Raw genomic sequence first — 72,089 nt, forward strand, 5'->3', positions numbered from 1 at the left:
TCCGCCGCGCAACACATTTAAAAAAAATCGTAGCGTGAAAAACGTGGGTTCGATCCGCGTGCCGCTCGAAGGCGATTACAGGGGAGATGCATCCCTTTCAAAAGAGCCATGAACAGACTTTCTACTCCCAAGGAGACCAGAAATATTAACATATAAAGCGTTACGCTCCAGTCGGATGAACGAGAAACGCTTGTACAATTGCAACGAATTGGAGGAGAAAGTTTAAACAAACGCGCTGACTTTGAACGCTCACATCTAGGCCGGGCCAACTCCAAATGGCGTGCAACTCGGTGCGCATCACCTCCATGACTGTCGCTAACGAACGCCACCTGCCACGCTTTCGGCCCGTCCCTGGCGGCATTAAAAAATCGTAGCGTGATAAGGATGGTTCCGATCCGCGTGCCGCGCGAAGGCGATTACAGGGGAGATGCAGCCCTTTCCAAAGAACCATGAAAAGACTTTCTACTCCCAAGGAGACAAGAGATATTAAGCAGCAATGACGTCCGACGCGCGCATTTTCTCCGCCGCGCAGCACATTTAAAAAAATCATAGCGTGAAAACCGTGGGTTCGATCCACGTGCCGCTCGAAGGCGATTACAGGGGAGATGCAGCCCTTTCCAAAGAGGCATGAACAGACTTCCTACTCCCAAGGAGCCCAAAGATATTAAGCCGCAAATACGTCCTACGCGCGTCTTTTCTACGCCGCGCACCACATTTAAAAAATCGTATCGGAAGAACGGTGGGTCCAATCCGCGTGCCGCTTAAAGGCGATTACAAGGGAGATGCAAACCTTTCCAAAGAGCCATGAAAAGACTTTCTACTCCCAAGGAGACAATAGATATTAAGCCGAAATGACGTCCGACGCGCGCATTTTCTCCGACGCGCACCACATTTAAAAAAATCATAGCGTGAAAACCGTGGGTTCGATCCGCGTGCCGGTCGAAGGCGATTACAGCGGAGATGCAGCCCTTTCCAAAGAGGCATGAACAGACTTCCTACTCCCAAGGAGCCCAAAGATATTAAGCCGCAAATACGTCCTACGCGCGTCTTTTCTACGCCGCGCACCACATTTAAAAAATCGTATCGGAAGAACGGTGGGTCCGATCCGCGTGCCGCTTAAAGGCGATTACAGCGGAGATGCAGCCCTTTCCAAAGAGCCATGAAAAGACTTTCTACTCCCAAGGAGACAAGAGATATTAAGCCGAAATGACGTCCGACGCGCGCATTTCCTCCGCCGCGCAACACATTTAAAAAAAATCGTAGCGTGAAAAACGTGGGTTCGATCCGCGTGCCGCTCGAAGGCGATTACAGGGGAGATGCATCCCTTTCAAAAGAGCCATGAACAGACTTTCTACTCCCAAGGAGACCAGAAATATTAACATATAAAGCGTTACGCTCCAGTCGGATGAACGAGAAACGCTTTTACAATTGCAACGAATTGGAGGAGAAAGTTTAAACAAACGCGCTGACTTTGAACGCTCACATCTAGGCCGGGCCAACTCCAAATGGCGTGCAACTCGGTGTGCATCACCTCCATGACTGTCCCTAACGAACGCCACCTGCCACGCTTTCGGCCTATCCCTGGCGGCATTAAAAAATCGTAGCGTGATAACGATGGTTCCGATGCGCGTGCCGCTCGAAGGCGATTACAGGGGAGATACAGCCCTTTCCAAAGAGCCATGAACAGACTTTCTACTCCCAAGGAGACAAGAGATATTACGCGCATTTTCTCCGACGCGCACCACGTTTAAAAAATCGTAGCGTGAGAACGGTGGGTCCGATCCGCGTGCCGCTTAAAGTCGATTACAGGGGAGATGCATCCCTTTCCAAAGAGCCATGAACAGACTTTCTACTCCCAAGGAGACCAGAGATATTAACAGATAAAGCGTTACGCTCCAGTCGGATGAGCGAGAAACGCTTGTACAATTGCAACGAATTGGAGGAGAAAGTTTAAACAAACGCGCTGACTTTGAAGGCTCACATCTAGGCCGGGCCAGGTCCAAATGGCCTGCAACTCGGTCCGCATCACGTCCATGACTTTTCCTAACGAACGCCACCTGCCAAGCTTTCGGCCCGTCCCTGTCGGCATTAAAAAATCGTAGCGTGATAAGGATGGTTCCGATCCGCGTGCCGCGCGAAGGCGATTACAGGGGAGATGCAGCCCTTTCCAAAGAACCATGAAAAGACTTTCTACTCCCAAGGAGACAAGAGATATTAAGCCGAAATGACGTCCGACGCGCGCATTTTCTCCGACGCGCACCACATTTAAAAAAATCATAGCGTGAAAACCGTGGGTTCGATCCGCGTGCCGCTCGAAGGCGATTACAGCGGAGATGCAGCCCTTTCCAAAGAGCCATGAAAAGACTTTCTACTCCCAAGGAGACAAGAGATATTAAGCCGAAATGACGTCCGACGCGCGCATTTCCTCCGCCGCGCACCATATTTAAAAAAATCATAGCGTGAAAACCGTGGGTTCGATCCGCGTGCCGCTCGAAGGCGATTACAGGGGAGATGCAGCCCTTTCCAAAGAGGCATGAACAGACTTCCTACTCCCAAGGAGCCCAAAGATATTAAGCCGCAAATACGTCCTACGCGCGTCTTTTCTACGCCGCGCACCACATTTAAAAAATCGTATCGGAAGAACGGTGGGTCCAATCCGCGTGCCGCTTAAAGGCGATTACAAGGGAGATGCAAACCTTTCCAAAGAGCCATGAAAAGACTTTCTACTCCCAAGGAGACAATAGATATTAAGCCGAAATGACGTCCGACGCGCGCATTTTCTCCGCCGCGCACCACATTTAAAAAAATCATAGCGTGAAAACCGTAGGTTCGATCCGCGTGCCGCTCGAAGGCGATTACAGCGGAGATGCAGCCCTTTCCAAAGAGCCATGAAAAGACTTTCTACTCCCAAGGAGACAAGAGATATTAAGCCGAAATGACGTCCGACGCGCGCATTTCCTCCGCCGCGCACCACATTTAAAAAAATCATAGCTTGAAAACCGTGGGTTCGATCCGCATGCCGCTCGAAGGCGATTACAGGGGAGATGCAGCCCTTTCCAAAGAGCCATGAACAGACTTTCTACACCCAATGAGACAAGAGATATTAAGCCGCAAATACGTCCGGCGCGCGTCTTTTCTCCGCCGTGCAACACATTTAAAAAAAATCGTAGCGTGAAAACCGTGGGTTCGATCCGCGTGCCGCTCGAAGGCGATTACAGGGGAGATGCAGCCCTTTCCAAAGAGCCATGAAAAGACTTTCTACTCCCAAGGAGACAAGAGATATTAAGCCGCAATGACGTCCGACGCGCGCATTTTCTTCGACGCGCAACACATTTAAAAAAATCATAGCGTGAAAACCGTGGGTTCGATCCGCGTGCCGCTCGAAGGCGATTACAGGGGAGATGCAGCCCTTTCCAAAGAGCCATGAACAGACTTTCTACTCCCAAGGAGACCAGAGATATTAACAGATAAAGCGTTACGCTCCAGTCGGATGAACGAGAAACGCTTGTACAATTGCAACGAATTGGAGGAGAAAGTTTAAACAAACGCGCTGACTTTGAACGCTCACATCTAGGCCGGGCCAACTCCAAATGGCGTGCAACTCGGTGCGCATCACCTCCATGACTGTCCCTAACGAACGCCACCTGCCACGCTTTCGGCCCGTCCCTGGCGGCATTAAAAAATCGTAGCGTGATAACGATGGGTCCGATCCGCGTGCCGCTTAAAGTCGATTACAGGGGAGATGGATCCCTTGCCAAAGAGCCATGAACAGACTTTCTACTCCCAAGGAGACAAGAGATATTAAGCCGCAATGACGTCCGACGCGCGCATTTTCTACGCCGCGCAGCACATTTAAAAAAACATAGCGTGAAAACCGTGGGTTCGATCCGCGTGCCGCTCGAAGGCGATTACAGCGGAGATGCAGCCCTTTCCAAAGAGCCATGAAAATACTTTCTACTCCCAAGGAGACAAGAGATATTAAGCCGAAATGACGTCCGACGCGCGCATTTCCTCCGCCGCGCACCACATTTAAAAAAAACCATAGCGTGAAAACCGTGGGTTCGATCCGCGTGCCGCTCGAAGGCGATTACAGGGGAGATGCAGCCCTTTCCAAAGAGCCATGAACAGACTTTCTACACCCAATGAGACAAGAGATATTAAGCCGCAAATACGTCCGGCGCGCGTCTTTTCTCCGCCGCAACACATTTAAAAAAAATCGTAGCGTGAAAACCGTGGGTTCGATCCGCGTGCCGCTTAAAGGCGATTACAGGGGAGATGCAGCCCTTTCCAAAGAGCCATGAAAAGACTTTCTACTCCCAAGGAGACAAGAGATATTAAGCCGCAATGACGTCCGACGCGCGCATTTTCTCCGACGCGCAACACATTTAAAAAAATCATAGCGTGAAAACCGTGGGTTCGATCCGCGTGCCGCTCGAAGGCGATTACAGGGGAGATGCAGCCCTTTCCAAAGAGCCATGAACAGACTTTCTACTCCCAAGGAGACCAGAGATATTAACAGATAAAGCGTTACGCTCCAGTCGGATGAGCGAGAAACGCTTGTACAATTGCAACGAATTGGAGGAGAAAGTTTAAACAAACGCGCTGACTTTGAAGGCTCACATCTAGGCCGGGCCAGGTCCAAATGGCCTGCAACTCGGTCCGCATCACGTCCATGACTTTTCCTAACGAACGCCACCTGCCAAGCTTTCGGCCCGTCCCTGTCGGCATTAAAAAATCGTAGCGTGATAAGGATGGTTCCGATCCGCGTGCCGCGCGAAGGCGATTACAGGGGAGATGCAGCCCTTTCCAAAGAACCATGAAAAGACTTTCTACTCCCAAGGAGACAAGAGATATTAAGCCGCAATGACGTCCGACGCGCGCATTTTCTCCGCCGCGCAGCACATTTAAAAAAATCATAGCGTGAAAACCGTGGGTTCGATCCACGTGCCGCTCGAAGGCGATTACAGGGGAGATGCAGCCCTTTCCAAAGAGGCATGAACAGACTTCCTACTCCCAAGGAGCCAAAAGATATTAAGCCGCAAATACGTCCTACGCGCGTCTTTTCTACGCCGCGCACAACATTTAAAAAATCGTATCGGAAGAACGGTGGGTCCAATCCGCGTGCCGCTTAAAGGCGATTACAAGGGAGATGCAAACCTTTCCAAAGAGCCATGAAAAGACTTTCTACTCCCAAGGAGACAATAGATATTAAGCCGAAATGACGTCCGACGCGCGCATTTTCTCCGACGCGCACCACATTTAAAAAAATCATAGCGTGAAAACCGTGGGTTCGATCCGCGTGCCGCTCGAAGGCGATTACAGCGGAGATGCAGCCCTTTCCAAAGAGCCATGAAAAGACTTTCTACTCCCAAGGAGACAAGAGATATTAAGCCGAAATGACGTCCGACGCGCGCATTTCCTCCGCCGCGCACCACATTTAAAAAAATCATAGCGTGAAAACCGTGGGTTCGATCCGCGTGCCGCTCGAAGGCGATTACAGGGGAGATGCAGCCCTTTCCAAAGAGGCATGAACAGACTTCCTACTCCCAAGGAGCCCAAAGATATTAAGCCGCAAATACGTCCTACGCGCGTCTTTTCTACGCCGCGCACCACATTTAAAAAATCGTATCGGAAGAACGGTGGGTCCAATCCGCGTGCCGCTTAAAGGCGATTACAGCGGAGATGCAGCCCTTTCCAAAGAGCCATGAAAAGACTTTCTACTCCCAAGGAGACAAGAGATATTAAGCCGAAATGACGTCCGACGCGCGCATTTCCTCCGCCGCGCAACACATTTAAAAAAAATCGTAGCGTGAAAAACGTGGGTTCGATCCGCGTGCCGCTCGAAGGCGATTACAGGGGAGATGCATCCCTTTCAAAAGAGCCATGAACAGACTTTCTACTCCCAAGGAGACCAGAAATATTAACATATAAAGCGTTACGCTCCAGTCGGATGAACGAGAAACGCTTGTACAATTGCAACGAATTGGAGGAGAAAGTTTAAACAAACGCGCTGACTTTGAACGCTCACATCTAGGCCGGGCCAACTCCAAATGGCGTGCAACTCGGTGCGCATCACCTCCATGACTGTCCCTAACGAACGCCACCTGCCACGCTTTCGGCCCGTCCCTGGCGGCATTAAAAAATCGTAGCGTGATAACGATGGTTCCGATGCGCGTGCCGCTCGAAGGCGATTACAGGGGAGATACAGCCCTTTCCAAAGAGCCATGAACAGACTTTCTACTCCCAAGGAGACAAGAGATATTACGCGCATTTTCTCCGACGCGCACCACGTTTAAAAAATCGTAGCGTGAGAACGGTGGGTCCGATCCGCGTGCCGCTTAAAGTCGATTACAGGGGAGATGCATCCCTTTCCAAAGAGCCATGAACAGACTTTCTACTCCCAAGGAGACCAGAGATATTAACAGATAAAGCGTTACGCTCCAGTCGGATGAGCGAGAAACGCTTGTACAATTGCAACGAATTGGAGGAGAAAGTTTAAACAAACGCGCTGACTTTGAAGGCTCACATCTAGGCCGGGCCAGGTACAAATGGCCTGCAACTCGGTCCGCATCACGTCCATGACTTTTCCTAACGAACGCCACCTGCCAAGCTTTCGGCCCGTCCCTGGCGGCTTTAAAAAATCGTAGCGTGATAACCGTGGGTCCAATCCGCTTGAAGCTCGAAGGCGATTAGAGGGGAGATGCAGCCCTTTCCAAAGAGCCATGAACAGACTTCCTACTCCCAAGGAGACAAGAGATATTAAGCCACAAATACGTCCGGACCGCGTCTTTTCTCCGCAGCTCACCACATTTAAAAAAATCGTAGCGTGAAAACCGTGGGTTCGATATAGTATACATACAGAGTATATAGTTTGACCAAAAGATCGTGCTGATCTTTGATCTCCTGGTTCTTCATCTCCAGCGCCACTTTCAGACTCATAATGTCCTCCTCTATGGGCTGGTATAACACACACACGAATCATCACTACAGCCAGTACAATGGAAAGGTGGGAATGTGTACTGAATGTGTACTGACGTTATAAGTGAAAGGTGGAGCTACTGGTGGATGTGTACTGACACTATAAGGGATCTCTACCTGCAGTGACAGTCTGAGCTTCTCAAGTTCTTCCTCCAGAGATTTCTTCTCCTGTTCACAGGCCATTTTCATATCTGCCAGAGCAAGTATCATTACTGCTGGATATAACATAGATTGTATATACTACATAATTACTACTGAATATATAAAATATAATATATATAGTACTATACATATATTAGTATCACTTTTATTGGAGCCTAAAGGCTAGCATTCATTATTAGTTATGTTAGTATTATTGCATTTCCTTAGTACTTACTCTTGATGGACCTGTTATGCTCCTCCTCCTCCTGCTGTTTCTGCAGGAGCTCTGTCTCCTCATGCTGCTTGTGTTTCAGCATCTCCTGAAGAACCTGCAGCTCCTTCTGCTCCTGCAACCTCAACTCCTTCAGCTGCTCCAACAAACTGTTCTCCAACTCCTCCTTCTCACACCGCAAACACTCCAATCGGGCCACAGGCCCCACTAGTGACACAGAACCACACACACACACACACACACACACACACACACACACACACACACACACACACACAGAGAGAGATAAACATGTATAAATGTATAAGAATTTGTGGATAAAATTATTATGAGATTATTTATAATGAAACGACTACACTACACAACCACTTCTTCCTTTTATTTACATATTATACAGATATTTAGAGATATTTACATTTTATTTACCCGCGTGCGTCTCTCTTCTCCAAGGTAGCGGAGAGATATGAAGGGATAAAAGGGGAAAATAATAAAATGCACGTCGGTTTTAAATTCGCAGGCTACCTGCGCTGAAGGCGTGGAAAACGAGCACGTGACGGAAAGGCTTCCGTACCCGATGGGTCCAAATCACATGCCCAGCAAAGTAGCCTTAAACCTGGACACACAATGGAGACCATTTGTCCCTTTAAAATCATACTACAACCAGACTTCCAGGCCCAAGAGGTCACACAGTCATGCCCAGCAAAGTAGCTCTGGGCCTGGGCACACTTCACGCAGTTTGACCGTTTAAATAAAACTAGAAACAGACTTCCTGGCCCAAGAGGTCACACAGTCATGCCCAGCAAGGTTGCTTTAAACGTGGGCACACTTCAGACCGTTTCACTCTTTAAATCATTCAAAGCACCACATTTCAAGGCCCAAGAGATCACAGAATCATGCCCATCAAAGTAGCTCTGGGCCTGGGCACACTTCCCGCAGTTTGACCCTTTAAATAATACTACAACCAGACACATACAGGTGCGCACATATACACAGATACACATTCTGTTTAATTTCTTCACATCTGCAGACTAGAGTAAGCTGAGGGTATAGTGTTAAACCAGGTACTACATAAACAGTATATAGTATATATACAGAGGATATAGTGTTAAACCAGGTACTACATACAGAGTATATAGTATACATACAGAGTATATAGTTTGACCAAAAGATCGTGCTGATCTTTGATCTCCTGGTTCTTCATCTCAAGCGCCACTTTCAGACTCATAATGTCCTCCTCTATGGGCTGGTATAACCCACAGACACGAATCATCACTACAGCCAGTACAATGGAAAGGTGGGAATGTGTACTGAATGTGTACTGACGTTATAAGTGAAAGGTGGAGGTACTGGTGGATGTGTACTGACACTATAAGGGATCTCTACCTGCAGTGACAGTCTGAGCTTCTCAAGTTCTTCCTCCAGAGATTTCTTCTCCTGTTCACAGGCCATTTTCATATCTGCCAGAGCAAGTATCATTACTGCTGGATATAACATAGATTGTATATACTACATAATTACTACTGAATATATAAAATATAATATATATAGTACTATACATATATTAGTATCACTTTTATTGGAGCCTAAAGGCTAACATTCATTATTAGTTATGTTAGTATTATTGCATTTCCATAGTACTTACTCTTGATGGACCTGTTATGCTCCTCCTCCTCCTGCTGTTTCTGCAGGAGCTCTGTCTCCTCCTGCTGCTTGTGTTTCAGCATCTCCTGAAGAACCTGCAGCTCCTTCTGCTTCTGCAACCTCAACTCCTTCAGCTGCTCCAACAAACTGTTCTCCAACTCCTCCTTCTCACACCGCAAACACTCCAATCGGGCCACAGGCCCCACTAGTGACACAGAACCACACACACACACACACACACACACACAAAGAGAGAGATAAACATGTATAAATGTATAAGAATTTGTGGATAAAATTATTATGAGATTATTTATAATCAAACGACTACACTACACAACCACATCTTCCTTTTATTTACATATTATACAGATATTTAGAGATATTTACATTTTATTTACCCGCGTGCGTCTCTCTTCTCCAAGGTAGCGGAGAGATATGAAAGGATAAAAGGGGAAAAGAATAAAATGCACGTCGGTTTTAAATTCGCAGGCTACCTGCGCTGAAGGCGTGGAAAACGAGCACGTGACGGAAAGGCTTCCGTACCCGATGGGTCCAAATCACATGCCCAGCAAAGTAGCCTTAAACCTGGACACACAATGGAGAGCATTTGACCCTTTAAAATCATACTACAACCAGACTTCCAGGCCCAAGAGGTCACACAGCCATGCCCAGCAAAGTAGCTCTGGGCCTGGGCACACTTCACGCAGTTTGACCGTTTAAATAAAACTAGAAACAGACTTCCTGGCCCAAGAGGTAACAGTCATACCCAGCAAAGTACGTTTAAACCTGGAAACAAATCAGATCCTTTCTGTCATTCAAAGGAATGGGCCTGCAACTCACAACCACATCCCCAGTGAAGCGCACCGTCACCCAGCCACACTACCCCACCTTGCCCGTCCTGGAACAACCACACCTCCAGGGCACCACATGCCAATCTCTCATGCCCAGCAAACTGCAACCTCACGCAGCCAGGCCACACACTGTCTCCCCTTGTACAGTCCAAGGACGAACTCCTCCACAAACCTGGTGTTCACGCGCACACACGCAATTACAACGAATTGGTGGAGAACTTTGAAACAAACGTGCTGACTTTGAATACTCACATCTAGGCTGGGCCAGGTCCAAATGGCCTGCAGCTCGGTGCGCATTAACTGCTTGACTGTCCGTCACGAACGCCACCTGCCAAGCGTTCGTTCCGTCCCTGGCGGATTTTAAAAAATCGTAGCGTGAGAACGATGGGTCCGATCCGCGTGCCGCTTAAAGGCGATTACAGGGGAGATGCAACCCTTTCCAAAGAACCATGAAAAGACTTTCTACTCCCAAGGAAACGAGATATTAAGCCGCAATGACATCCGCCGCGCGCATTTTCTCCGCCGCGCAGCACATTTAAAAAAATCATAGCGTGAAAACCGTGGGTTCGATCCGCGTGCCGCTCGAAGGCGATTACAGGGGAGATGCAGCCCTTTCCAAAGAGGCATGAACAGACTTCCTACTCCCAAGGAGCCCAAAGATATTAAGCCGCAAATACGTCCTACGCGCGTCTTTTCTACGCCGCGCACCACATTTAAAAAATCGTATCGGAAGAACGGTGGGTCCAATCCGCGTGCCGCTTAAAGGCGATTACAAGGGAGATGCAAACCTTTCCAAAGAGCCATGAAAAGACTTTCTACTCCCAAGGAGACAATAGATATTAAGCCGAAATTACGTCCGACGCGCGCATTTTCTCCGCCGCGCACCACATTTAAAAAAATCATAGCGTGAAAACCGTGGGTTCGATCCGCGTGCCGCTCGAAGGCGATTACAGCGGAGATGCAGCCCTTTCCAAAGAGCCATGAAAAGACTTTCTACTCTCAAGGAGACAAGAGATATTAAGCCGAAATGACGTCCGACGCGTGCATTTCCTCCGCCGCGCACCACATTTAAAAAAATCATAGCGTGAAAACCGTGGGTTCGATCCGCGTGCCGCTCGAAGGCGATTACAGGGGAGATGCAGCCCTTTCCAAAGAGCCATGAACAGACTTTCTACACCCAATGAGACAAGAGATATTAAGCCGCAAATACGTCCGTCGCGCGTCTTTTCTCCGCCGCGCAACACATTTAAAAAAAATCGTAGCGTGAAAAACGTGGGTTCGATCCGCGTGCCGCTCGAAGGCGATTACAGGGGAGATGCATCCCTTTCCAAAGAGCCATGAACAGACTTTCTACTCCCAAGGAGACCAGAGATATTAACAGATAAAGCGTTACGCTCCAGTCGGATGAGCGAGAAACGCTTGTACAATTGCAACGAATTGGAGGAGAAAGTTTAAACAAACGCGCTGACTTTGAAGGCTCACATCTAGGCCGGGCCAGGTCCAAATGGCCTGCAACTCGGTCCGCATCACGTCCATGACTTTTCCTAACGAACGCCACCTGCCAAGCTTTCGGCCCGTCCCTGTCGGCATTAAAAAATCGTAGCGTGATAAGGATGGTTCCGATCCGCGTGCCGCGCGAAGGCGATTACAGGGGAGATGCAGCCCTTTCCAAAGAGCCATGAACAGACTTTCTACTCCCAAGGAGCCCAAAGATATTAAGCCGCAAATAAGTCCTACGCGCGTCTTTTCTACGCCGCGCACCACATTTAAAAAATCGTAGCGTAAGAACGGTGGGTCCGATCCGCGTGCCGCTTAAAGGCGATTACAGGGGAGATGCAACCCTTTCCAAAGAGCCATGAAAAGACTTTCTACTCCCAAGGAGACAAGAGATATTAAGCCGCAATGACGTCCGACGCGCGCATTTTCTCCGCCGCGCACCACATTTAAAAAAATCATAGCGTGAAAACCGTGGGTTCGATCCGCGTGCCGCTCGAAGGCGATTACAGGGGAGATGCAGCCCTTTCCAAAGAGCCATGAACAGACTTCCTACTCCCAAGGAGACAAGAGATATTAACATATAAAGCGTTACGCTCCAGTCGGATGAGCGAGAAACGCTTGAGCAGTTGCAACGAATTGGAGGAGAAAGTTTAAACAAACGCGCTGACTTTGAACGCTCACATCTAGGTCTGGCCAAGTCCAAATGGCGTGCAACTCGGTGCGCATCACCTCCATGACTGTCCCTAACGAACGCCACCTGCCACGCTTTCGGCCCGTCCCTGGCGGCTTTAAAAAATCGTAGCGTGATAACCGTGGGTCCAATCCGCTTGAAGCTCGAAGGCGATTAGAGGGGAGATGCAGCCCTTTCCAAAGAGCCATGAACAGACTTCCTACTCCCAAGGAGACAAGAGATATTAAGCCACAAATACGTCCGGACCGCGTCTTTTCTCCGCAGCTCACCACATTTAAAAAAATCGTAGCGTGAAAACCGTGGGTTCGATATAGTATACATATAGAGTATATAGTTTGACCAAAAGATCGTGCTGATCTTTGATCTCCTGGTTCTTCATCTCCAGCGCCACTTTCAGACTCATAATGTCCTCCTCTATGGGCTGGTATAACACAGACACGAATCATCACTACAGCCAGTACAATGGAAAGGTGGGAATGTGTACTGAATGTGTACTGACGTTATAAGTGAGAGGTGGTGGTACTGGTGGATGTGTACTGACACTATAAGGGATCTCTACCTGCAGTGACAGTTTGAGCTTCTCAAGTTCTTCCTCCAGAGATTTCTTCTCCTGTTCACAGGCCATTTTCATATCTGCCAGAGCAAGTATCATTACTGCTGGATATAACACAGATTGTATATACTACATAATTACTGCTGAATATATAAAATATAATATATATAGTACTATACATATATTAGTGTCACTTTTATTGGAGCCTAAAGGCTAACATTCATTATTAGTTATGTTAGTATTATTGCATTTCCATAGTACTTACTCTTGATGGACCTGTTATGCTCCTCCTCCTCCTGCTGTTTCTGCAGGAGCTCTGTCTCCTCCTGCTGCTTGTGTTTCAGCATCTCCTGAAGAACCTGCAGCTCCTTCTGCTTCTGCAACCTCAACTCCTTCAGCTGCTCAAACAAACTGTTCTCCAACTCCTCCTTCTCACACCGCAAACACTCCAATCGGGCCACAGGCCCCACTAGTGACACAGAACCACACACACACACACACAGACACACACACACACACACACACAGAGAGAGATAAACATGTATAAATGTATAAGAATTTGTGGATAAAATTATTATGAGATTATTTATAATCAAACGACTACACTACACAACCACATCTTCCTTTTATTTACATATTATACAGATATTTAGAGATATTTACATTTTATTTACCCGCGTGCGTCTCTCTTCTCCAAGGTAGCGGAGAGATATGAAAGGATAAAAGGGGAAAAGAATAAAATGCACGTCGGTTTTAAATTCGCAGGCTACCTGCGCTGAAGGCGTGGAAAACGAGCACGTGACGGAAAGGCTTCCGTACCCGATGGGTCCAAATCACATGCCCAGCAAAGTAGCCTTAAACCTGGACACACAATGGAGACCATTTGACCCTTTAAAATCATACTACAACCAGACTTCCAGGCCCAAGAGGTCACACAGTCATGCCCAGCAAAGTAGCTCTGGGCCTGGGCACACTTCACGCAGTTTGACCGTTTAAATAAAACTAGAAACAGACTTCCTGGCCCAAGAGGTCACACAGTCATGCCCAGCAAGGTTGCTTTAAACGTGGGCACACTTCAGACCGTTTCACTCTTTAAATCATTCAAAGCACCACATTTCAAGGCCCAAGAGGTCACAGAATCATGCCCATCAAAGTAGCTCTGGGCCTGGGCACACTTTACGGAGTTTGACCCTTTAAATAATACTACAACCAGACACATACAGGTGCGCACATATACACAGATACACATTCTGTTTAATTTCTTCACATCTGCAGACTAGAGTAAGCTGAGGGTATAGTGTTAAACCAGGAGCTACATAAACAGTATATAGTATATATAAAGAGGATATAGTGTTAAACCAGGTACTACATACAGAGTATATAGTATACATACAGAGTATATAGTTTGACCAAAAGATCGTGCTGATCTTTGATCTCCTGGTTCTTCATCTCCAGCACCACTTTCAGACTCATAATGTCCTCCTCTATGGGCTGGTATAACCCACACATACGAATCATCACTACAGCCAGTACAATGGAAAGGTGGGAATGTGTACTGAATGTGTACTGACGTTATAAGTGAAAGGTGGAGGTACTGGTGGATGTGTACTGACACTATAAGGGATCTCTACCTGCAGTGACAGTCTGAGCTTCTCAAGTTCTTCCTCCAGAGATTTCTTCTCCTGTTCACAGGCCATTTTCATATCTGCCAGAGCAAGTATCATTACTGCTGGATATAACATAGATTGTATATACTACATAATTACTACTGAATATATAAAATATAATATATATAGTACTATACATATATTAGTATCACTTTTATTGGAGCCTAAAGGCTAGCATTCATTATTAGTTATGTTAGTATTATTGCATTTCCATAGTACTTACTCTTGATGGACCTGTTATGCTCCTCCTCCTCCTGCTGTTTCTGCAGGAGCTCTGTCTCCTCATGCTGCTTGTGTTTCAGCATCTCCTGAAGAACCTGCAGCTCCTTCTGCTTCTGCAACCTCAACTCCTTCAGCTGCTCCAACAAACTGTTCTCCAACTCCTCCTTCTCACACCGCAAACACTCCAATCGGGCCACAGGCCCCACTAGTGACACAGAACCACACACACACACACACACACACACAAAGAGAGAGATAAACATGTATAAATGTATAAGAATTTGTGGATAAAATTATTATGAGATTATTTATAATCAAACGACTACACTACACAACCACATCTTCCTTTTATTTACATATTATACAGATATTTAGAGATATTTACATTTTATTTACCCGCGTGCGTCTCTCTTCTCCAAGGTAGCGGAGAGATATGAAAGGATAAAAGGGGAAAAGAATAAAATGCACGTCGGTTTTAAATTCGCAGGCTACCTGCGCTGAAGGCGTGGAAAACGAGCACGTGACGGAAAGGCTTCCGTACCCGATGGGTCCAAATCACATGCCCAGCAAAGTAGCCTTAAACCTGGACACACAATGGAGACCATTTGACCCTTTAAAATCATACTACAACCAGACTTCCAGGCCCAAGAGGTCACACAGTCATGCCCAGCAAAGTAGCTCTGGGCCTGGGCACACTTCACGCAGTTTGACCGTTTAAATAAAACTAGAAACAGACTTCCTGGCCCAAGAGGTCACACAGTCATGCCCAGCAAGGTTGCTTTAAACGTGAGCACACTTCAGACCGTTTCACTCTTTAAATCATTCAAAGCACCACATTTCAAGCCCCAAGAGGTCACAGAATCATGCCCATCAAAGTAGCTCTGGGCCTGGGCACACTTTACGGAGTTTGACCCTTTAAATAATACTACAACCAGACACATACAGGTGCGCACATATACACAGATACACATTCTGTTTAATTTCTTCACATCTGCAGACTAGAGTAAGCTGAGGGTATAGTGTTAAACCAGGAGCTACATAAACAGTATATTGTATATATAAAGAGGATATAGTGTTAAACCAGGTACTACATACAGAGTATATAGTATACATACAGAGTATATAGTTTGACCAAAAGATCGTGCTGATCTTTGATCTCCTGGTTCTTCATCTCCAGCACGACTTTCAGACTCATAATGTCCTCCTCTATGGGCTGGTATAACCCACACATACGAATCATCACTACAGCCAGTACAATGGAAAGGTGGGAATGTGTACTGAATGTGTACTGACGTTATAAGTGAAAGGTGGAGCTACTGGTGGATGTGTACTGACACTATAAGGGATCTCTACCTGCAGTGACAGTCTGAGCTTCTCAAGTTCTTCCTCCAGAGATTTCTTCTCCTGTTCACAGGCCATTTTCATATCTGCCAGAGCAAGTATCATTACTGCTGGATATAACATAGATTGTATATACTACATAATTACTACTGAATATATAAAATATAATATATATAGTACTATACATATATTAGTATCACTTTTATTGGAGCCTAAAGGCTAGCATTCATTATTAGTTATGTTAGTATTATTGCATTTCCATAGTACTTACTCTTGATGGACCTGTTATGCTCCTCCTCCTCCTGCTGTTTCTGCAGGAGCTCTGTCTCCTCCTGCTGCTTGTGTTTCAGCATCTCCTGAAGAACCTGCAGCTCCTTCTGCTTCTGCAACCTCAACTCCTTCAGCTGCTCCAACAAACTGTTCTCCAACTCCTCCTTCTCACACCGCAAACACTCCAATCGGGCCACAGGCCCCACTAGTGACACAGAACCACACACACACACACACACACACACACACAAAGAGAGAGATAAACATGTATAAATGTATAAGAATTTGTGGATAAAATTATTATGAGATTATTTATAATCAAACGACTACACTACACAACCACATCTTCCTTTTATTTACATATTATACAGATATTTAGAGATATTTACATTTTATTTACCCGCGTGCGTCTCTCTTCTCCAAGGTAGCGGAGAGATATGAAAGGATAAAAGGGGAAAAGAATAAAATGCACGTCGGTTTTAAATTCGCAGGCTACCTGCGCTGAAGGCGTGGAAAACGAGCACGTGACGGAAAGGCTTCCGTACCCGATGGGTCCAAATCACATGCCCAGCAAAGTAGCCTTAAACCTGGACACACAATGGAGAGCATTTGACCCTTTAAAATCATACTACAACCAGACTTCCAGGCCCAAGAGGTCACACAGTCATGCCCAGCAAAGTAGCTCTGGGCCTGGGCACACTTCACGCAGTTTGACCGTTTAAATAAAACTAGAAACAGACTTCCTGGCCCAAGAGGTCACACAGTCATGCCCAGCAAGGTTGCTTTAAACGTGAGCACACTTCAGACCGTTTCACTCTTTAAATCATTCAAAGCACCACATTTCAAGGCCCAAGAGGTCACAGAATCATGCCCATCAAAGTAGCTCTGGGCCTGGGCACACTTTACGGAGTTTGACCCTTTAAATAATACTACAACCAGACACATACAGGTGCGCACATATACACAGATACACATTCTGTTTAATTTCTTCACATCTGCAGACTAGAGTAAGCTGAGGGTATAGTGTTAAACCAGGAGCTACATAAACAGTATATTGTATATATAAAGAGGATATAGTGTTAAACCAGGTACTACATACAGAGTATATAGTATACATACAGAGTATATAGTTTGACCAAAAGATCGTGCTGATCTTTGATCTCCTGGTTCTTCATCTCCAGCACGACTTTCAGACTCATAATGTCCTCCTCTATGGGCTGGTATAACCCACACATACGAATCATCACTACAGCCAGTACAATGGAAAGGTGGGAATGTGTACTGAATGTGTACTGACGTTATAAGTGAAAGGTGGAGCTACTGGTGGATGTGTACTGACACTATAAGGGATCTCTACCTGCAGTGACAGTCTGAGCTTCTCAAGTTCTTCCTCCAGAGATTTCTTCTCCTGTTCACAGGCCATTTTCATATCTGCCAGAGCAAGTATCATTACTGCTGGATATAACATAGATTGTATATACTACATAATTACTACTGAATATATAAAATATAATATATATAGTACTATACATATATTAGTATCACTTTTATTGGAGCCTAAAGGCTAGCATTCATTATTAGTTATGTTAGTATTATTGCATTTCCATAGTACTTACTCTTGATGGACCTGTTATGCTCCTCCTCCTCCTGCTGTTTCTGCAGGAGCTCTGTCTCCTCCTGCTGCTTGTGTTTCAGCATCTCCTGAAGAACCTGCAGCTCCTTCTGCTTCTGCAACCTCAACTCCTTCAGCTGCTCCAACAAACTGTTCTCCAACTCCTCCTTCTCACACCGCAAACACTCCAATCGGGCCACAGGCCCCACTAGTGACACAGAACCACACACACACACACACACACACACAAAGAGAGAGATAAACATGTATAAATGTATAAGAATTTGTGGATAAAATTATTATGAGATTATTTATAATCAAACGACTACACTACACAACCACATCTTCCTTTTATTTACATATTATACAGATATTTAGAGATATTTACATTTTATTTACCCGCGTGCGTCTCTCTTCTCCAAGGTAGCGGAGAGATATGAAAGGATAAAAGGGGAAAAGAATAAAATGCACGTCGGTTTTAAATTCGCAGGCTACCTGCGCTGAAGGCGTGGAAAACGAGCACGTGACGGAAAGGCTTCCGTACCCGATGGGTCCAAATCACATGCCCAGCAAAGTAGCCTTAAACCTGGACACGCAATGGAGAGCATTTGACCCTTTAAAATCATACTACAACCAGACTTCCAGGCCCAAGAGGTCACACAGCCATGCCCAGCAAAGTAGCTCTGGGCCTGGGCACACTTCACGCAGTTTGACCGTTTAAATAAAACTAGAAACAGACTTCCTGGCCCAAGAGGTAACAGTCATACCCAGCAAAGTACGTTTAAACCTGGAAACAAATCAGATCCTTTCTTTCATTCAAAGGAATGGGCCTGCAACTCACAACCACATCCCCAGTGAAGCGCACCGTCACCCAGCCACACTACCCCACCTTGCCCGTCCTGGAACAACCACACCTCCAGGGCACCACATGCCAATCTCTCATGCCCAGCAAACTGCAACCTCACGCAGCCAGGCCACACACTGTCTCCCCTTGTACAGTCCAAGGACGAACTCCTCCACAAACCTGGTGTTCACGCGCACACACGCAATTACAACGAATTGGTGGAGAACTTTGAAACAAACGTGCTGACTTTGAATACTCACATCTAGGCTGGGCCAGGTCCAAATGGCCTGCAGCTCGGTGCGCATTAACTGCTTGACTGTCCGTCACGAACGCCACCTGCCAAGCGTTCGTTCAGTCCCTGGCGGATTTTAAAAAATCGTAGCGTGAGAACGATGGGTCCGATCCGCGTGCCGCTTAAAGGCGATTACAGGGGAGATGCAACCCTTTCCAAAGAACCATGAAAAGACTTTCTACTCCCAAGGAAACGAGATATTAAGCCGCAATGACATCCGACGCGCGCATTTTCTCCGCCGCGCAGCACATTTAAAAAAATCATAGCGTGAAAACCGTGGGTTCGATCCGCGTGCCGCTCGAAGGCGATTACAGGGGAGATGCAGCCCTTTCCAAAGAGGCATGAACAGACTTCCTACTCCCAAGGAGCCCAAAGATATTAAGCCGCAAATACGTCCTACGCGCGTCTTTTCTACGCCGCGCACCACATTTAAAAAATCGTATCGGAAGAACGGTGGGTCCAATCCGCGTGCCGCTTAAAGGCGATTACAAGGGAGATGCAAACCTTTCCAAAGAGCCATGAAAAGACTTTCTACTCCCAAGGAGACAATAGATATTAAGCCGAAATGACGTCCGACGCGCGCATTTTCTCCGCCGCGCACCACATTTAAAAAAATCATAGCGTGAAAACCGTGGGTTCGATCCGCGTGCCGCTCGAAGGCGATTACAGCGGAGATGCAGCCCTTTCCAAAGAGCCATGAAAAGACTTTCTACTCTCAAGGAGACAAGAGATATTAAGCCGAAATGACGTCCGACGCGTGCATTTCCTCTGCCGCGCACCACATTTAAAAAAATCATAGCGTGAAAACCGTGGGTTCGATCCGCGTGCCGCTCGAAGGCGATTACAGGGGAGATGCAGCCCTTTCCAAAGAGCCATGAACAGACTTTCTACACCCAATGAGACAAGAGATATTAAGCCGCAAATACGTCCGGCGCGCGTCTTTTCTCCGCCGCGCAACACATTTAAAAAAAATCGTAGCGTGAAAAACGTGGGTTCGATCCGCGTGCCGCTCGAAGGCGATTACAGGGGAGATGCATCCCTTTCCAAAGAGCCATGAACAGACTTTCTACTCCCAAGGAGACCAGAGATATTAACAGATAAAGCGTTACGCTCCAGTCGGATGAGCGAGAAACGCTTGTACAATTGCAACGAATTGGAGGAGAAAGTTTAAACAAACGCGCTGACTTTGAAGGCTCACATCTAGGCCGGGCCAGGTCCAAATGGCCTGCAACTCGGTCCGCATCACGTCCATGACTTTTCCTAACGAACGCCACCTGCCAAGCTTTCGGCCCGTCCCTGTCGGCATTAAAAAATCGTAGCGTGATAAGGATGGTTCCGATCCGCGTGCCGCGCGAAGGCGATTACAGGGGAGATGCAGCCCTTTCCAAAGAGCCATGAACAGACTTTCTACTCCCAAGGAGCCCAAAGATATTAAGCCGCAAATAAGTCCTACGCGCGTCTTTTCTACGCCGCGCACCACATTTAAAAAATCGTAGCGTAAGAACGGTGGGTCCGATCCGCGTGCCGCTTAAAGGCGATTACAGGGGAGATGCAACCCTTTCCAAAGAACCATGAAAAGACTTTCTATTCCCAAGGAGACAAGAGATATTAAGCCGCAATGACGTCCGACGCGCTCATTTTCTCCGCCGCGCAGCACATTTAAAAAAATCATAGCGTGAAAACCGTGGGTTCGATCCGCGTGCCGCTCGAAGGCGATTACAGGGGAGATGCAGCCCTTTCCAAAGAGGCATGAACAGACTTCCTACTCCCAAGGAGCCCAAAGATATTAAGCCGCAAATACGTCCTACGCGCGTCTTTTCTAAGCCGCGCACCACATTTAAAAAAATCGTAGCGTAAGAACGGTGGGTCCGATCCGCGTGCCGCTTAAAGGCGATTACAGGGGAGATGCAACCCTTTCCAAAGAGCCATGAAAAGACTTTCTATTCCCAAGGAGACAAGAGATATTAAGCCGCAATGACGTCCGACGCGCGCATTTTCTCCGCCGCGCACCACATTTAAAAAAATCATAGCGTGAAAACCGTGGGTTCGATCCGCGTGCCGCTCGAAGGCGATTACAGGGGAGATGCAGCCCTTTCCAAAGAGCCATGAACAGACTTCCTACTCCCAAGGAGACAAGAGATATTAACATATAAAGCGTTACGCTCCAGTCGGATGAGCGAGAAACGCTTGAGCAGTTGCAACGAATTGGAGGAGAAAGTTTAAACAAACGCGCTGACTTTGAACGCTCACATCTAGGTCTGGCCAAGTCCAAATGGCGTGCAACTCGGTGCGCATCACCTCCATGACTGTCCCTAACGAACGCCACCTGCCACGCTTTCGGCCCGTCCCTGGCGGCTTTAAAAAATCGTAGCGTGATAACCGTGGGTCCAATCCGCTTGAAGCTCGAAGGCGATTAGAGGGGAGATGCAGCCCTTTCCAAAGAGCCATGAACAGACTTCCTACTCCCAAGGAGACAAGAGATATTAAGCCACAAACACGTCCGGACCGCGTCTTTTCTCCGCAGCTCACCACATTTAAAAAAATCGTAGCGTGAAAACCGTGGGTTCGATATAGTATACATATAGAGTATATAGTTTGACCAAAAGATCGTGCTGATCTTTGATCTCCTGGTTCTTCATCTCCAGCGCCACTTTCAGACTCATAATGTCCTCCTCTATGGGCTGGTATAACACAGACACGAATCATCACTACAGCCAGTACAATGGAAAGGTGGGAATGTGTACTGAATGTGTACTGACGTTATAAGTGAGAGGTGGTGGTACTGGTGGATGTGTACTGACACTATAAGGGATCTCTACCTGCAGTGACAGTTTGAGCTTCTCAAGTTCTTCCTCCAGAGATTTCTTCTCCTGTTCACAGGCCATTTTCATATCTGCCAGAGCAAGTATCATTACTGCTGGATATAACACAGATTGTATATACTACATAATTACTGCTGAATATATAAAATATAATATATATAGTACTATACATATATTAGTGTCACTTTTATTGGAGCCTAAAGGCTAACATTCATTATTAGTTATGTTAGTATTATTGCATTTCCATAGTACTTACTCTTGATGGACCTGTTATGCTCCTCCTCCTCCTGCTGTTTCTGCAGGAGCTCTGTCTCCTCCTGCTGCTTGTGTTTCAGCATCTCCTGAAGAACCTGCAGCTCCTTCTGCTTCTGCAACCTCAACTCCTTCAGCTGCTCAAACAAACTGTTCTCCAACTCCTCCTTCTCACACCGCAAACACTCCAATCGGGCCACAGGCCCCACTAGTGACACAGAACCACACACACACACACAGAGAGAGAGATAAACATGTATAAATGTATAAGAATTTGTGGATAAAATTTTTATGAGATTATTTATAATCAAACGACTACACTACACAACCACATCTTCCTTTTATTTACATATTATACAGATATTTAGAGATATTTACATTTTATTTACCCGCGTGCGTCTCTCTTCTCCAAGGTAGCGGAGAGATATGAAAGGATAAAAGGGGAAAAGAATAAAATGCACGTCGGTTTTAAATTATCAGGCTACCTGCGCTGAAGGCGTGGAAAACGAGCACGTGACGGAAAGGCTTCCGTACCCGATGGGTCCAAATCACATGCCCAGCAAAGTAGCCTTAAACCTGGACACACAATGGAGACCATTTGACCCTTTAAAATCATACTACAACCAGACTTCCAGGCCCAAGAGGTCACACAGTCATGCCCAGCAAAGTAGCTCTGGGCCTGGGCACACTTCACGCAGTTTGACCGTTTAAATAAAACTAGAAACAGACTTCCTGGCCCAAGAGGTCACACAGTCATGCCCAGCAAGGTTGCTTTAAACGTGGGCACACTTCAGACCGTTTCACTCTTTAAATCATTCAAAGCACCACATTTCAAGGCCCAAGAGGTCACAGAATCATGCCCATCAAAGTAGCTCTGGGCCTGGGCACACTTTACGGAGTTTGACCCTTTAAATAATACTACAACCAGACACATACAGGTGCGCACATATACACAGATACACATTCTGTTTAATTTCTTCACATCTGCAGACTAGAGTAAGCTGAGGGTATAGTGTTAAACCAGGTACTACATAAACAGTATATAGTATATATACAGAGGATATAGTGTTAAACCAGGTACTACATACAGAGTATATAGTATACATACAGAGTATATAGTTTGACCAAAAGATCGTGCTGATCTTTGATCTCCTGGTTCTTCATCTCCAGCGCCACTTTCAGACTCATAATGTCCTCCTCTATGGGCTGGTATAACCCACACACACAAATCATCACTACAGCCAGTACAATGGAAAGGTGGGAATGTGTACTGAATGTGTACTGACGTTATAAGTGAAAGGTGGAGGTACTGGTGGATGTGTACTGACACTATAAGGGATCTCTACCTGCAGTGACAGTCTGAGCTTCTCAAGTTCTTCCTCCAGAGATTTCTTCTCCTGTTCACAGGCCATTTTCATATCTGCCAGAGCAAGTATCATTACTGCTGGATATAACACAGATTGTATATACTACATAATTACTACTGAATATATAAAATATAATATATATAGTACTATACATATATTAGTATCACTTTTATTGGAGCCTAAAGGCTAACATTCATTATTAGTTATGTTAGTATTATTGCATTTCCATAGTACTTACTCTTGATGGACCTGTTATGCTCCTCCTCCTCCTGCTGTTTCTGCAGGAGCTCTGTCTCCTCCTGCTGCTTGTGTTTCAGCATCTCCTGAAGAACCTGCAGCTCCTTCTGCTTCTGCAACCTCAACTCCTTCAGCTGCTCCAACAAATTGTTCTCCAACTCCTCCTTCTCACACCGCAAACACTCCAATCGGGCCACAGGCCCCATTAGTGACACAGAACCACACACACACACACACACACAGACACACACACACACACACACACAGAGAGAGATAAACATGTATAAATGTATAAGAATTTGTGGATAAAATTATTATGAGATTATTTATAATGAAACGACTACACTACACAACCACTTCTTCCTTTTATTTACATATTATACAGATATGTAGAGATATTTACATTTTATTTACCCGCGTGCGTATCTCTTCTCCAAGGTAGCGGAGAGATATGAAGGGATAAAAGGGGAAAAGAATAAAATGCACGTCGGTTTTAAATTCGCAGGCTACCTGCGCTGAAGGCGTGGAAAACGAGCACGTGACGGAAAGGCTTCCGTACCCGATGGGTCCAAATCACATGCCCAGCAAAGTAGCCTTACACCTGGACACACAATGGAGACCATTTGACCCTTTAAAATCATACTACAACCAGACTTCCAGGCCCAAGAGGTCACACAGTCATGCCCAGCAAAGTAGCTCTGGGCCTGGGCACACTTCACGCAGTTTGACCGTTTAAATAAAACTAGAAACAGACTTCCTGGCCCAAGAGGTCACACAGTCATGCCCAGCAAGGTTGCTTTAAACGTGGGCACACTTCAGACCGTTTCACTCTTTAAATCATTCAAAGCACCACATTTCAAGGCCCAAGAGGTCACAGAATCATGCCCATCAAAGTAGCTCTGGGCCTGGGCACACTTCACGCAGTTTAACCCTTTAAATAATACTACAACCAGACACATACAGGTGCGCACATATACACAGATACACATTCTGTTTAAATTTCTTCACATCTGCAGACTAGAGTAAGCTGAGGGTATAGTGTTAAACCAGGTACTACATAAACAGTATATAGTATATATACAGAGGATATAGTGTTAAACCAGGTACTACATACAGAGTATATAGTATACATACAGAGTATATAGTTTGACCAAAAGATCGTGCTGATCTTTGATCTCCTGGTTCTTCATCTCCAGCGCCACTTTCAGACTCATAATGTCCTCCTCTATGGGCTGGTATAACACACACACAAATCATCACTACAGCCAGTACAATGGAAAGGTGGGAATGTGTACTGAATGTGTACTGACGTTATAAGTGAAAGGTGGAGCTACTGGTGGATGTGTACTGACACTTTAAGGGATCTCTACCTGCAGTGACAGTCTGAGCTTCTTAAGTTCTTCCTCCAGAGATTTCTTCACCTGTTCACAGGCCATTTTCATATCTGCCAGAGCAAGTATCATTACTGCTGGATATAACACAGATTGTATATACTACATAATTACTACTGAATATATAAAATATAATATATATAGTACTATACATATATTAGTATCACTTTTATTGGAGCCTAAAGGCTAACATTCATTATTAGTTATTTTAGTATTATTGCATTTCCATAGTACTTACCCTTGAGGGACCTGTTATGCTCCTCCTCCTCCTGCTGTTTCTGCAGGAGCTCTGTCTCCTCCTGCTGCTTGTGTTTCAGCATCTCCTGAAGAACCTGCAGCTCCTTCTGCTTCTGCAACCTCAACTCCTTCAGCTGCTCCAACAAACTGTTCTCCAACTCCTCCTTCTCACACCGCAAACACTCCAATCGGGCCACAGGCCCCACTAGTGACACAGAACCACACACACACACACACACAGACACACACAGACACACACACACACACACACACACACACACACACACACACACACACACACACACAAAGAGAGAGATAAACATGTATAAATGTATAAGAATTTGTGGATAAAATTATTATGAGATTATTCATAATCAAACGACTACACTACACAACCACTTCTTCCTTTTATTTACATATTATACAGATATTTAGAGATATTTACATTTTATTTACCCGCGTGCGTCTCTCTTCTCCAAGGTAGCGGAGAGATATGAAAGGATAAAAGGGGAAAAGAATAAAATGCACGTCGGTTTTAAATTCGCAGGCTACCTGCGCTGAAGGCGTGGAAAACGAGCACGTGACGGAAAGGCTTCCGTACCCGATGGGTCCAAATCACATGCCCAGCAAAGTAGCCTTAAACCTGCACACACAATGGAGACCATTTGACCCTTTAAAATCATACTACAACCAGACTTCCAGGCCCAAGAGGTCACACAGTCATGCCCAGCAAAGTAGCTCTGGGCCTGGGCACACTTCACGCAGTTTGACCCTTTAAATAATACTACAACCAGACTTCCAGGCACAAGAGGTCACACAATCATGCACAGCAAAGTAGCTTTGGGCCTGGGCACACTTCATTCACTTTGTACCTTTAAATCATACTACTACTACTACCAGACTTCCAGGCCCAAGAGGTCACACAGTCATGCACAGCAAAGTAGCTCTGGGCCTGGGCACACTTCATGCAGTTTGACCCTTTAAATAATACTACAACCAGACACATACAGGTGCACACATATACACAGATACACATTCTGTTTAATTTCTTCACATCTGCAGACTAGAGAAAGCTGAGGGTATAGTGTTAAACCAGGTACTACATAAACAGTATATAGTATATATACAGAGGATATAGTGTTAAACCAGGTACTACATACAGAGTATATAGTATACATACAGAGTATATAGTTTGACCAAAAGATCGTGCTGATCTTTGATCTCCTGGTTCTTCATCTCCAGCGCCACTTTCACTCATAATGTCCTCCTCTATGGGCTGGTATAACACACACACGAATCATCACTACAGCCAGTACAATGGAAAGGTGGGAATGTGTACTGAATGTGTACTGACGTTATAAGTGAAAGGTGGAGGTACTGGTGGATGTGTACTGACACTATAAGGGATCTCTACCTGCAGTGACAGTCTGTGCTTCTCAAGTTCTTCCTCCAGAGATTTCTTCTCCTGTTCACAGGCCATTTTCATATCTGCCAGAGCAAGTATCATTACTGCAGGATATAACACAGATAGTATATACTACATAATTCACTTCTTCCTTTTATTTACATATTATACAGATATTTACAGATATTTACATTTTATTTACCCGCGTGCGTCTCTCTTCTCCAAGGTAGCGGAGAGATATGAAAGGATAAAAGGGGAAAAGAATAAAATGCACGTCGGTTTTAAATTCGCAGGCTACCTGCGCTGAAGGCGTGGAAAACGAGCACGTGACGGAAAAGCTTCCGTACCCGATGGGTCCAATTCACATGCCAAGCAAAGTAGCCTTAAACCTGGACACACAATGGAGACCATTTGACCCTTTAAAATCATACTACAACCAGACTTCCAGGCCCAAGAGGTCACACAGTCATGCCCAGCAAAGTAGCTCTGGGCATGGGCACACTTCACGCAGTTTGACCGTTTAAATAAAAGTAGAAACAGACTTCCTGGCCCAAGAGGTCACACAGTCATGCCCAGCAAGGATGCTTTAAACGTGGGCACAATTCAGACCGTTTCACTCTTTAAATCATTCAAAGCACCACATTTCAAGGCCCAAGAGGTCACAGAATAATGCCCATCAAAGTAGCTCTGGGCCTGGGCACACTTCATGCAGTTTGACCCTTTAAATAATACTACAACCAGACACATACAGGTGCGCACATATACACAGATACACATTCTGTTTAATTTCTTCACATCTGCAGACTAGAGTAAGCTGAGGGTATAGTGTTAAACCAGGTACTACATAAACAGTATATAGTATATATACAGAGGATATAATGTTAAACCAGGTACTACATACAGAGTATATAGTTTGACCAAAAGATCGTGCTGATCTTTGATCTCCTGGTTCTTCATCTCCAGCGCCACTTTCAGACTCATAATGTCCTCCTCTATGGGCTGGTATAACCCACACACACGAATCATCACTACAGCCAGTACAATGGAAAGGTGGGAATGTGTACTGAATGTGTACTGACGTTATAAGTGAAAGGTGGAGCTACTGGTGGATGTGTACTGACACTATAAGGGATCTCTACCTGCAGTGACAGTCTGAGCTTCTCAAGTTCTTCCTCCAGAGATTTCTTCTCCTGTTCACAGGCCATTTTCATATCTGCCAGAGCAAGTATCATTACTGCTGGATATAACACAGATTGTATATACTACATAATTACTACTGAATATATAAAATATAATATAAATAGTACTATACATATATTAGTATCACTTTTATTGGAGCCTAAAGGCTAACATTCATTATTAGTTATGTTAGTATTATTGCATTTCCATAGTACTTACCCTTGAGGGACCTGTTATGCTCCTCCTCCTCCTGCTGTTTCTGCAGGAGCTCTGTCTCCTCCTGCTGCTTGTGTTTCAGCATCTCCTGAAGAACCTGCAGCTCCTTCTGCTTCTGCAACCTCAACTCCTTCAGCTGCTCCAACAAACTGTTCTCCAACTCCTCCTTCTCACACCGCAAACACTCCAATCGGGCCACAGGCCCCACTAGTGACACAGAACCACACACACACACACAGACACACACACAGACACACACAAAGAGAGAGATAAACATGTATAAATGTATAAGAATTTGTGGATAAAATTATTATGAGATTATTCATAATCAAACGACTACACTACACAACCACTTCTTCCTTTTATTTACATGTTATACAGATATTTACAGATATTTACATTTTATTTACCCGCGTGCGTCTCTCTTCTCCAAGGTAGCGGAGAGATATGAAAGGATAAAAGGGGAAAAGAATAAAATGCACGTCTGTTTTAATTTCGCAGGCTACCTGCGCTGAAGGCGTGGAAAACGAGCACGTGACGGAAAGGCTTCCGTACCCGATGGGTCCAAATCACATGCCCAGCAAAGTAGCCTTAAACCTGGACACACAATGGAGACCATTTGACCCTTTAAAATCATACTACAACCAGACTTCCAGGCCCAAGAGGTCACACAGTCATGCCCAGCAAAGTAGCTCTGGGCCTGGGCACACTTCACGCAGTTTGACCGTTTAAATAAAACTAGAAACAGACTTCCGGGCCCAAGAGGTCACACAGTCATGCCCAGCAAGGTTGCTTTAAACGTGGGCACACTTCAGACCGTTTCACTCTTTAAATCATTCAAAGCACCACATTTCAAGGCCCAAGAGGTCACAGAATCATGCCCATCAAAGTAGCTCTGGGCCTGGGCACACTTCACGCAGTTTGACCCTTTAAATAATACTACAACCAGACACATACAGGTGCGCACATATACACAGATACACATTCTGTTTAAATTTCTTCACATCTGCAGACTAGAGTAAGCTGAGGGTATAGTGTTAAACCAGGTACTACATAAACAGTATATAGTATATATACAGAGGATATAGTGTTAAACCAGGTACTACATACAGAGTATATAGTATACATACAGAGTATATAGTTTGACCAAAAGATCGTGCTGATCTTTGATCTCCTGGTTCTTCATCTCCAGCGCCACTTTCAGACTCATAATGTCCTCCTCTATGGGCTGGTATAACCCACACACACGAATCATCACTACAGCCAGTACAATGGAAAGGTGGGAATGTGTACTGAATGTGTACTGACGTTATAAGTGAAAGGTGGAGCTACTGGTGGATGTGTACTGACACTATAAGGGATCTCTACCTGCAGTGACAGTCTGAGCTTCTCAAGTTCTTCCTCCAGAGATTTCTTCTCCTGTTCACAGGCCATTTTCATATCTGCCAGAGCAAGTATCATTACTGCTGGATATAACACAGATTGTATATACTACATAATTACTACTGATTATATAAAATATAATATAAATAGTACTATACATATATTAGTATCACTTTTATTGGAGCCTAAAGGCTAACATTCATTATTAGTTATGTTAGTATTATTGCATTTCCATAGTACTTACCCTTGAGGGACCTGTTATGCTCCTCCTCCTCCTGCTGTTTCTGCAGGAGCTCTGTCTCCTCCTGCTGCTTGTGTTTCAGCATCTCCTGAAGAACCTGCAGCTCCTTCTGCTTCTGCAACCTCAACTCCTTCAGCTGCTCCAACAAACTGTTCTCCAACTCCTCCTTCTCACACCGCAAACACTCCAATCGGGCCACAGGCCCCACTAGTGACACAGAACCACACACACACACACAGACACACACACAGACACACACAAAGAGAGAGATAAACATGTATAAATGTATAAGAATTTGTGGATAAAATTATTATGAGATTATTCATAATCAAACGACTACACTACACAACCACTTCTTCCTTTTATTTACATGTTATACAGATATTTACAGATATTTACATTTTATTTACCCGCGTGCGTCTCTCTTCTCCAAGGTAGCGGAGAGATATGAAAGGATAAAAGGGGAAAAGAATAAAATGCACGTCGGTTTTAATTTCGCAGGCTACCTGCGCTGAAGGCGTGGAAAACGAGCACGTGACGGAAAGGCTTCCGTACCCGATGGGTCCAAATCACATGCCCAGCAAAGTACCTTAAACCTGGACACACAATGGAGACCATTTGACCCTTTAAAATCATACTACAACCAGACTTCCAGGGCCAAGAGGTCACACAGTCATGCCCAGCAAAGTAGCTCTGGGCCTGGGCACACTTCACGCAGTTTGACCGTTTAAATAAAAGTAGAAACAGACTTCCTGGCCCAAGAGGTCACACAGTCATGCCCAGCAAGGATGCTTTAAACGTGGGCACACTTCAGACCGTTTCACTCTTTAAATCATTCAAAGCACCACATTTCAAGGCCCAAGAGGTCACAGAATCATGCCCATCAAAGTAGCTCTGCGCCTGGGCACACTTCACGCAGTTTGACCCTTTAAATAATACTACAACCAGACACATACAGGTGCGCACATATACACAGATACACATTCTGTTTAATTTCTTCACATCTGCAGACTAGAGTAAGCTGAGGGTATAGTGTTAAACCAGGTACTACATAAACAGTATATAGTATATATACAGAGGATATAGTGTTAAACCAGGTACTACATACAGAGTATATAGTTTGACCAAAAGATCGTGCTGATCTTTGATCTCCTGGTTCTTCATCTCCAGCGCCACTTTCAGACTCATAATGTCCTCCTCTATGGGCTGGTATAACACACACACGAATCATCACTACAGCCAGTACAATGGAAAGGTGGGAATGTGTACTGAATGTGTACTGACGTTATAAGTGAAAGGTGGAGGTACTGGTGGATGTCTATTGACACTATAAGGGATCTCTACCTGCAGTGACAGTCTGAGCTTCTCAAGTTCTTCCTCCAGAGATTTCTTCTCCTGTTCACAGGCCATTTTCATATCTGCCAGAGCAAGTATCATTACTGCTGGATATAACACAGATTGTATATACTACATAATTACTACTGAATATATAAAATATAATATATATAGTACTATACATCTATTAGTATCACTTTTATTGGAGCCTAAAGGCTAACATTCATTATTAATTATGTTAGTATTATTGCATTTCCATAGTACTTACTCTTGATGGACCTGTTATGCTCCTCCTCCTCCTGCTGTTTCTGCAGGAGCTCTGTCTCCTCCTGCTGCTTGTGTTTCAGCATCTCGTGAAGAACCTGCAGCTCCTTCTGCTTCTGCAACCTCAACTCCTTCAGCTGCTCCAACAAACTGTTCTCCAACTCCTCCTTCTCACACCGCAAACACTCCAATCGGGCCACAGGCCCCACTAGTGACACAGAACCACACACACACACAGACACACACACACACACACAGAGAGAGATAAACATGTATAAATGTATAAGAATTTGTGGATAAAATTATTATGAGATTATTTATAATCAAACGACTACACTACACAACCACTTCTTCCTTTTATTTACATATTATACAGATATTTACATTTTATTTACCCGCGTGCGTCTCTCTTCTCCAAGGTAGCGGAGAGATATGAAAGGATAAAAGGGGAAAAGAATAAAATGCACGTCAGTTTTAAATTCGCAGGCTACCTGCGCTGAAGGCGTGGAAAACGAGCACGTGACGGAAAGGCTTCCGTACCCGATGGGTCCAAATCACATGCCCAGCAAAGTAGCCTTAAACCTGGACACACAATGGAGACCATTTGACCCTTTAAAAACATACTACAACCAGACTTCCAGGCCCAAGAGGTCACACAGTCATGCCCAGCAAAGTAGCTCTGGGCCTGGGCACACTTCACGCAGTTTGACCGTTTAAATAAAACTAGAAACAGACTTCCTGGCCCAAGAGATCACACAGTCATGCCCAGCAAGGTTACTTTAAACGTGAGCACACTTCAGACCGTTTCACTCTTTAAATCGTTCAAAGCACCACATTTCAAGGCCCAAGAGGTCACACAGTCATGCCCAGCAAAGTAGCTCTGGGCCTGGGCACACTTCATGCAATTTGACCCTTTAAATCATACTACAACCAGACTTCCAGGCACAAGAGGTCACACAGTCATGCCCAGCAAGGTTACTTTAAACGTGGGCACACTTCAGACCGTTTCACTCTTTAAATCATTCAAAGCACCACATTTCAAGGCCCAAGAGGTCACAGAATCATGCCCATCAAAGTAGCTCTGGGCCTGGGCACACTTCACGCAGTTTGACCCTTTAAATAATACTACAACCAGACACATACAGGTGCGCACATATACACAGATACACATTCTGTTTAATTTCTTCACATCTGCAGACTAGAGTAAGCTGAGGGTATAGTGTTAAACCAGGTACTACATAAACAGTATATAGTATATATACAGAGGATATAGTGTTAAACCAGGTACTACATACAGAGTATATATTATACATACAGAGTATATAGTTTGACCAAAAGATCGTGCTGATATTTGATCTCCTGGTTCTTCATCTCCAGCGCCACTTTCAGACTCATAATGTCCTCCTCTATGGGCTGGTATAAGACACACACGAATCATCACTACAGCCAGTACAATGGAAAGGTGGGAATGTGTACTGAATGTGTACTGACGTTATAAGTGAAAGGTGGAGCTACTGGTGGATGTGTACTGACACTATAAGGGATCTCTACCTGCAGTGACAGTCTGAGCTTCTCAAGTTCTTCCTCCAGAGATTTCTTCTCCTGTTCACAGGCCATTTTCATATCTGCCAGAGCAAGTATCATTACTGCTGGATATAACATAGATTGTATATACTACATAATTACTACTGAATATATAAAATATAATATATATAGTACTATACATATATTAGTATCACTTTTATTGGAGCCTAAAGGCTAACATTCATTATTAGTTATGTTAGTGTTATTGCATTTCCATAGTACTTACTCTTGATGGACCTGTTATGCTCCTCCTCCTCCTGCTGTTTCTGCAGGAGCTCTGTCTCCTCCTGCTGCTTGTGTTTCAGCATCTCCTGAAGAACCTGCAGCTCCTTCTGCTTCTGCAACCTCAACTCCTTCAGCTGCTCCAACAAACTGTTCTCCAACTCCTCCTTCTCACACCGCAAACACTCCAATCGGGCCACAGGCCCCACTAGTGACACAGAACCACACACACACACACACACAAAGAGAGAGATAAACATGTATAAATGTATAAGAATTTGTGGATAAAATTATTATGAGATTATTTATAATCAAACGACTACACTACACAACCACATCTTCCTTTTATTTACATATTATACAGATATTTAGAGATATTTACATTTTATTTACCCGCGTGCGTCTCTCTTCTCCAAGGTAGCGGAGAGATATGAAAGGATAAAAGGGGAAAAGAATAAAATGCACGTCGGTTTTAAATTCGCAGGCTACCTGCGCTGAAGGCGTGGAAAACGAGCACGTGACGGAAAGGCTTCCGTACCCGATGGGTCCAAATCACATGCCCAGCAAAGTAGCCTTAAACCTGGACACACAATGGAGACCATTTGACCCTTTAAAATCATACTACAACCAGACTTCCAGGCCCAAGAGGTCACACAGCCATGCCCAGCAAAGTAGCTCTGGGCCTGGGCACACTTCACGCAGTTTGACCGTTTAAATAAAACTAGAAACAGACTTCCTGGCCCAAGAGGTCACAGTCATACCCAGCAAAGTACGTTTAAACCTGGAAACAAATCAGATCCTTTCTGTCATTCAAAGGAATGGGCCTGCAACTCACAACCACATCCCCAGTGAAGCGCACCGTCACCCAGCCACACTACCCCACCTTGCCCGTCCTGGAACAACCACACCTCCAGGGCACCACATGCCAATCTCTCATGCACAGCAAACTGCAACCTCACGCAGCCAGGCCACACACTGTCTCCCCTTGTACAGTCCAAGGACGAACTCCTCCACAAACCTGGTGTTCACGCGCACACACGCAATTACAACGAATTGGTGGAGAACTTTGAAACAAACGTGCTGACTTTGAATACTCACATCTAGGCTGGGCCAGGTCCAAATGGCCTGCAGCTCGGTGCGCATTAACTGCTTGACTGTCCGTCACGAACGCCACCTGCCAAGCGTTCGTTCCGTCCCTGGCGGATTTTAAAAAATCGTAGCGTGAGAACGATGGGTCCGATCCGCGTGCCGCTTAAAGGCGATTACAGGGGAGATGCAACCCTTTCCAAAGAACCATGAAAAGACTTTCTACTCCCAAGGAAACGAGATATTAAGCCGCAATGACATCCGACGCGCGCATTTTCTCCGCCGCGCAGCACATTTAAAAAAATCATAGCGTGAAAACCGTGGGTTCGATCCGCGTGCCGCTCGAAGGCGATTACAGGGGAGATGCAGCCCTTTCCAAAGAGGCATGAACAGACTTCCTACTCCCAAGGAGCCCAAAGATATTAAGCCGCAAATACGTCCTACGCGCGTCTTTTCTACGCCGCGCACCACATTTAAAAAATCGTATCGGAAGAACGGTGGGTCCAATCCGCGTGCCGCTTAAAGGCGATTACAAGGGAGATGCAAACCTTTCCAAAGAGCCATGAAAAGACTTTCTACTCCCAAGGAGACAAGAGATATTACGCGCATTTTCTCCGACGCGCACCACGTTTAAAAAATCGTAGCGTGAGAACGGTGGGTCCGATCCGCGTGCCGCTTAAAGGCGATTACAGGGGAGATGCATCCCTTTCCAAAGAGCCATGAAAAGACTTTCTACTCCCAAGGAGACAATAGATATTAAGCCGAAATGACGTCCGACGCTCGCATTTTCTCCGCCGCCCACCACATTTAAAAAAATCATAGCGTGAAAACCGTGGGTTCGATCCACGTGCCGCTCGAAGGCGATTACAGCGGAGATGCAGCCCTTTCCAAAGAGCCATGGAAAGACTTTCTACTCCCAAGGAGACAAGAGATATTAAGCCGAAATGACGTCTGACGCGCGCATTTCCTCCGCCGCGCACCACATTTAAAAAAATCATAGCTTGAAAACCGTGGGTTCGATCCGCGTGCCGCTCGAAGGCGATTACAGGGGAGATGCAGCCCTTTCCAAAGAGCCATGAACAGACTTTCTACACCCAATGAGACAAGAGATATTAAGCCGCAAATACGTCCGGCGCGCGTCTTTTCTCCGCCGCGCAACACATTTAAAAAAAAATCGTAGCGTGAAAAACGTGGGTTCGATCCGCGTGCCGCTCGAAGGCGATTACAGGGGAGATGCATCCCTTTCAAAAGAGCCATGAACAGACTTTCTACTCCCAAGGAGACCAGAAATATTAACATATAAAGCGTTACGCTCCAGTCGGATGAACGAGAAACGCTTGTACAATTGCAACGAATTGGAGGAGAAAGTTTAAACAAACGCGCTGACTTTGAACGCTCACATCTAGGCCGGGCCAACTCCAAATGGCGTGCAACTCGGTGCGCATCACCTCCATGACTGTCCCTAACGAACGCCACCTGCCACGCTTTCGGCCCGTCCCTGGCGGCATTAAAAAATCGTAGCGTGATAACGATGGTTCCGATGCGCGTGCCGCTCGAAGGCGATTACAGGGGAGATACAGCCCTTTCCAAAGAGCCATGAACAGACTTTCTACTCCCAAGGAGACGAGATATTACGCGCATTTTCTCCGACGCGCACCACGTTTAAAAAATCGTAGCGTGAGAACGGTGGGTCCGATCCGCGTGCCGCTTAAAGGCGATTACAGGGGAGATGCATCCCTTTCCAAAGAGCCATGAACAGACTTTCTACTCCCAAGGAGACCAGAGATATTAACAGATAAAGCGTTAGGCTCCAGTCGGATGAGCGAGAAACGCTTGTACAATTGCAACGAATTGGAGGAGAAAGTTTAAACAAACGCGCTGACTTTGAAGGCTCACATCTAGGCCGGGCCAGGTCCAAATGGCCTGCAACTCGGTCCGCATCACGTCCATGACTTTTCCTAACGAACGCCACCTGCCAAGCTTTCGGCCCGTCCCTGTCGGCATTAAAAAATCGTAGCGTGATAACGATGGTTCCGATCCGCGTGCCGCGCGAAGGCGATTACAGGGGAGATGCAGCCCTTTCCAAAGAACCATGAAAAGACTTTCTACTCCCAAGGAGACAAGAGATATTAAGCCGCAATGACGTCCGACGCGCGCATTTTCTCCGCCGCGCAGCACATTTAAAAAAATCATAGCGTGAAAACCGTGGGTTCGATCCACGTGCCGCTCGAAGGCGATTACAGGGGAGATGCAGCCCTTTCCAAAGAGGCATGAACAGACTTCCTACTCCCAAGGAGCCCAAAGATATTAAGCCGCAAATACGTCCTACGCGCGTCTTTTCTACGCCGCGCACCACATTTAAAAAATCGTATCGGAAGAACGGTGGGTCCAATCCGCGTGCCGCTTAAAGGCGATTACAAGGGAGATGCAAACCTTTCCAAAGAGCCATGAAAAGACTTTCTACTCCCAAGGAGACAATAGATATTAAGCCGAAATGACGTCCGACGCGCGCATTTTCTCCGCCGCGCACCACATTTAAAAAAATCATAGCGTGAAAACCGTGGGTTCGATCCGCGTGCCGCACGAAGGCGATTACAGCGGAGATGCAGCCCTTTCCAAAGAGCCATGAACAGACTTCCTACTCCCAAGGAGACAAGAGATATTAAGCAGCAATGATGTCCGACACGCGCATTTTCTCCGCCGCGCACCACATTTAAAAAATCTTAGCGTGAGAACGGTGGGTCCGATCCGGGTGCCGCTTAAAGGCGATTACAGGGGAGATGCAGCCCTTTCCAAAGAGCCATGAAAAGACTTTCTACTCCCAAGGAGACAAGAGATATTAAGCCGAAATGACGTCCGACGCGCGCATTTTCTCCGACGCGCACCACATTTAAAAAAATCATAGCGTGAAAACCGTGGGTTCGATCCGCGTGCCGCTCGAAGGCGATTACAGGGGAGATGCAGCCCTTTCCAAAGATCCATGAACAGACTTCCTACTCCCAAGGAGACAAGAGATATTAACATATAAAGCGTTACGCTCCAGTCGGATGAGCGAGAAACGCTTGAGCAGTTGCAACGAATTGGAGGAGAAAGTTTAAACAAACGCGCTGACTTTGAACGCTCACATCTAGGTCTGGCCAAGTCCAAATGGCGTGCAACTCGGTGCGCATCACCTCCATGACTGTCCCTAACGAACGCCACCTGCCACGCTTTCGGCCCGTCCCTGGCGGCTTTAAAAAATCGTAGCGTGATAACCGTGGGTCCAATCCGCTTGAAGCTCGAAGGCGATTAGAGGGGAGATGCAGCCCTTTCCAAAGAGCCATGAACAGACTTCCTACTCCCAAGGAGACAAGAGATATTAAGCCACAAATACGTCCGGACCGCGTCTTTTCTCCGCAGCTCACCACATTTAAAAAAATCGTAGCGTGAAAACCGTGGGTTCGATATAGTATACATACAGAGTATATAGTTTGACCAAAAGATCGTGCTGATCTTTGATCTCCTGGTTCTTCATCTCCAGCGCCACTTTCAGACTCATAATGTCCTCCTCTATGGGCTGGTATAACCCACACATACGAATCATCACTACAGCCAGTACAATGGAAAGGTGGGAATGTGTACTGAATGTGTACTGACGTTATAAGTGAAAGGTGGAGGTACTGGTGGATGTGTACTGACACTATAAGGGATCTCTACCTGCAGTGACAGTCTGAGCTTCTCAAGTTCTTCCTCCAGAGATTTCTTCTCCTGTTCACAGGCCATTTTCATATCTGCCAGAGCAAGTATCATTACTGCTGGATATAACATAGATTGTATATACTACATAATTACTACTGAATATATAAAATATAATATATATAGTACTATACATATATTAGTATCACTTTTATTGGAGCCTAAAGGCTAGCATTCATTATTAGTTATGTTAGTATTATTGCATTTCCATAGTACTTACTCTTGATGGACCTGTTATGCTCCTCCTCCTCCTGCTGTTTCTGCAGGAGCTCTGTCTCCTCATGCTGCTTGTGTTTCAGCATCTCCTGAAGAACCTGCAGCTCCTTCTGCTTCTGCAACCTCAACTCCTTCAGCTGCTCCAACAAACTGTTCTCCAACTCCTCCTTCTCACACCGCAAACACTCCAATCGGGCCACAGGCCCCACTAGTGACACAGAACCACACACACACACACACACACACACACACACACACACACACACACACACAGAGAGATAAACATGTATAAATGTATAAGAATTTGTGGATAAAATTATTATGAGATTATTTATAATGAAACGACTACACTACACAACCACTTCTTCCTTTTATTTACATATTATACAGATATTTAGAGATATTCACATTTTATTTACCCGCGTGCGTCTCTCTTCTCCAAGGTAGCGGAGAGATATGAAGGGATAAAAGGGGAAAAGAATAAAATGTACGTCGGTTTTAAATTCGCAGGCTACCTGCGCTGAAGGCGTGGAAAACGAGCACGTGACGGAAAGGCTTCCGTACCCGATGGGTCCAAATCACATGCCCAGCAAAGTAGCCTTAAACCTGGACACACAATGGAGACCATTTGACCCTTTAAAATCATACTACAACCAGACTTCCAGGCCCAAGAGGTCACACAGTCATGCCCAGCAAAGTAGCTCTGGGCCTGGGCACACTTCACGCAGTTTGACCGTTTAAATAAAACTAGAAACAGACTTCCTGGCCCAAGAGGTCACACAGTCATGCCCAGCAAGGTTGCTTTAAACGTGGGCACACTTCAGACCGTTTCACTCTTTAAATCATTCAAAGCACCACATTTCAAGGCCCAAGAGGTCACAGAATCATGCCCATCAAAGTAGCTCTGGGCCTGGGCACACTTCACGCAGTTTGACCCTTTAAATAATACTACAACCAGACACATACAGGTGCGCACATATACACAGATACACATTCTGTTTAATTTCTTCACATCTGCAGACTAGAGTAAGCTGAGGGTATAGTGTTAAACCAGGTACTACATAAACAGTATATAGTATATATACAGAGGATATAGTGTTAAACCAGGTACTACATACAGAGTATATAGTATACATACAGAGTATATAGTTTGACCAAAAGATCGTGCTGATCTTTGATCTCCTGGTTCTTCATCTCCAGCGCCACTTTCAGACTCATAATGTCCTCCTCTATGGGCTGGTATAACACACACACGAATCATCACTACAGCCAGTACAATGGAAAGGTGGGAATGTGTACTGAATGTGTACTGACGTTATAAGTGAAAGGTGGAGCTACTGGTGGATGTGTACTGACACTATAAGGGATCTCTACCTGCAGTGACAGTCTGAGCTTCTCAAGTTCTTCCTCCAGAGATTTCTTCTCCTGTTCACAGGCCATTTTCATATCTGCCAGAGCAAGTATCATTACTGCTGGATATAACATAGATTGTATATACTACATAATTACTACTGAATATATAAAATATAATATATATAGTACTATACATATATTAGTATCACTTTTATTGGAGCCTAAAGGCTAACATTCATTATTAGTTATGTTAGTATTATTGCATTTCCATAGTACTTACTCTTGATGGACCTGTTATGCTCCTCCTCCTCCTGCTGTTTCTGCAGGAGCTCTGTCTCCTCCTGCTGCTTGTGTTTCAGCATCTCCTGAAGAACCTGCAGCTCCTTCTGCTTCTGCAACCTCAACTCCTTCAGCTGCTCCAACAAACTGTTCTCCAACTCCTCCTTCTCACACCGCAAACACTCCAATCGGGCCACAGGCCCCACTAGTGACACAGAACCACACACACACACACACACACAAAGAGAGAGATAAACATGTATAAATGTATAAGAATTTGTGGATAAAATTATTATGAGATTATTTATAATCAAACGACTACACTACACAACCACATCTTCCTTTTATTTACATATTATACAGATATTTAGAGATATTTACATTTTATTTACCCGCGTGCGTCTCTCTTCTCCAAGGTAGCGGAGAGATATGAAAGGATAAAAGGGGAAAAGAATAAAATGCACGTCGGTTTTAAATTCGCAGGCTACCTGCGCTGAAGGCGTGGAAAACGAGCACGTGACGGAAAGGCTTCCGTACCCGATGGGTCCAAATCACATGCCCAGCAAAGTAGCCTTAAACCTGGACACACAATGGAGAGCATTTGACCCTTTAAAATCATACTACAACCAGACTTCCAGGCCCAAGAGGTCACACAGCCATGCCCAGCAAAGTAGCTCTGGGCCTGGGCACACTTCACGCAGTTTGACCGTTTAAATAAAACTAGAAACAGACTTCCTGGCCCAAGAGGTCACAGTCATACCCAGCAAAGTACGTTTAAACCTGGAAACAAATCAGATCCTTTCTGTCATTCAAAGGAATGGGCCTGCAACTCACAACCACATCCCCAGTGAAGCGCACCGTCACCCAGCCACACTACCCCACCATGCCCGTCCTGGAACAACCACACCTCCAGGGCACCACATGCCAATCTCTCATGCCCAGCAAACTGCAACCTCACGCAGCCAGGCCACACACTGTCTCCCCTTGTACAGTCCAAGGACGAACTCCTCCACAAACCTGGTGTTCACGCGCACACACGCAATTACAACGAATTGGTGGAGAACTTTGAAACAAACGTGCTGACTTTGAATACTCACATCTAGGCTGGGCCAGGTCCAAATGGCCTGCAGCTCGGTGCGCATTAACTGCTTGACTGTCCGTCACGAACGCCACCTGCCAAGCGTTCGTTCCGTCCCTGGCGGATTTTAAAAAATCGTAGCGTGAGAACGATGGGTCCGATCCGCGTGCCGCTTAAAGGCGATTACAGGGGAGATGCAACCCTTTCCAAAGAACCATGAAAAGACTTTCTACTCCCAAGGAAACGAGATATTAAGCCGCAATGACATCCGACGCGCGCATTTTCTCCGCCGCGCAGCACATTTAAAAAAATCATAGCGTGAAAACCGTGGGTTCGATCCGCGTGCCGCTCGAAGGCGATTACAGGGGAGATGCAGCCCTTTCCAAAGAGGCATGAACAGACTTCCTACTCCCAAGGAGCCCAAAGATATTAAGCCGCAAATACGTCCTACGCGCGTCTTTTCTACGCCGCGCACCACATTTAAAAAATCGTATCGGAAGAACGGTGGGTCCAATCCGCGTGCCGCTTAAAGGCGATTACAAGGGAGATGCAAACCTTTCCAAAGAGCCATGAAAAGACTTTCTACTCCCAAGGAGACAATAGATATTAAGCCGAAATGACGTCCGACGCGCGCATTTTCTCCGACGCGCACCACATTTAAAAAAATCATAGCGTGAAAACCGTGGGTTCGATCCGCGTGCCGCTCGAAGGCGATTACAGCGGAGATGCAGCCCTTTCCAAAGAGCCATGAAAAGACTTTCTACTCCCAAGGAGACAAGAGATATTAAGCCGCAATGACGTCCGACGCGCGCATTTTCTCCGACGCGCAACACATTTAAAAAAATCATAGCGTGAAAACCGTGGGTTCGATCCGCGTGCAGCTTAAAGGCGATTACAGGGGAGATGCAGCCCTTTCCAAAGAGCCATGAAAAGACTTTCTACTCCCAAGGAGACAAGAGATATTAAGCCGAAATGACGTCCGACGCGCGCATTTCCTCCGCCGCGCACCACATTTAAAAAAATCATAGCGTGAAAACCGTGGGTTCGATCCGCGTGCCGCTCGAAGGCGATTACAGGGGAGATGCAGCCCTTTCCAAAGAGGCATGAACAGACTTCCTACTCCCAAGGAGCCCAAAGATATTAAGCCGCAAATACGTCCTACGCGCGTCTTTTCTACGCCGCGCACCACATTTAAAAAATCGTATCGGAAGAACGGTGGGTCCAATCCGCGTGCCGCTTAAAGGCGATTACAAGGGAGATGCAAACCTTTCCAAAGAGCCATGAAAAGACTTTCTACTCCCAAGGAGACAATAGATATTAAGCCGAAATGACGTCCGACGCGCGCATTTTCTCCGACGCGCACCACATTTAAAAAAATCATAGCGTGAAAACCGTGGGTTCCATCCGCGTGCCGCTCGAAGGCGATTACAGCGGAGATGCAGCCCTTTCCAAAGAGCCATGAAAAGACTTTCTACTCCCAAGGAGACAAGAGATATTAAGCCGCAATGACGTCCGACGCGCGCATTTTCTCCGACGCGCAACACATTTAAAAAAATCATAGCGTGAAAACCGTGGGTTCGATCCGCGTGCCGCTCGAAGGCGATTACAGGGGAGATGCAGCCCTTTCCAAAGAGCCATGAACAGACTTTCTACACCCAATGAGACAAGAGATATCAAGCCGCAAATACGTCCGGCGCGCGTCTATTCTCCGCCGCGCAACACATTTAAAAAAAATCGTAGCGTGAAAACCGTGGGTTCGATCCGCGTGCCGCTTAAAGGCGATTACAGGGGAGATGCAGCCCTTTCCAAAGAGCCATGAAAAGACTTTCTACTCCCAAGGAGACAAGAGATATTAAGCCGAAATGACGTCCGACTCGCGTCTTTTCTACGCCGCGCACCACATTTAAAAAATCGTATCGGAAGAACGGTGGGTCCAATCCGCGTGCCGCTTAAAGGCGATTACAAGGGAGATGCAAACCTTTCCAAAGAGCCATGAAAAGACTTTCTACTCCCAAGGAGACAATAGATATTAAGCCGAAATGACGTTTGACGCGCGCATTTTCTCCGCCGCGCACCACATTTAAAAAAATCATAGCGTGAAAACCGTGGGTTCGATCCGCGTGCCGCTCGAAGGCGATTACAGCGGAGATGCAGCCCTTTCCAAAGAGCCATGAAAAGACTTTCTACTCCCAAGGAGACAAGAGATATTAAGCCGAAATGACGTCCGACGCGCGCATTTCCTCCGCCGCGCACCACATTTAAAAAAATCATAGCTTGAAAACCGTGGGTTCGATCCGCGTACCGCTCGAAGGCGATTACAGGGGAGATGCAGCCCTTTCCAAAGATCCATGAACAGACTTTCTACACCCAATGAGACAAGAGATATTAAGCCGCAAATACGTCCGGCGCGCGTCTTTTCTCCGCCGCGCAACACATTTAAAAAAAATCGTAGCGTGAAAAACGTGGGTTCGATCCGCGTGCCGCTCGAAGGCGATTACAGGGGAGATGCATCCCTTTCAAAAGAGCCATGAACAGACTTTCTACTCCCAAGGAGACCAGAAATATTAACATATAAAGCGTTACGCTCCAGTCGGATGAACGAGAAACGCTTGTACAATTGCAACGAATTGGAGGAGAAAGTTTAAACAAACGCGCTGACTTTGAACGCTCACATCTAGGCCGGGCCAACTCCAAATGGCGTGCAACTCGGTGCGCATCACCTCCATGACTGTCCCTAACGAACGCCACCTGCCACGCTTTCGGCCCGTCCCTGGCGGCATTAAAAAATCGTAGCGTGATAACGATGGTTCCGATGCGCGTGCCGCTCGAAGGCGATTACAGGGGAGATACAGCCCTTTCCAAAGAGCCATGAACAGACTTTCTACTCCCAAGGAGACAAGAGATATTACGCGCATTTTCTCCGACGCGCACCACGTTTAAAAAATCGTAGCGTGAGAACGGTGGGTCCGATCCGCGTGCCGCTTAAAGTCGATTACAGGGGAGATGCATCCCTTTCCAAAGAGCCATGAACAGACTTTCTACTCCCAAGGAGACCAGAGATATTAACAGATAAAGCGTTACGCTCCAGTCGGATGAGCGAGAAACGCTTGTACAATTGCAACGAATTGGAGGAGAAAGTTTAAACAAACGCGCTGACTTTGAAGGCTCACATCTAGGCCGGGCCAGGTCCAAATGGCCTGCAACTCGGTCCGCATCACGTCCATGACTTTTCCTAACGAACGCCACCTGCCAAGCTTTCGGCCCGTCCCTGTCGGCATTAAAAAATCGTAGCGTGATAAGGCTGGTTCCGATCCGCGTGCCGCGCGAAGGCGATTACAGGGGAGATGCAGCCCTTTCCAAAGAACCATGAAAAGACTTTCTACTCCCAAGGAGACAAGAGATATTAAGCCGCAAATACGTCCGGCGCGCGTCTTTTCTCCGCCGCGCAACACATTTAAAAAAAATCGTAGCGTGAAAACCGTGGGTTCGATCCGCGTGCCGCTTAAAGGCGATTACAGGGGAGATGCAGCCCTTTCCAAAGAGCCATGAAAAGACTTTCTACTCCCAAGGAGACAAGAGATATTAAGCCGAAATGACGTCCGACTCGCGTCTTTTCTACGCCGCGCACCACATTTAAAAAATCGTATCGGAAGAACGGTGGGTCCAATCCGCGTGCCGCTTAAAGGCGATTACAAGGGAGATGCAAACCTTTCCAAAGAGCCATGAAAAGACTTTCTACTCCCAAGGAGACAATAGATATTAAGCCGAAATGACGTCCGACGCGCGCATTTTCTCCGCCGCGCACCACATTTAAAAAAATCATAGCGTGAAAACCGTGGGTTCGATCCGCGTGCCGCTCGAAGGCGATTACAGCGGAGATGCAGCCCTTTCCAAAGAGCCATGAAAAGACTTTCTACTCCCAAGGAGACAAGAGATATTAAGCCGAAATGACGTCCGACGCGCGCATTTCCTCCGCCGCGCACCACATTTAAAAAAATCATAGCTTGAAAACCGTGGGTTCGATCCGCGTACCGCTCGAAGGCGATTACAGGGGAGATGCAGCCCTTTCCAAAGATCCATGAACAGACTTTCTACACCCAATGAGACAAGAGATATTAAGCCGCAAATACGTCCGGCGCGCGTCTTTTCTCCGCCGCGCAACACATTTAAAAAAAATCGTAGCGTGAAAAACGTGGGTTCGATCCGCGTGCCGCTCGAAGGCGATTACAGGGGAGATGCATCCCTTTCAAAAGAGCCATGAACAGACTTTCTACTCCCAAGGAGACCAGAAATATTAACATATAAAGCGTTACGCTCCAGTCGGATGAACGAGAAACGCTTGTACAATTGCAACGAATTGGAGGAGAAAGTTTAAACAAACGCGCTGACTTTGAACGCTCACATCTAGGCCGGGCCAACTCCAAATGGCGTGCAACTCGGTGCGCATCACCTCCATGACTGTCCCTAACGAACGCCACCTGCCACGCTTTCGGCCCGTCCCTGGCGGCATTAAAAAATCGTAGCGTGATAACGATGGTTCCGATGCGCGTGCCGCTCGAAGGCGATTACAGGGGAGATACAGCCCTTTCCAAAGAGCCATGAACAGACTTTCTACTCCCAAGGAGACAAGAGATATTACGCGCATTTTCTCCGACGCGCACCACGTTTAAAAAATCGTAGCGTGAGAACGGTGGGTCCGATCCGCGTGCCGCTTAAAGTCGATTACAGGGGAGATGCATCCCTTTCCAAAGAGCCATGAACAGACTTTCTACTCCCAAGGAGACCAGAGATATTAACAGATAAAGCGTTACGCTCCAGTCGGATGAGCGAGAAACGCTTGTACAATTGCAACGAATTGGAGGAGAAAGTTTAAACAAACGCGCTGACTTTGAAGGCTCACATCTAGGCCGGGCCAGGTCCAAATGGCCTGCAACTCGGTCCGCATCACGTCCATGACTTTTCCTAACGAACGCCACCTGCCAAGCTTTCGGCCCGTCCCTGTCGGCATTAAAAAATCGTAGCGTGATAAGGATGGTTCCGATCCGCGTGCCGCGCGAAGGCGATTACAGGGGAGATGCAGCCCTTTCCAAAGAACCATGAAAAGACTTTCTACTCCCAAGGAGACAAGAGATATTAAGCCGCAATGACGTCCGACGCGCGCATTTTCTCCGCCGCGCAGCACATTTAAAAAAATCATAGCGTGAAAACCGTGGGTTCGATCCACGTGCCGCTCGAAGGCGATTACAGGGGAGATGCAGCCCTTTCCAAAGAGGCATGAACAGACTTCCTACTCCCAAGGAGCCCAAAGATATTAAGCCGCAAATACGTCCTACGCGCGTCTTTTCTACGCCGCGCACCACATTTAAAAAATCGTATCGGAAGAACGGTGGGTCCAATCCGCGTGCCGCTTAAAGGCGATTACAAGGGAGATGCAAACCTTTCCAAAGAGCCATGAAAAGACTTTCTACTCCCAAGGAGACAATAGATATTAAGCCGAAATGACGTCCGACGCGCGCATTTTCTCCGACGCGCACCACATTTAAAAAAATCATAGCGTGAAAACCGTGGGTTCGATCCGCGTGCCGCTCGAAGGCGATTACAGCGGAGATGCAGCCCTTTCCAAAGAGCCATGAAAAGACTTTCTACTCCCAAGGAGACAAGAGATATTAAGCCGAAATGACGTCCGACGCGCGCATTTCCTCCGCCGCGCACCACATTTAAAAAAATCATAGCTTGAAAACCGTGGGTTCGATCCGCGTGCCGCTCGAAGGCGATTACAGGGGAGATGCAGCCCTTTCCAAAGAGCCATGAACAGACTTTCTACACCCAATGAGACAAGAGATATTAAGCCGCAAATACGTCCGGCGCGCGTCTTTTCTCCGCCGCGCAACACATTTAAAAAAAATCGTAGCGTGAAAAACGTGGGTTCGATCCGCGTGCCGCTCGAAGGCGATTACAGGGGAGATGCATCCCTTTCAAAAGAGCCATGAACAGACTTTCTACTCCCAAGGAGACCAGAAATATTAACATATAAAGCGTTACGCTCCAGTCGGATGAACGAGAAACGCTTGTACAATTGCAACGAATTGGAGGAGAAAGTTTAAACAAACGCGCTGACTTTGAACGCTCACATCTAGGCCGGGCCAACTCCAAATGGCGTGCAACTCGGTGCGCATCACCTCCATGACTGTCCCTAACGAACGCCACCTGCCACGCTTTCGGCCCGTCCCTGGCGGCATTAAAAAATCGTAGCGTGATAACGATGGTTCCGATGCGCGTGCCGCTCGAAGGCGATTACAGGGGAGATACAGCCCTTTCCAAAGAGCCATGAACAGACTTTCTACTCCCAAGGAGACAAGAGATATTACGCGCATTTTCTCCGACGCGCACCACGTTTAAAAAATCGTAGCGTGAGAACGGTGGGTCCGATCCGCGTGCCGCTTAAAGGCGATTACAGGGGAGATGCATCCCTTTCCAAAGAGCCATGAACAGACTTTCTACTCCCAAGGAGACCAGAGATATTAACAGATAAAGCGTTACGCTCCAGTCGGATGAGCGAGAAACGCTTGTACAATTGCAACGAATTGGAGGAGAAAGTTTAAACAAACGCGCTGACTTTGAAGGCTCACATCTAGGCCGGGCCAGGTCCAAATGGCCTGCAACTCGGTCCGCATCACGTCCATGACTTTTCCTAACGAACGCCACCTGCCAAGCTTTCGGCCCGTCCCTGTCGGCATTAAAAAATCGTAGCGTGATAAGGATGGTTCCGATCCGCGTGCCGCGCGAAGGCGATTACAGGGGAGATGCAGCCCTTTCCAAAGAACCATGAAAAGACTTTCTACTCCCAAGGAGACAAGCGATATTAAGCCGCAATGACGTCCGACGCGCGCATTTTCTCCGCCGCGCAGCACATTTAAAAAAATCATAGCGTGAAAACCGTGGGTTCGATCCACGTGCCGCTCGTAGGCGATTACAGGGGAGATGCAGCCCTTTCCAAAGAGGCATGAACAGACTTCCTACTCCCAAGGAGCCCAAAGATATTAAGCCGCAAATACGTCCTACGCGCGTCTTTTCTACGCCGCGCACCACATTTAAAAAATCGTATCGGAAGAACGGTGGGTCCAATCCGCGTGCCGCTTAAAGGCGATTACAAGGGAGATGCAAACCTTTCCAAAGAGCCATGAAAAGACTTTCTACTCCCAAGGAGACAAGAGATATCAAGCCGCAAATACGTCCGGCGCGCGTCTATTCTCCGCCGCGCAACACATTTAAAAAAAATCGTAGCGTGAAAACCGTGGGTTCGATCCGCGTGCCGCTTAAAGGCGATTACAGGGGAGATGCAGCCCTTTCCAAAGAGCCATGAAAAGACTTTCTACTCCCAAGGAGACAAGAGATATTAAGCCGAAATGACGTCCTACGCGCGTCTTTTCTACGCCGCGCACCACATTTAAAAAATCGTATCGGAAGAACGGTGGGTCCAATCCGCGTGCCGCTTAAAGGCGATTACAAGGGAGATGCAAACCTTTCCAAAGAGCCATGAAAAGACTTTCTACTCCCAAGGAGACAATAGATATTAAGCCGAAATGACGTCCGACGCGCGCATTTTCTCCGACGCGCACCACATTTAAAAAAATCATAGCGTGAAAACCGTGGGTTCGATCCGCGTGCCCCTCGAAGGCGATTACAGCGGAGATGCAGCCCTTTCCAAAGAGCCATGAAAAGACTTTCTACTCCCAAGGAGACAAGAGATATTAAGCCGAAATGACGTCCGACGCGCGCATTTCCTCCGCCGCGTACCACATTTAAAAAAATCATAGCTTGAAAACCGTGGGTTCGATCCGCGTGCCGCTCGAAGGCGATTACAGGGGAGATGCAGCCCTTTCCAAAGAGCCATGAACAGACTTTCTACACCCAATGAGACAAGAGATATTAAGCCGCAAATACGTCCGGCGCGCGTCTTTTCTCCGCCGCGCAACACATTTAAAAAAAATCGTAGCGTGAAAAACGTGGGTTCGATCCGCGTGCCGCTCGAAGGCGATTACAGGGGAGATGCATCCCTTTCAAAAGAGCCATGAACAGACTTTCTACTCCCAAGGAGACCAGAAATATTAACATATAAAGCGTTACGCTCCAGTCGGATGAACGAGAAACGCTTGTACAATTGCAACGAATTGGAGGAGAAAGTTTAAACAAACGCGCTGACTTTGAACGCTCACATCTAGGCCGGGCCAACTCCAAATGGCGTGCAACTCGGTGCGCATCACCTCCATGACTGTCCCTAACGAACGCCACCTGCCACGCTTTCGGCCCGTCCCTGGCGGCATTAAAAAATCGTAGCGTGATAACGATGGTTCCGATGCGCGTGCCGCTCGAAGGCGATTACAGGGGAGATACAGCCCTTTCCAAAGAGCCATGAACAGACTTTCTACTCCCAAGGAGACAAGAGATATTACGCGCATTTTCTCCGACGCGCACCACGTTTAAAAAATCGTAGCGTGAGAACGGTGGGTCCGATCCGCGTGCCGCTTAAAGGCGATTACAGGGGAGATGCATCCCTTTCCAAAGAGCCATGAACAGACTTTCTACTCCCAAGGAGACCAGAGATATTAACAGATAAAGCGTTACGCTCCAGTCGGATGAGCGAGAAACGCTTGTACAATTGCAACGAATTGGAGGAGAAAGTTTAAACAAACGCGCTGACTTTGAAGGCTCACATCTAGGCCGGGCCAGGTCCAAATGGCCTGCAACTCGGTCCGCATCACGTCCATGACTTTTCCTAACGAACGCCACCTGCCAAGCTTTCGGCCCGTCCCTGTCGGCATTAAAAAATCGTAGCGTGATAAGGATGGTTCCGATCCGCGTGCCGCGCGAAGGCGATTACAGGGGAGATGCAGCCCTTTCCAAAGAACCATGAAAAGACTTTCTACTCCCAAGGAGACAAGCGATATTAAGCCGCAATGACGTCCGACGCGCGCATTTTCTCCGCCGCGCAGCACATTTAAAAAAATCATAGCGTGAAAACCGTGGGTTCGATCCACGTGCCGCTCGTAGGCGATTACAGGGGAGATGCAGCCCTTTCCAAAGAGGCATGAACAGACTTCCTACTCCCAAGGAGCCCAAAGATATTAAGCCGCAAATACGTCCTACGCGCGTCTTTTCTACGCCGCGCACCACATTTAAAAAATCGTATCGGAAGAACGGTGGGTCCAATCCGCGTGCCGCTTAAAGGCGATTACAAGGGAGATGCAAACCTTTCCAAAGAGCCATGAAAAGACTTTCTACTCCCAAGGAGACAAGAGACATCAAGCCGCAAATACGTCCGGCGCGCGTCTATTCTCCGCCGCGCAACACATTTAAAAAAAATCGTAGCGTGAAAACCGTGGGTTCGATCCGCGTGCCGCTTAAAGGCGATTACAGGGGAGATGCAGCCCTTTCCAAAGAGCCATGAAAAGACTTTCTACTCCCAAGGAGACAAGAGATATTAAGCCGAAATGACGTCCGACGCGCGTCTTTTCTACGCCGCGCACCACATTTAAAAAATCGTATCGGAAGAACGGTGGGTCCAATCCGCGTGCCGCTTAAAGGCGATTACAAGGGAGATGCAAACCTTTCCAAAGAGCCATGAAAAGACTTTCTACTCCCAAGGAGACAATAGATATTAAGCCGAAATGACGTCCGACGCGCGCATTTTCTCCCCCGCGCACCACATTTAAAAAAATCATAGCGTGAAAACCGTGGGTTCGATCCGCGTGCCGCTCGAAGGCGATTACAGCGGAGATGCAGCCCTTTCCAAAGAGCCATGAAAAGACTTTCTACTCCCAAGGAGACAAGAGATATTAAGCCGAAATGACGTCCGACGCGCGCATTTCCTCCGCCGCGCACCACATTTAAAAAAATCATAGCTTGAAAACCGTGGGTTCGATCCGCGTGCCGCTCGAAGGCGATTACAGGGGAGATGCAGCCCTTTCCAAAGAGCCATGAACAGACTTTCTACACCCAATGAGACAAGAGATATTAAGCTGCAAATACGTCCGGCGCGCGTCTTTTCTCCGCCGCGCAACACATTTAAAAAAAATCGTAGCGTGAAAAACGTGGGTTCGATCCGCGTGCCGCTCAAAGGCGATTACAGGGGAGATGCATCCCTTTCAAAAGAGCCATGAACAGACTTTCTACTCGCAAGGAGACCAGAAATATTAACATATAAAGCGTTACGCTCCAGTCGGATGAACGAGAAACGCTTGTACAATTGCAACGAATTGGAGGAGAAAGTTTAAACAAACGCGCTGACTTTGAACGCTCACATCTAGGCCGGGCCAACTCCAAATGGCGTGCAACTCGGTGCGCATCACCTCCATGACTGTCCCTAACGAACGCCACCTGCCACGCTTTTGGCCCGTCCCTGGCGGCATTAAAAAATCGTAGCGTGATAACGATGGTTCCGATGCGCGTGCCGCTCGAAGGCGATTACAGGGGAGATACAGCCCTTTCCAAAGAGCCATGAACAGACTTTCTACTCCCAAGGAGACAAGAGATATTACGCGCATTTTCTCCGACGCGCACCACGTTTAAAAAATCGTAGCGTGAGAACGGTGGGTCCGATCCGCGTGCCGCTTAAAGGCGATTACAGGGGAGATGCAACCCTTTCCAAAGAACCATGAAAAGACTTTCTACTCCCAAGGAGACAAGAGATATTAAGCCGCAATGACGTCCGACGCGCGCATTTTCTCCGCCGCGCAGCACATTTAAAAAAATCATAGCGTGAAAACCGTGGGTTCGATCCACGTGCCGCTCGTAGGCGATTACAGGGGAGATGCAGCCCTTTCCAAAGAGGCATGAACAGACTTCCTACTCCCAAGGAGCCCAAAGATATTAAGCCGCAAATACGTCCTACGCGCGTCTTTTCTACGCCGCGCACCACATTTAAAAAATCGTATCGGAAGAACGGTGGGTCCAATCCGCGTGCCGCTTAAAGGCGATTACAAGGGAGATGCAAACCTTTCCAAAGAGCCATGAAAAGACTTTCTACTCCCAAGGAGACAATAGATATTAAGCCGAAATGACGTCCGACGCGCGCATTTTCTCCGCCGCGCACCACATTTAAAAAAATCATAGCGTGAAAACCGTGGGTTCGATCCGCGTGCCGCTCGAAGGCGATTACAGCGGAGATGCAGCCCTTTCCAAAGAGCCATGAAAAGACTTTCTACTCCCAAGGAGACAAGAGATATTAAGCCGAAATGACGTCCGACGCGCGCATTTCCTCCGCCGCGCACCACATTTAAAAAAATCATAGCTTGAAAACCGTGGGTTCGATCCGCGTGCCGCTCGAAGGCGATTACAGGGGAGATGCAGCCCTTTCCAAAGAGCCATGAACAGACTTTCTACACCCAATGAGACAAGAGATATTAAGCTGCAAATACGTCCGGCGCGCGTCTTTTCTCCGCCGCGCAACACATTTAAAAAAAATCGTAGCGTGAAAAACGTGGGTTCGATCCGCGTGCCGCTCAAAGGCGATTACAGGGGAGATGCATCCCTTTCAAAAGAGCCATGAACAGACTTTCTACTCGCAAGGAGACCAGAAATATTAACATATAAAGCGTTACGCTCCAGTCGGATGAACGAGAAACGCTTGTACAATTGCAACGAATTGGAGGAGAAAGTTTAAACAAACGCGCTGACTTTGAACGCTCACATCTAGGCCGGGCCAACTCCAAATGGCGTGCAACTCGGTGCGCATCACCTCCATGACTGTCCCTAACGAACGCCACCTGCCACGCTTTTGGCCCGTCCCTGGCGGCATTAAAAAATCGTAGCGTGATAACGATGGTTCCGATGCGCGTGCCGCTCGAAGGCGATTACAGGGGAGATACAGCCCTTTCCAAAGAGCCATGAACAGACTTTCTACTCCCACGGAGACAAGAGATATTACGCGCATTTTCTCCGACGCGCACCACGTTTAAAAAATCGTAGCGTGAGAACGGTGGGTCCGATCCGCGTGCCGCTTAAAGGCGATTACAGGGGAGATGCAACCCTTTCCAAAGAACCATGAAAAGACTTTCTACTCCCAAGGAGACAAGAGATATTAAGCCGCAATGACGTCCGACGCGCGCATTTTCTCCGCCGCGCAGCACATTTAAAAAAATCATAGCGTGAAAACCGTGGGTTCGATCCGCGTGCCGCTCGAAGGCGATTACAGGGGAGATGGAGCCCTTTCCAAAGAGGCATGAACAGACTTCCTACTCCCAAGGAGCCCAAAGATATTAAGCCGCAAATACGTCCTACGCGCGTCTTTTCTACGCCGCGCACCACATTTAAAAAATCGTAGCGTAAGAACGGTGGGTCCGATCCGCGTGCCGCGAGAAGGCGATTACAGGGGAGATGCAGCCCTTTCCAAAGAACCATGAAAAGACTTTCTACTCCCAAGGAGACAAGAGATATTAAGCCGCAATGACGTCCGACGCGCGCATTTTCTCCGCCGCGCAGCACATTTAAAAAAATCATAGCGTGAAAACCGTGGGTTCGATCCACGTGCCGCTCGAAGGCGATTACAGGGGAGATGCAGCCCTTTCCAAAGAGGCATGAACAGACTTCCTACTCCCAAGGAGCCCAAAGATATTAAGCCGCAAATACGTCCTACGCGCGTCTTTTCTACGCCGCGCACCACATTTAAAAAATCGTATCGGAAGAACGGTGGGTCCAATCCGCGTGCCGCTTAAAGGCGATTACAAGGGAGATGCAAACCTTTCCAAAGAGCCATGAAAAGACTTTCTACTCCCAAGAAGACAATAGATATTAAGCCGAAATGACGTCCGACGCGCGCATTTTCTCCGCCGCGCACCACATTTAAAAAAATCATAGCGTGAAAACCGTGGGTTCGATCCGCGTGCCGCTCGAAGGCGATTACAGCGGAGATGCAGCCCTTTCCAAAGAGCCATGAACAGACTTCCTACTCCCAAGGAGACAAGAGATATTAAGCAGCAATGATGTCCGACACGCGCATTTTCTCCGCCGCGCACCACATTTAAAAAATCTTAGCGTGAGAACGGTGGGTCCGATCCACGTGCCGCTTAAAGGCGATTACAGGGGAGATGCAGCCCTTTCCAAAGAGCCATGAAAAGACTTTCTACTCCCAAGGAGACAAGAGATATTAAGCCGAAATGACGTCCGACGCGCGCATTTTCTCCGCCGCGCACCACATTTAAAAAAATCATAGCGTGAAAACCGTGGGTTCGATCCGCGTGCCGCTCGAAGGCGATTACAGGGGAGATGCAGCCCTTTCCAAAGAGCCATGAAAAAACTTTCTACTCCCAAGGAGACAAGAGATATTAAGCCGAAATGACGTCCGACGCGCGCATTTTCTCCGCCGCGCACCACATTTAAAAAAATCATAGCGTGAAAACCGTGGGTTCGATCCGCGTGCCGCTCGAAGGCGATTACAGCGGAGATGCAGCCCTTTCCAAAGAGCCATGAAAAGACTTTCTACTCCCAAGGAGACAAGAGATATTAAGCCGAAATGACGTCCGACGCGCGCATTTCCTCCGCCGCGCACCACATTTAAAAAAATCATAGCTTGAAAACCGTGGGTTCGATCCGCGTGCAGCTCGAAGGCGATTACAGGGGAGATGCAGCCCTTTCCAAAGAGCCATGAACAGACTTTCTACACCCAATGAGACAAGAGATATTAAGCTGCAAATACGTCCGGCGCGCGTCTTTTCTCCGCCGCGCAACACATTTAAAAAAAATCGTAGCGTGAAAAACGTGGGTTCGATCCGCGTGCCGCTCAAAGGCGATTACAGGGGAGATGCATCCCTTTCAAAAGAGCCATGAACAGACTTTCTACTCGCAAGGAGACCAGAAATATTAACATATAAAGCGTTACGCTCCAGTCGGATGAACGAGAAACGCTTGTACAATTGCAACGAATTGGAGGAGAAAGTTTAAACAAACGCGCTGACTTTGAACGCTCACATCTAGGCCGGGCCAACTCCAAATGGCGTGCAACTCGGTGCGCATCACCTCCATGACTGTCCCTAACGAACGCCACCTGCCACGCTTTTGGCCCGTCCCTGGCGGCATTAAAAAATCGTAGCGTGATAACGATGGTTCCGATGCGCGTGCCGCTCGAAGGCGATTACAGGGGAGATACAGCCCTTTCCAAAGAGCCATGAACAGACTTTCTACTCCCAAGGAGACAAGAGATATTACGCGCATTTTCTCCGACGCGCACCACGTTTAAAAAATCGTAGCGTGAGAACGGTGGGTCCGATCCGCGTGCCGCTTAAAGGCGATTACAGGGGAGATGCAACCCTTTCCAAAGAACCATGAAAAGACTTTCTACTCCCAAGGAAACGAGATATTAAGCCGCAATAACATCCGAGGCGCGCATTTTCTCCGCCGCGCAGCACATTTAAAAAAATCATAGCGTGAAAACCGTGGGTTCGATCCGCGTGCCGCTCGAAGGCGATTACAGGGGAGATGCAGCCCTTTCCAAAGAGGCATGAACAGACTTCCTACTCCCAAGGAGCCCAAAGATATTAAGCCGCAAATACGTCCTACGCGCGTCTTTTCTACGCCGCGCACCACATTTAAAAAATCGTATCGGAAGAACGGTGGGTCCAATCCGCGTGCCGCTTAAAGGCGATTACAAGGGAGATGCAAACCTTTCCAAAGAGCCATGAAAAGACTTTCTACTCCCAAGGAGACAATAGATATTAAGCCGAAATGACGTCCGACGCGCGCATTTTCTCCGCCGCGCACCACATTTAAAAAAATCATAGCGTGAAAACCGTGGGTTCGATCCGCGTGCCGCTCGAAGGCGATTACAGCGGAGATGCAGCCCTTTCCAAAGAGCCATGAAAAGACTTTCTACTCCCAAGGAGACAAGAGATATTAAGCCGCAATGACGTCCGACGCGCGCATTTTCTCCGCCGCGCAGCACATTTAAAAAAATCATAGCGTGAAAACCGTGGGTTCGATCCACGTGCCGCTCGAAGGCGATTACAGGGGAGATGCAGCCCTTTCCAAAGAGGCATGAACAGACTTCCTACTCCCAAGGAGCCCAAAGATATTAAGCCGCAAATACGTCCTACGCGCGTCTTTTCTACGCCGCGCACCACATTTAAAAAATCGTATCGGAAGAACGGTGGGTCCAATCCGCGTGCCGCTTAAAGGCGATTACAAGGGAGATGCAAACCTTTCCAAAGAGCCATGAAAAGACTTTCTCCTCCCAAGGAGACAATAGATATTAAGCCGAAATGACGTCCGACGCGCGCATTTTCTCCGACGCGCACCACATTTAAAAAAATCATAGCGTGAAAACCGTGGGTTCGATCCGCGTGCCGCTCGAAGGCGATTACAGCGGAGATGCAGCCCTTTCCAAAGAGCCATGAAAAGACTTTCTACTCCCAAGGAGACAAGAGATATTAAGCCGCAATGACGTCCGACGCGCGCATTTTCTCCGACGCGCAACACATTTAAAAAAATCATAGCGTGAAAACCGTAGGTTCGATCCGCGTGCCGCTCGAAAGCGATTACAGCGGAGATGCAGCCCTTTCCAAAGAGCCATGAAAAGACTTTCTACTCCCAAGGAGACAAGAGATATTAAGCCGCAATGACGTCCGACGCGCGCATTTTCTCCGACGCGCAACACATTTAAAAAAATCATAGCGTGAAAACCGTTGGATCGATCCGCGTGCCGCTCGAAGGCGATTACAGGGGAGATGCAGCCCTTTCCAAAGAGCCATGAACAGACTTTCTACTCCCAATGAGACAAGAGATATCAAGCCGCAAATACGTCCGGCGCGCGTCTATTCTCCGCCGCGCAACACATTTAAAAAAAATCGTAGCGTGAAAACCGTGGGTTCGATCCGCGTGCCGCTTAAAGGCGATTACAGGGGAGATGCAGCCCTTTCCAAAGAGCCATGAAAAGACTTTCTACTCCCAAGGAGACAAGAGATATTAAGCCGAAATGACGTCCGACGCGCGTCTTTTCTACGCCGCGCACCACATTTAAAAAATCGTATCGGAAGAACGGTGGGTCCAATCCGCGTGCCGCTTAAAGGCGATTACAAGGGAGATGCAAACCTTTCCAAAGAGCCATGAAAAGACTTTCTCCTCCCAAGGAGACAATAGATATTAAGCCGAAATGACGTCCGACGCGCGCATTTTCTCCGACGCGCACCACATTTAAAAAAATCATAGCGTGAAAACCGTGGGTTCGATCCGCGTGCCGCTCGAAGGCGATTACAGCGGAGATGCAGCCCTTTCCAAAGAGCCATGAAAAGACTTTCTACTCCCAAGGAGACAAGAGATATTAAGCCGCAATGACGTCCGACGCGCGCATTTTCTCCGACGCGCAACACATTTAAAAAAATCATAGCGTGAAAACCGTGGGTTCGATCCGCGTGCCGCTCGAAGGCGATTACAGCGGAGATGCAGCCCTTTCCAAAGAGCCATGAAAAGACTTTCTACTCCCAAGGAGACAAGAGATATTAAGCCGCAATGACGTCCGACGCGCGCATTTTCTCCGACGCGCAACACATTTAAAAAAATCATAGCGTGAAAACCGTTGGTTCGATCCGCGTGCCGCTCGAAGGCGATTACAGGGGAGATGCAGCCCTTTCCAAAGAGCCATGAACAGACTTTCTACTCCCAATGAGACAAGAGATATCAAGCCGCAAATACGTCCGGCGCGCGTCTATTCTCCGCCGCGCAACACATTTAAAAAAAATCGTAGCGTGAAAACCGTGGGTTCGATCCGCGTGCCGCTTAAAGGCGATTACAGGGGAGATGCAGCCCTTTCCAAAGAGCCATGAAAAGACTTTCTACTCCCAAGGAGACAAGAGATATTAAGCCGAAATGACGTCCGACGCGCGTCTTTTCTACGCCGCGCACCACATTTAAAAAATCGTATCGGAAGAACGGTGGGTCCAATCCGCGTGCCGCTTAAAGGCGATTACAAGGGAGATGCAAACCTTTCCAAAGAGCCATGAAAAGACTTTCTACTCCCAAGGAGACAAGAGATATCAAGCCGCAAATACGTCCGGCGCGCGTCTATTCTCCGCCGCGCAACACATTTAAAAAAAATCGTAGCGTGAAAACCGTGGGTTCGATCCGCGTGCCGCTTAAAGGCGATTACAGGGGAGATGCAGCCCTTTCCAAAGAGCCATGAAAAGACTTTCTACTCCCAAGGAGACAAGAGATATTAAGCCGAAATGACGTCCTACGCGCGTCTTTTCTACGCCGCGCACCACATTTAAAAAATCGTATCGGAAGAACGGTGGGTCCAATCCGCGTGCCGCTTAAAGGCGATTACAAGGGAGATGCAAACCTTTCCAAAGAGCCATGAAAAGACTTTCTACTCCCAAGGAGACAATAGATATTAAGCCGAAATGACGTCCGACGCGCGCATTTTCTCCGACGCGCACCACATTTAAAAAAATCATAGCGTGAAAACCGTGGGTTCGATCCGCGTGCCCCTCGAAGGCGATTACAGCGGAGATGCAGCCCTTTCCAAAGAGCCATGAAAAGACTTTCTACTCCCAAGGAGACAAGAGATATTAAGCCGAAATGACGTCCGACGCGCGCATTTCCTCCGCCGCGTACCACATTTAAAAAAATCATAGCTTGAAAACCGTGGGTTCGATCCGCGTGCCGCTCGAAGGCGATTACAGGGGAGATGCAGCCCTTTCCAAAGAGCCATGAACAGACTTTCTACACCCAATGAGACAAGAGATATTAAGCCGCAAATACGTCCGGCGCGCGTCTTTTCTCCGCCGCGCAACACATTTAAAAAAAATCGTAGCGTGAAAAACGTGGGTTCGATCCGCGTGCCGCTCGAAGGCGATTACAGGGGAGATGCATCCCTTTCAAAAGAGCCATGAACAGACTTTCTACTCCCAAGGAGACCAGAAATATTAACATATAAAGCGTTACGCTCCAGTCGGATGAACGAGAAACGCTTGTACAATTGCAACGAATTGGAGGAGAAAGTTTAAACAAACGCGCTGACTTTGAACGCTCACATCTAGGCCGGGCCAACTCCAAATGGCGTGCAACTCGGTGCGCATCACCTCCATGACTGTCCCTAACGAACGCCACCTGCCACGCTTTCGGCCCGTCCCTGGCGGCATTAAAAAATCGTAGCGTGATAACGATGGTTCCGATGCGCGTGCCGCTCGAAGGCGATTACAGGGGAGATACAGCCCTTTCCAAAGAGCCATGAACAGACTTTCTACTCCCAAGGAGACAAGAGATATTACGCGCATTTTCTCCGACGCGCACCACGTTTAAAAAATCGTAGCGTGAGAACGGTGGGTCCGATCCGCGTGCCGCTTAAAGGCGATTACAGGGGAGATGCATCCCTTTCCAAAGAGCCATGAACAGACTTTCTACTCCCAAGGAGACCAGAGATATTAACAGATAAAGCGTTACGCTCCAGTCGGATGAGCGAGAAACGCTTGTACAATTGCAACGAATTGGAGGAGAAAGTTTAAACAAACGCGCTGACTTTGAAGGCTCACATCTAGGCCGGGCCAGGTCCAAATGGCCTGCAACTCGGTCCGCATCACGTCCATGACTTTTCCTAACGAACGCCACCTGCCAAGCTTTCGGCCCGTCCCTGTCGGCATTAAAAAATCGTAGCGTGATAAGGATGGTTCCGATCCGCGTGCCGCGCGAAGGCGATTACAGGGGAGATGCAGCCCTTTCCAAAGAACCATGAAAAGACTTTCTACTCCCAAGGAGACAAGCGATATTAAGCCGCAATGACGTCCGACGCGCGCATTTTCTCCGCCGCGCAGCACATTTAAAAAAATCATAGCGTGAAAACCGTGGGTTCGATCCACGTGCCGCTCGTAGGCGATTACAGGGGAGATGCAGCCCTTTCCAAAGAGGCATGAACAGACTTCCTACTCCCAAGGAGCCCAAAGATATTAAGCCGCAAATACGTCCTACGCGCGTCTTTTCTACGCCGCGCACCACATTTAAAAAATCGTATCGGAAGAACGGTGGGTCCAATCCGCGTGCCGCTTAAAGGCGATTACAAGGGAGATGCAAACCTTTCCAAAGAGCCATGAAAAGACTTTCTACTCCCAAGGAGACAAGAGACATCAAGCCGCAAATACGTCCGGCGCGCGTCTATTCTCCGCCGCGCAACACATTTAAAAAAAATCGTAGCGTGAAAACCGTGGGTTCGATCCGCGTGCCGCTTAAAGGCGATTACAGGGGAGATGCAGCCCTTTCCAAAGAGCCATGAAAAGACTTTCTACTCCCAAGGAGACAAGAGATATTAAGCCGAAATGACGTCCGACGCGCGTCTTTTCTACGCCGCGCACCACATTTAAAAAATCGTATCGGAAGAACGGTGGGTCCAATCCGCGTGCCGCTTAAAGGCGATTACAAGGGAGATGCAAACCTTTCCAAAGAGCCATGAAAAGACTTTCTACTCCCAAGGAGACAATAGATATTAAGCCGAAATGACGTCCGACGCGCGCATTTTCTCCGCCGCGCACCACATTTAAAAAAATCATAGCGTGAAAACCGTGGGTTCGATCCGCGTGCCGCTCGAAGGCGATTACAGCGGAGATGCAGCCCTTTCCAAAGAGCCATGAAAAGACTTTCTACTCCCAAGGAGACAAGAGATATTAAGCCGAAATGACGTCCGACGCGCGCATTTCCTCCGCCGCGCACCACATTTAAAAAAATCATAGCTTGAAAACCGTGGGTTCGATCCGCGTGCCGCTCGAAGGCGATTACAGGGGAGATGCAGCCCTTTCCAAAGAGCCATGAACAGACTTTCTACACCCAATGAGACAAGAGATATTAAGCTGCAAATACGTCCGGCGCGCGTCTTTTCTCCGCCGCGCAACACATTTAAAAAAAATCGTAGCGTGAAAAACGTGGGTTCGATCCGCGTGCCGCTCAAAGGCGATTACAGGGGAGATGCATCCCTTTCAAAAGAGCCATGAACAGACTTTCTACTCGCAAGGAGACCAGAAATATTAACATATAAAGCGTTACGCTCCAGTCGGATGAACGAGAAACGCTTGTACAATTGCAACGAATTGGAGGAGAAAGTTTAAACAAACGCGCTGACTTTGAACGCTCACATCTAGGCCGGGCCAACTCCAAATGGCGTGCAACTCGGTGCGCATCACCTCCATGACTGTCCCTAACGAACGCCACCTGCCACGCTTTTGGCCCGTCCCTGGCGGCATTAAAAAATCGTAGCGTGATAACGATGGTTCCGATGCGCGTGCCGCTCGAAGGCGATTACAGGGGAGATACAGCCCTTTCCAAAGAGCCATGAACAGACTTTCTACTCCCAAGGAGACAAGAGATATTACGCGCATTTTCTCCGACGCGCACCACGTTTAAAAAATCGTAGCGTGAGAACGGTGGGTCCGATCCGCGTGCCGCTTAAAGGCGATTACAGGGGAGATGCAACCCTTTCCAAAGAACCATGAAAAGACTTTCTACTCCCAAGGAGACAAGAGATATTAAGCCGCAATGACGTCCGACGCGCGCATTTTCTCCGCCGCGCAGCACATTTAAAAAAATCATAGCGTGAAAACCGTGGGTTCGATCCACGTGCCGCTCGTAGGCGATTACAGGGGAGATGCAGCCCTTTCCAAAGAGGCATGAACAGACTTCCTACTCCCAAGGAGCCCAAAGATATTAAGCCGCAAATACGTCCTACGCGCGTCTTTTCTACGCCGCGCACCACATTTAAAAAATCGTATCGGAAGAACGGTGGGTCCAATCCGCGTGCCGCTTAAAGGCGATTACAAGGGAGATGCAAACCTTTCCAAAGAGCCATGAAAAGACTTTCTACTCCCAAGGAGACAAGAGATATCAAGCCGCAAATACGTCCGGCGCGCGTCTATTCTCCGCCGCGCAACACATTTAAAAAAAATCGTAGCGTGAAAACCGTGGGTTCGATCCGCGTGCCGCTTAAAGGCGATTACAGGGGAGATGCAGCCCTTTCCAAAGAGCCATGAAAAGACTTTCTACTCCCAAGGAGACAAGAGATATTAAGCCGAAATGACGTCCGACGCGCGTCTTTTCTACGCCGCGCACCACATTTAAAAAATCGTATCGGAAGAACGGTGGGTCCAATCCGCGTGCCGCTTAAAGGCGATTACAAGGGAGATGCAAACCTTTCCAAAGAGCCATGAAAAGACTTTCTACTCCCAAGGAGACAATAGATATTAAGCCGAAATGACGTCCGACGCGCGCATTTTCTCCGCCGCGCACCACATTTAAAAAAATCATAGCGTGAAAACCGTGGGTTCGATCCGCGTGCCGCTCGAAGGCGATTACAGCGGAGATGCAGCCCTTTCCAAAGAGCCATGAAAAGACTTTCTACTCCCAAGGAGACAAGAGATATTAAGCCGAAATGACGTCCGACGCGCGCATTTCCTCCGCCGCGCACCACATTTAAAAAAATCATAGCTTGAAAACCGTGGGTTCGATCCGCGTGCCGCTCGAAGGCGATTACAGGGGAGATGCAGCCCTTTCCAAAGAGCCATGAACAGACTTTCTACACCCAATGAGACAAGAGATATTAAGCTGCAAATACGTCCGGCGCGCGTCTTTTCTCCGCCGCGCAACACATTTAAAAAAAATCGTAGCGTGAAAAACGTGGGTTCGATCCGCGTGCCGCTCAAAGGCGATTACAGGGGAGATGCATCCCTTTCAAAAGAGCCATGAACAGACTTTCTACTCGCAAGGAGACCAGAAATATTAACATATAAAGCGTTACGCTCCAGTCGGATGAACGAGAAACGCTTGTACAATTGCAACGAATTGGAGGAGAAAGTTTAAACAAACGCGCTGACTTTGAACGCTCACATCTAGGCCGGGCCAACTCCAAATGGCGTGCAACTCGGTGCGCATCACCTCCATGACTGTCCCTAACGAACGCCACCTGCCACGCTTTTGGCCCGTCCCTGGCGGCATTAAAAAATCGTAGCGTGATAACGATGGTTCCGATGCGCGTGCCGCTCGAAGGCGATTACAGGGGAGATACAGCCCTTTCCAAAGAGCCATGAACAGACTTTCTACTCCCAAGGAGACAAGAGATATTACGCGCATTTTCTCCGACGCGCACCACGTTTAAAAAATCGTAGCGTGAGAACGGTGGGTCCGATCCGCGTGCCGCTTAAAGGCGATTACAGGGGAGATGCAACCCTTTCCAAAGAACCATGAAAAGACTTTCTACTCCCAAGGAGACAAGAGATATTAAGCCGCAATGACGTCCGACGCGCGCATTTTCTCCGCCGCGCAGCACATTTAAAAAAATCATAGCGTGAAAACCGTGGGTTCGATCCGCGTGCCGCTCGAAGGCGATTACAGGGGAGATGGAGCCCTTTCCAAAGAGGCATGAACAGACTTCCTACTCCCAAGGAGCCCAAAGATATTAAGCCGCAAATACGTCCTACGCGCGTCTTTTCTACGCCGCGCACCACATTTAAAAAATCGTAGCGTAAGAACGGTGGGTCCGATCCGCGTGCCGCGAGAAGGCGATTACAGGGGAGATGCAGCCCTTTCCAAAGAACCATGAAAAGACTTTCTACTCCCAAGGAGACAAGAGATATTAAGCCGCAATGACGTCCGACGCGCGCATTTTCTCCGCCGCGCAGCACATTTAAAAAAATCATAGCGTGAAAACCGTGGGTTCGATCCACGTGCCGCTCGAAGGCGATTACAGGGGAGATGCAGCCCTTTCCAAAGAGGCATGAACAGACTTCCTACTCCCAAGGAGCCCAAAGATATTAAGCCGCAAATACGTCCTACGCGCGTCTTTTCTACGCCGCGCACCACATTTAAAAAATCGTATCGGAAGAACGGTGGGTCCAATCCGCGTGCCGCTTAAAGGCGATTACAAGGGAGATGCAAACCTTTCCAAAGAGCCATGAAAAGACTTTCTACTCCCAAGAAGACAATAGATATTAAGCCGAAATGACGTCCGACGCGCGCATTTTCTCCGCCGCGCACCACATTTAAAAAAATCATAGCGTGAAAACCGTGGGTTCGATCCGCGTGCCGCTCGAAGGCGATTACAGCGGAGATGCAGCCCTTTCCAAAGAGCCATGAACAGACTTCCTACTCCCAAGGAGACAAGAGATATTAAGCAGCAATGATGTCCGACACGCGCATTTTCTCCGCCGCGCACCACATTTAAAAAATCTTAGCGTGAGAACGGTGGGTCCGATCCACGTGCCGCTTAAAGGCGATTACAGGGGAGATGCAGCCCTTTCCAAAGAGCCATGAAAAGACTTTCTACTCCCAAGGAGACAAGAGATATTAAGCCGAAATGACGTCCGACGTGCGCATTTTCTCCGCCGCGCACCACATTTAAAAAAATCATAGCGTGAAAACCGTGGGTTCGATCCGCGTGCCGCTCGAAGGCGATTACAGGGGAGATGCAGCCCTTTCCAAAGAGCCATGAAAAGACTTTCTACTCCCAAGGAGACAAGAGATATTAAGCCGAAATGACGTCCGACGCGCGCATTTTCTCCGCCGCGCACCACATTTAAAAAAATCATAGCGTGAAAACCGTGGGTTCGATCCGCGTGCCGCTCGAAGGCGATTACAGCGGAGATGCAGCCCTTTCCAAAGAGCCATGAAAAGACTTTCTACTCCCAAGGAGACAAGAGATATTAAGCCGAAATGACGTCCGACGCGCGCATTTCCTCCGCCGCGCACCACATTTAAAAAAATCATAGCTTGAAAACCGTGGGTTCGATCCGCGTGCCGCTCGAAGGCGATTACAGGGGAGATGCAGCCCTTTCCAAAGAGCCATGAACAGACTTTCTACACCCAATGAGATAAGAGATATTAAGCTGCAAATACGTCCGGCGCGCGTCTTTTCTCCGCCGCGCAACACATTTAAAAAAAATCGTAGCGTGAAAAACGTGGGTTCGATCCGCGTGCCGCTCAAAGGCGATTACAGGGGAGATGCATCCCTTTCAAAAGAGCCATGAACAGACTTTCTACTCGCAAGGAGACCAGAAATATTAACATATAAAGCGTTACGCTCCAGTCGGATGAACGAGAAACGCTTGTACAATTGCAACGAATTGGAGGAGAAAGTTTAAACAAACGCGCTGACTTTGAACGCTCACATCTAGGCCGGGCCAACTCCAAATGGCGTGCAACTCGGTGCGCATCACCTCCATGACTGTCCCTAACGAACGCCACCTGCCACGCTTTTGGCCCGTCCCTGGCGGCATTAAAAAATCGTAGCGTGATAACGATGGTTCCGATGCGCGTGCCGCTCGAAGGCGATTACAGGGGAGATACAGCCCTTTCCAAAGAGCCATGAACAGACTTTCTACTCCCAAGGAGACAAGAGATATTACGCGCATTTTCTCCGACGCGCACCACGTTTAAAAAATCGTAGCGTGAGAACGGTGGGTCCGATCCGCGTGCCGCTTAAAGGCGATTACAGGGGAGATGCAACCCTTTCCAAAGAACCATGAAAAGACTTTCTACTCCCAAGGAAACGAGATATTAAGCCGCAATAACATCCGAGGCGCGCATTTTCTCCGCCGCGCAGCACATTTAAAAAAATCATAGCGTGAAAACCGTGGGTTCGATCCGCGTGCCGCTCGAAGGCGATTACAGGGGAGATGCAGCCCTTTCCAAAGAGGCATGAACAGACTTCCTACTCCCAAGGAGCCCAAAGATATTAAGCCGCAAATACGTCCTACGCGCGTCTTTTCTACGCCGCGCACCACATTTAAAAAATCGTATCGGAAGAACGGTGGGTCCAATCCGCGTGCCGCTTAAAGGCGATTACAAGGGAGATGCAAACCTTTCCAAAGAGCCATGAAAAGACTTTCTACTCCCAAGGAGACAATAGATATTAAGCCGAAATGACGTCCGACGCGCGCATTTTCTCCGCCGCGCACCACATTTAAAAAAATCATAGCGTGAAAACCGTGGGTTCGATCCGCGTGCCGCTCGAAGGCGATTACAGCGGAGATGCAGCCCTTTCCAAAGAGCCATGAAAAGACTTTCTACTCCCAAGGAGACAAGAGATATTAAGCCGCAATGACGTCCGACGCGCGCATTTTCTCCGCCGCGCAGCACATTTAAAAAAATCATAGCGTGAAAACCGTGGGTTCGATCCACGTGCCGCTCGAAGGCGATTACAGGGGAGATGCAGCCCTTTCCAAAGAGGCATGAACAGACTTCCTACTCCCAAGGAGCCCAAAGATATTAAGCCGCAAATACGTCCTACGCGCGTCTTTTCTACGCCGCGCACCACATTTAAAAAATCGTATCGGAAGAACGGTGGGTCCAATCCGCGTGCCGCTTAAAGGCGATTACAAGGGAGATGCAAACCTTTCCAAAGAGCCATGAAAAGACTTTCTCCTCCCAAGGAGACAATAGATATTAAGCCGAAATGACGTCCGACGCGCGCATTTTCTCCGACGCGCACCACATTTAAAAAAATCATAGCGTGAAAACCGTGGGTTCGATCCGCGTGCCGCTCGAAGGCGATTACAGCGGAGATGCAGCCCTTTCCAAAGAGCCATGAAAAGACTTTCTACTCCCAAGGAGACAAGAGATATTAAGCCGCAATGACGTCCGACGCGCGCATTTTCTCCGACGCGCACCACATTTAAAAAAATCATAGCGTGAAAACCGTGGGTTCGATCCGCGTGCCGCTCGAAGGCGATTACAGCGGAGATGCAGCCCTTTCCAAAGAGCCATGAAAAGACTTTCTACTCCCAAGGAGACAAGAGATATTAAGCCGCAATGACGTCCGACGCGCGCATTTTCTCCGACGCGCAACACATTTAAAAAAATCATAGCGTGAAAACCGTGGGTTCGATCCGCGTGCCGCTTGAAGGCGATTACAGGGGAGATGCAGCCCTTTCCAAAGAGCCATGAACAGACTTTCTACTCCCAATGAGAGAAGAGATATCAAGCCGCAAATACGTCCGGCGCGCGTCTATTCTCCGCCGCGCAACACATTTAAAAAAAATCGTAGCGTGAAAACCGTGGGTTCGATCCGCGTGCCGCTTAAAGGCGATTACAGGGGAGATGCAGCCCTTTCCAAAGAGCCATGAAAAGACTTTCTACTCCCAAGGAGCCCAAAGATATTAAGCCGCAAATACGTCCTACGCGCGTCTTTTCTACGCCGCGCACCACATTTAAAAAATCGTATCGGAAGAACGGTGGGTCCAATCCCCGTGCCGCTTAAAGGCGATTACAAGGGAGATGCAAACCTTTCCAAAGAGCCATGAAAAGACTTTCTACTCCCAAGGAGACAATAGATATTAAGCCGAAATGACGTCCGACGCGCGCATTTTCTCCGCCGCGCACCACCTTTAAAAAAATCATAGCGTGAAAACCGTGGGTTCGATCCGCGTGCCGCTCGAAGGCGATTACAGTGGAGATGCAGCCCTTTCCAAAGAGCCATGAAAATACTTTCTACTCCCAAGGAGACATGAGATATTAAGCCGAAATGACGTCCGACGCGCGCATTTCCTCCGCCGCGCACCACATTTAAAAAAAACCATAGCGTGAAAACCGTGGGTTCGATCCGCGTGCCGCTCGAAGGCGATTACAGGGGAGATGCAGCCCTTTCCAAAGAGCCATGAACAGACTTTCTACACCCAATGAGACAAGAGATATTAAGCCGCAAATACGTCCGGCGCGCGTCTTTTCTCCGCCGCGCAACACATTTAAAAAAAATCGTAGCGTGAAAACCGTGGGCTCGATCCGCGTGCCGCTCGAAGGCCATTACAGGGGAGATGCAGCCCTTTCCAAAGAGCCATGAAAAGACTTTCTACTCCCAAGAAGACAAGAGATATTAAGCCGCAATGACGTCCGACGCGCGCATTTTCTCCGACGCGCAACACATTTAAAAAAATCATAGCGTGAAAACCGTGGGTTCGATCCGCGTGCCGCTCGAAGGCGATTACAGGAGAGATGCAGCCCTTTCCAAAGAGCCATGAACAGACTTTCTACTCCCAAGGAGACCAGAGATATTAACAGATAAAGCGTTACGCTCCAGTCGGATGAGCGAGAAACGCTTGTACAATTGCAACGAATTGGAGGAGAAAGTTTAAACAAACGCGCTGACTTTGAAGGCTCACATCTAGGCCGGGCCAGGTCCAAATGGCGTGCAACTCGGTCCGCATCACGTCCATGACTTTTCCTAACGAACGCCACCTGCCAAGCTTTCGGCCCGTCCCTGTCGGCATTAAAAAATCGTAGCGTGATAAGGATGGTTCCGATCCGCGTGCCGCGCGAAGGCGATTACAGGGGAGATGCAGCCCTTTCCAAAGAACCATGAAAAGACTTTCTACTCCCAAGGAGACAAGAGATATTAAGCCGCAATGACGTCCGACGCGCGCATTTTCTCCGCCGCGCAGCACATTTAAAAAAATCATAGCGTGAAAACCGTGGGTTCGATCCACGTGCCGCTCGAAGGCGATTACAGGGGAGATGCAGCCCTTTCCAAAGAGGCATGAACAGACTTCCTACTCCCAAGGAGCCCAAAGATATTAAGCCGCAAATACGTCCTACGCGCGTCTTTTCTACGCCGCGCACCACATTTAAAAAATCGTATCGGAAGAACAGTGGGTCCAATCCGCGTGCCGCTTAAAGGCGATTACAAGGGAGATGCAAACCTTTCCAAAGAGCCATGAAAAGACTTTCTACTCCCAAGGAGACAATAGATATTAAGCCGAAATGACGTCCGACGCGCGCATTTTCTCCGACGCGCACCACATTTAAAAAAATCATAGCGTGAAAACCGTGGGTTCGATCCGCGTGCCGCTCGAAGGCGATTACAGCGGAGATGCAGCCCTTTCCAAAGAGCCATGAAAAGACTTTCTACTCCCAAGGAGACAAGAGATATTAAGCCGCAATGACGTCCGACGCGCGCATTTTCTCCGACGCGCAACACATTTAAAAAAATCATAGCGTGAAAACCGTGGGTTCGATCCGCGTGCCGCTCGAAGGCGATTACAGGGGAGATGCAGCCCTTTCCAAAGAGCCATGAACAGACTTTCTACTCCCAATGAGACAAGAGATATCAAGCCGCAAATACGTCCGGCGCGCATCTATTCTCCGCCGCGCAACACATTTAAAAAAAATCGTAGCGTGAAAACCGTGGGTTCGATCCGCGTGCCGCTTAAAGGCGATTACAGGGGAGATGCAGCCCTTTCCAAAGAGCCATGAAAAGACTTTCTACTCCCAAGGAGACAAGAGATATTAAGCCGAAATGACGTCCGACGCGCGTCTTTTCTACGCCGCGCACCACATTTAAAAAATCGTATCGGAAGAACGGTGGGTCCAATCCGCGTGCCGCTTAAAGGCGATTACAAGGGAGATGCAAACCTTTCCAAAGAGCCATGAAAAGACTTTCTATTCCCAAGGAGACAAGAGATATTAAGCCGAAATGACGTCCGACGCGAGCATTTCCTCCGCCGCGCACCACATTTAAAAAAATCATAGCTTGAAAACCGTGGGTTCGATCCGCGTGCCGCTCGAAGTCGATTACAGGGGAGATGCAGCCCTTTCCAAAGAGCCATGAATAGACTTTCTACACCCAATGAGACAAGAGATATTAAGCCGCAAATACGTCCGGCGCGCGTCTTTTCTCCGCCGCGCAACACATTTAAATAAAATCGTAGCGTGAAAAACGTGGGTTCGATCCGCGTGCCGCTCGAATGCGATTACAGGGGAGATGCATCCCTTTCAAAAGAGCCATGAACAGACTTTCTACTCCCAAGGAGACCAGAAATATTAACATATAAAGCGTTACGCTCCAGTCGGATGAACGAGAAACGCTTGTACAATTGCAACGAATTGGAGGAGAAAGTTTAAACAAACGCGCTGACTTTGAACGCTCACATCTAGGCCGGGCCAACTCCAAATGGCGTGCAACTCGGTGCGCATCACCTCCATGACTGTCCCTAACGAACGCCACCTGCCACGCTTTCGGCCCGTCCCTGGCGGCATTAAAAAATCGTAGCGTGATAACGATGGTTCCGATGCGCGTGCCGCTCGAAGGCGATTACAGGGGAGATACAGCCCTTTCCAAAGAGCCATGAACAGACTTTCTACTCCCAAGGAGACAAGAGATATTACGCGCATTTTCTCCGACGCGCACCACGTTTAAAAAATCGTAGCGTGAGAACGGTGGGTCCGATCCGCGTGCCGCTTAAAGTCGATTACAGGGGAGATGCATCCCTTTCCAAAGAGCCATGAACAGACTTTCTACTCCCAAGGAGACCAGAGATATTAACAGATAAAGCGTTACGCTCCAGTCGGATGAGCGAGAAACGCTTGTACAATTGCAACGAATTGGAGGAGAAAGTTTAAACAAACGCGCTGACTTTGAAGGCTCACATCTAGGCCGGGCCAGGTCCAAATGGCCTGCAACTCGGTCCGCATCACGTCCATGACTTTTCCTAACGAACGCCACCTGCCAAGCTTTCGGCCCGTCCCTGTCGGCATTAAAAAATCGTAGCGTGATAAGGATGGTTCCAATCCGCGTGCCGCGCGAAGGCGATTACAGGGGAGATGCAACCCTTTCCAAAGAACCATGAAAAGACTTTCTACTCCCAAGGAGACAAGAGATATTAAGCCGCAATGACGTCCGACGCGCTCATTTTCTCCGCCGCGCAGCACATTTAAAAAAATCATAGCGTGAAAACCGTGGGTTCGATCCGCGTGCCGCTCGAAGGCAATTACAGGGGAGATGGAGCCCTTTCCAAAGAGGCATGAACAGACTTCCTACTCCCAAGGAGCCCAAAGATATTAAGCCGCAAATACGTCCTACGCGCGTCTTTTCTACGCCGCGCACCACATTTAAAAAATCGTATCGGAAGAACGGTGGGTCCAATCCGCGTGCCGCTTAAAGGCGATTACAAGGGAGATGCAAACCTTTCCAAAGAGCCATGAAAAGACTTTCTACTCCCAAGGAGACAATAGATATTAAGCCGAAATGACGTCCGACGCGCGCATTTTCTCCGACGCGCACCACATTTAAAAAAATCATAGCGTGAAAACCGTGGGTTCGATCCGCGTGCCGCTCGAAGGCGATTACAGCGGAGATGCAGCCCTTTCCAAAGAGCCATGAAAAGACTTTCTACTCCCAAGGAGACAAGAGATATTAAGCCGCAATGACGTCCGACGCGCGCATTTTCTCCGACGCGCAACACATTTAAAAAAATCATAGCGTGAAAACCGTGGGTTCGATCCGCGTGCCGCTCGAAGGCGATTACAGGGGAGATGCAGCCCTTTCCAAAGAGCCATGAACAGACTTTCTACTCCCAATGAGAGAAGAGATATCAAGCCGCAAATACGTCCGGCGAGCGTCTATTCTCCGCCGCGCAACACATTTAAAAAAAATCGTAGCGTGAAAACCGTGAGTTCGATCCGCGTGCCGCTTAAAGGCGATTACAGGGGAGATGCAGCCCTTTCCAAAGAGCCATGAAAAGACTTTCTACTCCCAAGGAGACAAGAGATATTAAGCCGAAATGACGTCCGACGCGCGCATTTCCTCCGCCGCGCACCACATTTAAAAAAATCATAGCGTGCAAACCGTGGGTTCGATCCGCGTGCCGCTCGAAGGCGATTACAGGGGAGATGCAGCCCTTTCCAAAGAGGCATGAACAGACTTCCTACTCCCAAGGAGCCCAAAGATATTAAGCCGCAAATACGTCCTACGCGCGTCTTTTCTACGCCGCGCACCACATTTAAAAAATCGTATCGGAAGAACGGTGGGTCCAATCCGCGTGCCGCTTAAAGGCGATTACAGCGGAGATGCAGCCCTTTCCAAAGAGCCATGAAAAGACTTTCTACTCCCAAGGAGACAAGAGATATTAAGCCGAAATGACGTCCGACGCGCGCATTTCCTCCGCCGCGCAACACATTAAAAAAAAATCGTAGCGTGAAAAACGTGGGTTCGATCCGCGTGCCGCTCGAAGGCGATTACAGGGGAGATGCATCCCTTTCAAAAGAGCCATGAACAGACTTTCTACTCCCAAGGAGACCAGAAATATTAACATATAAAGCGTTACGCTCCAGTCGGATGAACGAGAAACGCTTGTACAATTGCAACGAATTGGAGGAGAAAGTTTAAACAAACGCGCTGACTTTGAACGCTCACATCTAGGCCGGGCCAACTCCAAATGGCGTGCAACTCGGTGTGCATCACCTCCATGACTGTCCCTAACGAACGCCACCTGCCACGCTTTCGTCCTATCCCTGGCCACATTAAAAAATCGTAGCGTGATAACGATGGTTCCGATGCGCGTGCCGCTCGAAGGCGATTACAGGGGAGATACAGCCCTTTCCAAAGAGCCATGAACAGACTTTCTACTCCCAAGGAGACAAGAGATAT

The sequence above is a fragment of the Electrophorus electricus genome, chromosome 2, assembly GCF_041902795.1.
Source record: "Electrophorus electricus isolate QZ-2024a chromosome 2, ASM4190279v1, whole genome shotgun sequence".
Classification (NCBI taxonomy): domain Eukaryota; kingdom Metazoa; phylum Chordata; class Actinopteri; order Gymnotiformes; family Gymnotidae; genus Electrophorus; species Electrophorus electricus.